The sequence below is a fragment of the Bombina bombina genome, chromosome 10, assembly GCF_027579735.1.
Source record: "Bombina bombina isolate aBomBom1 chromosome 10, aBomBom1.pri, whole genome shotgun sequence".
Taxonomy (NCBI): Eukaryota; Metazoa; Chordata; class Amphibia; order Anura; family Bombinatoridae; genus Bombina; species Bombina bombina.
Window position 1 is genome coordinate 89,635,093 of NC_069508.1, and position 63,139 is coordinate 89,698,231.

At 38.5% G+C, this 63,139-nt stretch overlaps 1 long non-coding RNA gene across 1 annotated transcript; it reads left to right on the forward strand.

Annotated features, from left to right (window-relative positions):
* Positions 1-53,115: 53,115 nt before the first annotated feature.
* Positions 53,116-60,081, forward strand: LOC128641205 (uncharacterized). Its single transcript, XR_008399453.1, has 2 exons — positions 53,116-53,268; positions 59,036-60,081. It is a non-coding gene; the product is annotated as an uncharacterized LOC128641205 (long non-coding RNA).
* Positions 60,082-63,139: the final 3,058 nt, after the last annotated feature.

Consider the following 63,139-nt stretch of genomic DNA (forward strand, 5'->3'; position numbering starts at 1 on the left):
ATGCAGCCCAGATCATTATGTCATCAGTGGGCTGAGCTTGGCAGCCATTTCACAGTGGCTAGAAACAATATTCATTTTAAAATAACTTTTTACTGTTCCTGCTGCATGATATAGAAATTGGGGCTTAATCTAAGGTAAGACTCCAAGATGACTAAGGTAATTGGGCCAATTTATCATAGTGCGAGCGGACATGATACGATGTAGCGTATCATGTCTGCCGCACATCGATAAATGCCGACAGCATATATCGGCATTTATCATTGCACAAGCAGTTCACCAGAACTGCCTATGCAAAGCCGCCCCCTGCAGATTCGCGGCCAATCGGTCGCTAGCAGGGGATGTTAATCAACCCGATCATATTCGATCAGGTTGATTTCTGTTCACTGCCTCAGAGTAGGCAGACAAGTTATGGAGCAGCAGTCTTTAGACCGCTGCTTCATAACTGCTGTTTTTGGCGAAACAGGGGTATCAAGCTTGTTAATTCGGTCCCATAGACTGTCCCTTTAAGTTTCATAATAGTTGATAATCACCTCAGTGGTGGTAGATTAAAATTAGCTCAGATTGCTCTGAGGTGATTAACAAGTCATCCTCTTGTACGATTGTTTGCTCAAGCGCAGTGGGGCAGCAATGCATGAATGTTGCTTATTCCTTGCAATCCTGTGCGGGTGTGTTATTATTATACTTTATTTATGAAGCGCCAACATATTCCGCAGCCCTGTCCATGGATATAATTCATTTAAATAAAACAATGATATAAAACGTGTAAGAGACAGAGCAAAATTTACAAACACATACAGGAGGAATTGAGGGCCCTATTCCTGTGGGAACTTACAATCTAGAAGAAGGGTGTGTTCTCTGCATGTGAACCATGTGTTTGGAAACAATATAAATTTAACTCTGCGCACTTTATAAAAGAAGGGGAATGGTTTTAACATCATGCAGGACATTTAAAAAATAAATAAACTTTAATTCTCATCTGCCAACAAAACCAGAACTGTATGTGTGAAATATACAAAGAGGTTAACAGTGGAATACAACATTAATTAAAGACAGACATTTCCACTGTACACAGCTGATTTATAGCTAGTTGCATTCCTACTAATTAATTTAGGTATTTATTTCATTTGGAATGCTTAGGATCTTCCCTTTCATATCCGGAAATTAGTATTTCAACATCACCAATCCAACATTTTTCAGATATTTAACCCCTTAACGACCGCAAACGTACCCTGTATGTATAAGCTGTCAGTTTTCTCTGCAAAGGGTTAAATAGCACAGCTCTCTCTTCAGCTTTGAAATGAAACCAAGATTTATAACTGTATTGCTTTGAAAGGGCACAAAGGTGAAAAATACTGAAGTGTAAAGGGACATTAAACTGCTGGGTGAACCTACAATATAATGGCTACTACTCCCTCCCTATGTTATTATATTTCCTGCTGTGCCTGTAGCTATCTTCAAAAGCAGTTTTCCTATTTTAAAGGGACATTGTACACTAGACTTTTCTTTGAATAAATGTTTTGTAGATGATCCATTTATATAGCCCATCTGGGAGTGTATTTGTAACAATGTATAGTTTTGCTTATTTTTAATAACCTTGTTAAGATATAACCAAGCCCCAAAATATCAGATGTAGACTAAAGTCCAAAGATTCCTGCCTGCTCCTGTTTGTATAATGGGTCTTTTCATATGTAGGGGAGGGGGGAGAGGAGTTTTCACTCTTCCTGCTTTCCCAGCCCCTTTTACTAGGTGTCACAGCCTAACCTCATCAACAGTGCTTAAAGGTACATGAAACGCAAACATTTTCTTTCATGATTCAGATAGAGAATACAATTTTAAACAGATTTCTAATTGACTTCTATTATCTAATCTGTTTCATTCTCTTGGTATCATTTGTTGAAAGAGCAGCAATGCACTACTAGTTTCTAACTGAACACATGGGTGAGCCAATCACATTCAATATATATATATGCAGCCACCAATCAACAGCTAGAACCTAGGTTCTCTGCTGCTCATGAACTTGCCTAGATTAACCTTTCAGCAAATGATAACAAGAGAAGGAAGCAAATTAAATAATTGAAGTAAATTGGAAAGTTGTTTAAAAATTGTATTCTCTATCTGAATCATAAAATAATTTTTTGGGGGTTTCATGTACCTTTAACTGTGAGCTTTTTAAAAGGTTTTATACTGGATTTTTAGATCAGTATCTGCAAATTCTACTAAATAGTATTGTCTACTACATGCAGTTATATGAAAATTGGTGTACACGTTCCCTTTATCACATTAAATATGTAGGATGCTGAAACTCAGTCCTTTATATTGGGCATTGCCATCTTGGAACTCATCTATTCTCATGACCTGTGAAAGATCAGTAATGTTGCTGGCTGTTTTATGGTCTTATAATTTGTTTTGAGTTAGCATGAATGATACAGAGGTCTCCATTTAAACAGTGCCAGATTAAGGACTTCATGGGCCTGGATCTGAAGATTTTGGTGGACCTATTTGCGGAATTGAATTGAATACACAGAGTTGAATACAGAACACACACACAGGGACACAGAACACACGCACATACAGGGACACATAACACACACACAGGGACACAGAACACACACACAGGGACACAGAACACACGCACATACAGGGACACATAACACACACAGGGACACAGAACACACACACACAGGGACACAGAACACACACACACACACAGGGACACAGAACACACACACAGGGACACAGAACACACACACAGGGACACAGAACACACACACACAGGGACACAGAAAACACACAGGGACACAGAAAACACACACACAGGGACACAGAAAAAACACACACAGGGACACAGAAAACACACAAAGGGACACAGAAAACACACACAGGGACACAGAACACACACACACATTGACACAGAACACACACAGGGACACAGAACACACACACACAGGGACACAGAACACACACACACAGGGACACAGAACACACACACACGGGCACAGAACACACACACACAGGGGCACAGAACATACACACAGGGGCACAGAACACACACACAGGGGCACAGAACACACACACACAGGGGCACAGAACACACACACACAGGGGCACAGAGCACACACACACAGGGGCACAGAACACACACACAGGGGCACAGAACACACGCACACAGGGGCACAGAGCACACACACACAGGGGCACAGAACACACACACACACAGGGGCACAGAACACACACACACACAGGGGCACAGAACACACACACACACAGGGGCACAGAGCACACACACACAGGGGCACAGAACACACACACAGGGGCACAGAGCACACACACACAGGGGCACAGAACACACACACAGGGGCACAAAACACACGCACACAGGGGCACAGAGCACACGCACACAGGGGCACAGAACACACACACACAGGGGCACAGAACACACACACACACAGGGGCACAGAACACACACACACACACACAGGAAAACATATGTAAAGGGCCATGCAGCCTTCTTTAATGCTTCTATGGCTTCTGTCCCTTTAACTCCAGCCTGAGGTCCACCTGACTGGGGACCCCCTCCTGCTCAATTAGAATGGACACAGAACAAACACACACAAGGGCTAGTAAGATTTAATTGTTGGCTCCTAAATAATGTATACAATTATAATGGAACAATGGGTTTACCTCCTACTACCCATTTAAAATCTAATCTGAGCATTAAACACAGAAACATAGTTTATATTCTGCAGTGATGCTCACTAATATTCCTTTACAATACACAAAAACACACACTAGTAAAATGTATGAATGCATCATATAAATTAATGCTGGATACCGAAATGTATAACTGTATAAAGAGGTCATTCATATTTCCCTTTGTGTTACTCACCAATAGGGAGCTACACTACATATGAAATCTCTGCAACAACATTATGTCACACAATAAAGTATGACTGTGCTGTAGGGGGAGTACAAATAAGTTAAATCATATTTACTGAGCAAAAATGTATTTAGCATATTTTATTGGCATGTTAATAATATTCTATCTGTTGATGTTATTAAAAAATATCTGAGCAGTGTATAGCTGGTTATATAAAGAGCACTGTCAGTCACTAGTTACTTATTTTCCATAACATGTATGGCACCATACAACACTATTCTACCCCAAAATACATATAACAAACGAATAGTAAAATATTTCAACAGTGTTGTACAGAACATTCCCAAATACAAAAAGATATACAGGTATGTTTCAAGCTTATGGAGTAAATAAAATTCAACTACTATATACATATTGCTATGGCAATATGGAGCATGAAATACACACAAATACTGTACATTCATTTTTTTTTCTTCTGCTGCTACAGAGAGTGCATGTGACAAGCATTTTAGTAGATAACAATATATTTCTTATTTATTTCTTATAATGTCATTAAAAATCCCACAAGCTTGCAATCTGATTTAGCTCATACAAAGAGTTAGAACTAATACTCTTACATTCTAGCTGCATGGCAAAAGAGAATGCATGTTTATTTTATCTATTACTCTGACTCATTTCATTACTAGAAAAATATATCTGGTCTAGAGTATTATACAACATAAACAAAACTTTTTTTTGCAATCACTAACCTAATATTTGTGGGGGGTCAGAACACACACACACAGGAACACAGAACACACACAGAGACACAGAACACACAAAGGGACACAGAACACACAAAGGGACACAGAACACACGAAGGGACACAGAACACACGAAGGGACACAGAACACACGAAGGGACACAGAACACACGAAGGGACACAGAACACACACAGGGACACAGAACACACGAAGGGACACAGAACACACACAGGGACACAGAACACACACAGGGACACAAAACACACGAAGGGACACAGAACACACACAGGGACACAGAACACACACAGGGACACAGAACACACACAGGGACACAGAACACACACACACACTGACACAGAACACACACAGGGACTAGGGATGGGCAAATGTGTAAATTTCTGAATTTGAATGTTAGAACAAATGTTATTACCGAAATTCGAATTACACATCCGAATGTTGATACGAACGAATATTCTTACAAATTCTATAATAGAATGCTTTTTACAGTTTTCGACTGCCACTTTCGAATTTGAATGTTTATAATTAGATTGAATGTCTACATTCAAAATTTCGAATGTAACATTCTGTTGAACAAATACTATTCAGAAGTTCAATAGTTCATGTGGTAGGGAATCTAGTAAATTGATACATAATAGATACAAATATATCAATTTGAATGTTTCTATTTTGATCAAATATTGCATAATTCAAATATTACATTTAAGAAAGAATTAGAAATACCACTACAAACATATAAATTCTAATTTTTCGAATTTGAATATTGCATAATTTGAATATTACATTTAAATAAAGCATTATTGAAATACTATTACAAATATATAAATTCAAATATTTTCTAATGTAATCGTAAAATTAGAAACCGAACATTTGAAAATCGAATGTTAGAATGTTATGTAAACATTCGAAATTCGAACGAACAAATGTGTTAAAATTTGTTTCATTTTTCGAATGTTGCGAAACACACAGGGACACAGAACACACACAGGGACACACAGAACACACACAGGGACACACAGAACACACACACAGGGACACCAGGGGCGAAACTACAGGGGGTGCAGAGGTCACAGGTGCGACTGGGCCCCTGAGGGTGGGGGCCCAGCTTAAAAAAAATATATATTTTTTTTTATATATATTTTTTTTTAATATAATTTTTTTTTTTTTTCAGAAAAAACCTTAACCTACCACTGCCTGCACTGATATCATGTGAGTGTGACATGACTACAGGGGTTAGTGTTTCTGTTTTACCCATTGGTGTTTATGTGTGTGTGTATGGTGTGTGTGTATGTATGTATGTGACTGTGTGTGTATTTATGCATGTATGTGTGTTTGTGTGTTTGTGGAACCAGCAAATTACAGACCTTGTTACTACAGCATGGGGGGGCAGGGGGTAAACAGTGTCACTATACAGTACCACTATATACAGTATGAGGGGGTGGACCATGTCACTGAGTACTGTGGTCACTTTATAAAGTACTGGGTGGGATGGGTCAGGCCAGCCATCTCACCGGCAGATTACAGACTGTGTCACTAACTTACTATATACAGTACTGGTGGGTTAAACAGTGTCACTATATACAGTAATAGGGGGTCAGACCATCTCACAGACTGTAGGCACAGGGTACCTCCTTTTGCAGAAATGTAATCTGATTCACATTTTTTCTGTGTTAAATGTAAAAAAAAATATATATATATGTATTAAAATCACCTTTTTTTGGAGGAGGGAGGGGTGGTGGGGGGGGCCCTTCTTAGATTCTTGCACCTGGGCCCTGTGGTTTCTGTGATTCATAAAGATCAGCACAAACAACTTCTAAGTGTTTACAACTCTCAGAGAATGTGCTGTAGTAACGCTTTGCAGGGAACAAGTAAGGCTGTGGAGTCATTGCTCTTTGGACTTCACTGAATGCAAATAATCAGTGTTCCTGATGTGAGTTCTGAACTGGATGTTCAATGCATGCTCTGTTAGGTCTCATGCAAAACAGGGCAAAGCAAAACTGAAGTGTTAGAGCGGGGAGGTGTAACTTTTCCCGCCAGAACATTTTGTGCAGCGCAAAGCTCCTTCAAATTCTGTACTACTACAATTAAAATAAAAATAACAGGCAAAGGCTTACCTGTCCTCACATGCCCACTCCCACTTAATTTCATCCTCAGAGTCTCACTCATATACTAACAGTTAGGCTGCTCTCCCTCCCCCTGTCTCACAACGGCACGGCACACTCCCTTTTATTTGCAGAAAATAATTTCTGGAAATACAGTACCCAGGTTGCAGGGCTGTGTGCAGTGCTGCTGTCAAGAGCAAGTAACTGTCTGCCATGCAGAGTGCTAACCCTGACTCAAAATCAATGACACAGTAAATGCTCCTATCCAAAGTCTGTCCCACTGTCTCACAGCACAGTTAGGCTGATGCTGTGTGTATCAGATTAAAGCCTCCATCTCTGCATACAAGAGCTACCTAACTGATGGGCCTCTATGATTGTCTGTGAGGCCTGCTGTCAGATCCTGGGGAATATGGATAACATCTTCCACTCACACACCATGACCTTCAGTGGCTTGCCGCTTGTTCCTCAGTGTCTGGGAAGCTATTTCTTCTACGTCACATGCTGGCTCCTCACTGCTCTAGTGAGTGGCTTTGTTGTGCTACATGCTGTCTGGGATGTGGGAACGGCAGTTTCAATTGCAGGATTCGGAATGATAAAAAGCTCTTCAGCCTTAGGTGATGCAATACACAGGAAATCACAGCACTAGAGGCACCCCCCTCCTAAAATAAGATGTGCAAGCTCTCTCCCCAGATAGCCGTCATTAAGAAACTAAAAAAAAAGTACACAAAAATAAAAAAAAGTGCACAGGGAGCGGGCCTGGAGCTGCGACTCCTCTAGCCCCTACGTTAATCCGGCCCTGCATTTAACATGTGCAAGGAGGACAAAGTTCACTATAAGAATTGTAAAACTCCTGTTCTGTACCATACATACTAGCCTGAAGCACATGATGCAGTTGTCAAAAAGCTGTCAATCTCACAACAAATCTGTAAATACGCACCTTTTCTATCAAAGGGTGTGAGAATACCTGAGCTACAAGCTGGCGGCTTCCAGTATAAAGAGGCAGAGATTCAGCATCTGGCACCTTTAATATTTTATAATTGGAAAAGAGTTTAAAGCTAGCTTCAAGCACAGGAAGAAAATAATAACCATGCTATTGTAGTTATGTCCAGTAGTATATCTATTCTAAGTATGGGTTAGTGCCACTGCTACAAGGCAGCATCAGCACCATAAACTATTTAAGTTTTTTTATGGGTTCATGACTGCCAAAGACCAAAAGTGAAGTTTAATACTTATTGTCAGAAAAAAACAGTTTGAATCAACAGGGACATTGGCAAATAATTATGAACAGTGCAAATTTGAACTTTTGAAACATCTCTCACCTGCAGAAAATCTTTTTCTGCCGTTAGATTAACAGCTTCACAGAACAAACAAATTCTAAAAAAAAGTTACATGCATGCGTTAGTTTTTTTAGTAGAAGGTGATGTATACTTTATCATTTTTGGACGAATGAAAAAAATATGGAAACATTTGTCCAAATCAAAGCGCGCATGTAATAAGCAGCTTTCAGTGTGTTTGGTGCTAAATACTTCTATAAATCTACAGACCCAGAAGAATATGCATTTGAGTTATGTGGAGAAAATCACATTTAGAGAAATATACAAAATATGGAGTAATTAAGGGGACACTGAACCCACATTTTTTCAATCATAATTCAGATAGAGCATGCAATTTTAAGCAACTTTCTAATTTACTCAATTTTTATTTGTTCTCTTGTTGTCTTTATTCGAAAAAGAAGGCATCTAAGTTATTTTTTTGATTCAGACCCTGAACAGCACTTGTTTATTGGTGGATTAATTTATCCACCAATCAGCAAGAACAACCCAGGTTTTTCACCAAAAATGGGCCGGTATCTAAACTTACATTCTTGCATTTCAAATAAAGATACCAAGAGAATGAACAAAAATTGATAATAGGAGTAAATTAGAAAGTTTCTTAAAAATGCATGCTCTATCTGAATCACACACACAAAAAAAAAATTGGGTTCAGTGTCCCTTTAAAGGCAGATTAATAATCAGTTGAGCTCCTTGTTCTTATATTCTAGAAACCAACTATAGAATATATTGATGAAAACTAGTGGAATATTTTTGTAGCAATTAAACATATTAAAGGGACAGGGTAATTACCAGACATTTTTGTTGCGTTGCAATAGAATAACCCTTTAATATCCTTTTTAATGCAATTATTTTTTCAGTAGCCAAAACTTCACCCATAATTTCCCTTACTTAGAGGAGCTAATTTGGGCTTTAGTCTACAAACAACAAGGCTATCCACTGTCATAAAGTTAGTATAGAATGCATTGATTTGCAGTTGTTATCTGATAAAGCCATTAGGGACAACTATGTAGCAGAGTTAGCCTTGAGAAGTCAGCAGGTGCACTTCAAGTTCTGAGAATAAGAAATTGCTCAATTTGAAGAGCTAAATTATATGAAAAGGCAGCAAAATAAATAAAGATAATATATTTTAACCCCTTAATGATCACAACACTTTTCCATTTTCTGTCCGTTTGGGACCAACGCTATTTTTAAATTTTTGCTGTGTTTGTGTTTAGCTGTAATGTTCCTCTTACTCATTTACTGTACCCACACATATTATATACCGTTTTTCTCGCCATTAAATGGACTTTCTAAAGATACCATTATTTGCATCATATCTTATAACGTACTATAATTTTTTTTTATAAAATATAAAGAAAAAAATGGAAAAAAAACACACTAAATACAAGTAGCACTTTGCTATTTCCAAACCAATTTTTTTCAAAATTAGCGATAGTTACATTGGAACACTGATATCTTTCAGGAATCCCTGAATACTCCCTGACATGTATATATATATTTTTTTAGAAGACATCCCAAAGTATTGATCTAGGGCCCATTTTAGTATATTTCATGTCACCATTTCACCACCAAATGCGATCAAATTTCAAAAAACGTTAAATTCTTCACAATTTTAGGTTTCCCACTGAAATTATTTACAAACAGCTTGTGCAATTATGGCACGAATAGTTGTAAAAGCTTCTCTGGGATCTCCTTTGTTCAGAAATAGCAGACATATATGGCTTTGGCATTGCTTTTTGGTAATTAGAAGGCCGTTAAATACCCCTGCGCATCACACGTGTATTATGTCTAGCAGTGAAGGGGTTAATTAAGTAGCTTGTAGGGAGCTTGCAGGGTTAATTTTAGCTTTAGTGTAGAGATTACCCTCCCACCTGACACATCACAGCCCCTGATCCCTCCTAAACAGCTCTTTTTCCTCCCCCACCCCACAATTGTCCCCGCCATCTTAAGTACTGGCAAAAAGTCTGCCAGCACTAAAATAAAAGGTATTTTAAAAAAAAAAAAAAAAAAACATATTCTGCTGTGTAGGATCCCCCCTTAGTCCCCAACCTCCCTGATCCCCACCAAACAGCACTCAACCCCTCCCCCTCTACCTTATTTGTACAATCTTGGCTGTCTGCCAGTATCCAGTTTACAATAAAATGGTTTTTTTTCCCCCTATTTTTCTGTAGAGTAGCTCCCCCCCCCCAAAGACCAACCCTCCACCCCCTCCCAGATCCCTTAGATCCCAATTCCCTTCCTTCATGCATGCTGGGGCGTCTGTGCGCGCCTTTGGTGACCCCGCCCACAATTCAGCCCCCCTCTTACTGCTGGAACTCATCGATGGCTGCTCACCCACCTCCCACATCGGCTCCAACCCACTAACGATCACGGCCATCGATGTCCAGTGCAGAGAGGGCCACAGAGTGGCTCTCTCTGCATTGGATGGCTAAGAAGTGTTATTGCAGGATGCCTCGATATCAAGGCATCACTGCCATAACATGAAAATGACTGGAAGAGATCAGGATCGCTTCCACCGCTTTCAAAGACCAATGACGTATGGGGTACGTCGTCGGTCGTTAACTGCATTTTTTTGCAGGACGTACCCCTACGACGTTGGTCGTTAAGGGGTTAAAGTTGTTTCATTACATATAACTAAACATTTTATATAAAAATGTCAAGGTGTTTACTGTCCCTTTAAAGGAACATGAAACCCCCCAAAAAATTTCATTATTCAGATAGAGAATACAATTTTAAACTTTCTAATTTACTTCTATTATCTAATTTGTTTCATTCTCTTGGTATCATTTGTTGAAGGAGCAGCAATGCACTACTGTTTTTTTAACTGAACAGATGGGTAAGCCAATGACAATCAGTATACATATGCAACCACCAATCAGGAACTAGAACCTAGGTTCTTTACAGCTCCTGAACTTAAAATTGTATATTCTATCTGAATCATGAAAGATACATTTTGGGTTTCATGTCCCTTTAAGTGTATTACTCAGAGACTATGCACATAAACTGTTAAGCTTGCATGTTCATTTTCGAAATCGAAGTGAGAGTGTGATGACCTTTACTTTTTATGTATTTATTTATTTTCCTTATTTATTTTGACAGTTTACTCTTCGTGGTAACATTATTACCGCTGTTAACATACCCCAGCTTTCAGTTCCTCCTTTTCAGGAACATTGATTTAAACATATACTAGTATAATAACACATTCTCAATAATTTATCTTTAACCTATTTGATAAGTTTTTGTTGAACTCTTATTTTGTTTATTATATTTAGCACAAGGTAAATAGACTCCACATTTCTATTTGGAATGTCTAAAATGTTATATAAAAAGAAAATACTCCCCTGTCCCCACATTTTATACCCATTACCTCTTCTGTAAGATCTTTAATACAGTCTCTGATATGTTTATATCACAATAATAAATAAAATATTTTTTAATGCAGTTTTTGTTGAGAGTTGAACAAGTAATTTCAAATTATTTTTTGTAGGTTTAATAAAGGGACATTAAACACTTTGAGATAGTTATATAAAATGATTAATATATATATAAAGTCTGCAATATAATTTCATTATTTTTTCCCCATTTTCCTGCAATTGCATTCTGAAATTGTGAGCCTTTCAAGTCCTTTTAAATATAGAAGTGCAGAACACTGCTATATTCCACAGAGCCATTGGCTGCACACTCAAGTGACCAATTTATAACTGTCTCTAATTTGCCACAGCAGAGAAGGTAACCTAAATTACAACATGACAGCTCCCATTATTTTATTGACACTAAGGGCTCCATGTACTAAGCCGTCAATTCATCCGTCATTGTAGACGCGGATAAACTCGCCGTTACTCGCCGCGGGCGAAATGGTGTCCGCTGTCGCTATGTACTAATATTCCCCCAATAAATAGACAAGTCTAGCCCGCCGCGAGCAGTTGCGGATTGTTGATAAATTTGACGCCTTGCTCGCCGCGACTAAGCTGATGTACTTAACTTTCAGTTGAATTGTCTGGCCAATTATTAACACGTGACATGCAAGGTGTCACGAACATCATAGTAGTCACGGGAATAGAATTTTGCTCCTATAAAAGTTCAACTTATCTAAATAACTTTATTATTGTTCAAAATTTTTTGAAGAGTGATAACAGAGCGTTATTTTTGTAATATTTATTTACAATTTGGATATGGCTTCATCTGGATCTGATAATATATAAATATTAATATAAACATAATTATAAAGATTGACAACTATGCAATACAAATTTAAAATATAGATTACTCTTTAATTACAGTCGACAAATTGGGCGCAATTTATGTACATGGAAATGAGAGACAAATTAGACGCCAGTTATGCTGTACAATGCTGATATTACTGCCTTTTATATATGTCTAGACTGGCGTCTAGATTGACTTTCCTATTGTTTTGTACCTTGCCCGCCACCTAAAAGGTGGCGAGGCAAAAATAACGAGGTGGGAGCGGAAATTGTAGCGAGCGGACAAATAGATTTTTTAGTACATTCGTTTTTGGCGAGTTGGTGGTCAAATGTGTCTAATTACAGTGAAAAATGGAGCGGTAGCGAGGTTTGGCGGATAAGTACGCTCGCAATTTTAAAGATGCGAGTTTTAACATAATTGACGGCTTTGTACATATCATTTTGCGAATTTTGACGCGAGATTTGTTGCGGGTAGCTCGCTGACTGCTTAGTACATGGAGCCCTAAAACTTTAAAAATATTTTGTCACTATTTAAACAGCTAATGAAACAAAAAAATATTATTCTCAGACTAATCTTTGAATGCATTATTCAAACTAGCATTTACTTAGTGTTTAATGTCCCTTTAAGATAAGCAATATACCATAGAGAAGTCATTACTTACCTCTTCTTTGCGTAAGAATAAAATTGCTAAGGAAACAATGCATACCAACATTAGCATCCACTGTATTACAGATGAGATAATCAGCATCTTACTGCCGCGTCTGAATGTTTCTGGTCTGTTCTGGCACTGACACTGACACATGGCTTTAGGGCTTTCTTCCATTTCATGCCAATGCTCTGCTCCCAAATGAAATACTTATAACAACAAAACTATATAAAACACCTGTGTCAGAGACAATGTGATATGCAAAGCTTGATTTAAGTGCCTACTAATAGTTTAGCAAAGTTATACGTTCTTTTTAAGCAATAGAAGGCGGGGGAACTTCTCTGACTAATCTAAATTCCCCCTTGCATCTAGGCTGTTTCTCTCAGTATCTTATTTGTGGTTTAATTTTCCAGTTAAAATGTCATTTCACCTTGTGTATATCTATAGTTTATGTTCATAGGTTTTACTCTGGACATGTCTCAAGCATGTCCTTTGACTAAAAGTTACATTTCAGGATGTGCAGTGTTGCGACACCACTTGACAGCCCATGTAAGGGATATTAAACACTAAATAAATGCTAGATAGAATGATGCATTCAAAGAAAAGATTAGTCTAAGTATAAGATGTAGATCTATTTTTTTTAAAGTTTCATTAGCTGTTTAAATATTGACTAAATAAGTGTAATGTTTTAGTGTTTATAAAACAATGGGAGCTGCCATGTTGTAACTTAGGTTACCTACTTTGCTGTGGCCAATTAGGGACAGTTATAAATATGCCATTAGAGTGTGCAGCCAATGGCTCTGTGGAATATAACAGTGTTCTGCACTTCCATTTCTAACAGAAACTGAAAAGTTCACAATTTCTGAATAGAATTACAGGAAAAGGAGACAAAATGAAGAATAAAAATATACTGCAGAGGTTGTTTTTTATTTTTACATATACGATTTATCATATTATATTACTTTCTCAATGTGTTTGAAACATACAAATATGAAACGCATTGGGATGCAAGTTGCTCTGGTTTGCTGATCTTTTTATCAACCTAACTTTGTCACTAATCCTAAACTTTAAAACTAATCTACAATGATCTGATTTGCATAGTTTGTCATTTGTATTGTTTATTATGTACTTTTCTAATCCATTTTTTGAAAACAATACATGACATTTTAGAATTTGCAAAAGGTTACGTGAGTAAAATATAGTCTATTATTCCTTATTTTAATTTTAGACCTGCTCATTTAAATCTACTAAAATTGACAGAAGTGGCATTTAATTAATACAAATAGCCCTATCCTTCTGCTTGTGGTTTTGCCCTCCAAATAATAATTGTTAATCATTAATGTTAGTTACTTAAAGGATGAGGTCTTCTACTCCAGATTTTTTATTGTTTAAAAAGAAAGATAATTCCTTGATTACCCATTCCCCAATTTTGTATAACCAACACTGTTATATTAATACACTTTTTACCTCTAATCACCTTGTATCTAAGCCTCTGCAGACTACCCCCTTAATTCAGTTCTTTTGACAGCACAGATTGGCTAAAATGCAAGTCTGACTCCTAGGTTACTCCATGGGAATGAGCACAATGTTATCTATATAGCACACAAGAACTAGAGCTGACTAGTTTTGAAAACTATCAAAATGTACTGAGATAAGAGGCTGTCTTCAAGGGTTTAGAAATTAGCATATGAGCATACCTAGGTTTAGCTTTCAACTAAGAATACCAAAAAGACAAAGCAAAATTGGGGATTAAAGTAAATTGGAAAGTTGTTTGAAATTATATGCCGTATCTGAATCATTAAAGTTATTTTTGGACTTGACTGTCCCTTTAGGTCTTATCTGAGTAAGAGTATCAAAAAAGTGGAATTAATGGAAACTCTTCCTATGAGGTGCAAATAGTTGACTATCATTGCATAGAGTCACTTTGATACACATTTACAACATTAAAGGGATATTAAACAGTGCTCATTTGTTAAAAACAAATATGTTAAATCAAAGTAAATATAAAAATAAAAAATTAGCACTTTAAAAAGAGTAAAAACTCAATGGCTACACTGAATTTCTGTTATGGGCATGAGTAAATCTTATTCCCTGTTATCTAGTCTATTCACTAGCCTAGAGCTTTCAACAAAGAATACCAAGGGAACAAAGCAAATTTGATGCTAAAAATAAATTTGAAAGTTGTTTAAAATTGTATGCCCTATCTGAATCATGACAGTTACATTTTGACTAGACTGACCCTTTAAACGACTGATCAAGTTCAATCCACTATTCATTTACCATTTTTTGTTCAAAAATGTATCGGTACTCTGTATTTTAGTTTTAGAAGAATGCTACTGAACCTTTAATAACTGAAGATCTTTACGTAGTATTTCATTGTATTTAGCAACATTATCAAAGGATGAACTCTTCCAAACACTTTCTTGCTGCAGTTATGTGGCAGTGTTTTCCTCAAGAAAAAATAATGGAGGCACAGCATCTAATCCAACAAGACATTTTTTTTGCATCTTTATCACCAAATTTAAAGGGATAATAAACCCCCAATTTTTCTCTCATGATTCAGACAGAGCAGGCAATCTTAAGCAACTTTCTAATTTACTCCTATTATCAATTTGTATTTGTTCTCTTGGTATCTTTATTTGAAAAAGCAAGAATATAAGCTAAGGAGCCTGACCATTTTTGATTTAAGTCCCTGGGAAGCGCTTGCTGATTGGTGGCTACATTTAGCCACCAATAAGCAAGCACTTCATAGGTTCTGAACCAAAAATGGGACGCTCTTGAGCTTACATTTCTGCTTTTCAAAAAAAGATACTAAAAGAAGGAAGAAAAATAATAGGAGTTAATTAGAAAGTTGCTTAACATTGCATGCTCTATCTGAATCATGAAAGTTTAATTTTGACTAGACTATTCCTTTAAGGGCTACTGTTAGGATTAAGGGAGTGTAATCCATTAGTAATCAGAGAAGGAAACAATTATTTGCAAAACAATTTGTTACAGCCTCCTCTGGCATCAAATAACAGGAATGCCAGCAGAAACACAAAAATATTACGCTAATCACATTTTAACAATGCACTTTCTTAATTTTGGTATTGGACCCCCTTGTTAAAGGGACATAAAACCATTTATGATTCAGACAGAACACACAATTTTAAACAACTTTTCAATTTACTTTCGTTAAAGTTTTACAATCACTTTAAAGAAAACGGTAAGGATTCACTGAACAAGACAAAAATCTGGCTTGAATTGTAGATTTAGTAACTATAATCTGAAAAACACAGTGTGGCAGCCTTGACCATATTGTGGAGACACAACATTACTGCCAGTATTGTTTTATAGCTATAGATTATCATCATCCACATTTTATGTCAAAGTAACAATATTTTTACCTTAACACAGTTGACTAGAATAGGTTTCTTTGTAGCAATAATTTGTATTTGGAAAAAATAGTGGAAAAGACTTTATTCTTCACAAATCAAGTCTGTTTGGAATCTTAAGTAAAAGTATAAACAAACAAGCAGTGGTGTATTTTGGCCTAGGCAAACAAGGCACTTGCCTAGGGCAGCAGATTTTGGGGGGCAGCACTTTTTGAATCTCTTTACACACACATTTACTACACACATGCACACACACACCATAAACACACATTCACTACACACACAAAATCACTACACACACACATTCACTACACACAGACAATCACTACACACAGACAATCACTACACACACACAATCACTACACACACACATTCACTACACACACACACAATCACTACACATGCACAAAATCACTGCACACATACACAAACACCATAAACACACAATCACTACACACACACACATTTACTACACACACATTCACTACACAAACACATTCACTACACACACAATCACTACACACACAGACACACAATCACTACACAGACACACACAATCACTACACACACCCACAATCACTACACACACAATCACTATACACAATCACTACACACAATCACTACACACACACACAATCACTACACACACACAATCACTACACACACAATCACTACACACAATCACTACACATAATCACTACACACACACAATCACTACACACATACAATCACTACACACACACAATCACTACACACACACAATCACAATCACTGCACACACACAATCACTACACACACACAATCACTACACAATCAAGTGGCTGCTTGTTTTTATAGTTTGATTATGGTCTGTGAAAAATCTACAAAACTCCCTGCCTAGCCTTAAAGGGACATTCCAGCCAAAATTGGAATCTACATGGAAGCATTTCAGTTTTTAATAGAAGTATTTTTGCAATATACATGCAATAGTAAAAATGCTTCTAATAAAAGCTATAGCTGTTTCAAAAGTATATTAAGTATGCAACGTGCACCAGCATTTTAAACACAGCACTAGCTCGGAGAGCCTAATGTGCTTGTACCATCTGGTAATGACTCTGTTTATTAATTGCTGGCATGATACAAGCCCCATTGGCACTCTGAGCAGCTGCATTATTTAAAAAGCTGCATCACTGAGAATATCTAACTGTACTTCACATGCACGTGCAGAGAAAAACGTTAACACTAAAATAGTGATAATGTTTACTAGAAGCATTTTTGCCAATACATGTATGTTTCTATTCAGAGATGTAATTCACCTATGTGCATATAAAGTTTGACCGGAATGTCCCTTTAAAGTCAAACTTAAACTTAAATGAATTAGATAAAACATGTTATCTTTAACAAAGGATACCAAGAAAACAGAGGAAAATTGATAATTGAAGTAAACTGTAAAGTTATTTAAGAATAATCCTAGGTAAGCTCAGGAGCGTGCGCAACTGCACATGTCTTTAGCCATCTGGCAGGAGGGTTTGCAACAATGTTGTCATAGAGTGCTAAAAACACCTTTACTCTCCCAAGCCTCTATCTGTTAACTCTTCAACAAAGGATACCAATAGAACAAAGTGAATTTGATAACAGAAGCAAATTGGAACGTTGTTTAAAATGATATGTTCTATCTAAATCATGAATGTTTGATTTTGACGTTACTGTTCCTTTAAGTATTACCCGTCTAATTTTACCTGCTAAATGTAGATCCAGTCGGCAGACAAGCTGGTGCCCAAGTCCTGCAGTTTGTTTCTGTGCAACATCTCCTGAAGATTTTACTCCAACTTTTAAACCAGGTAACTTTAGGTTAGAATTATAATTTAATAAGTTGAAAATTGCGTTCAAATTGCATGCTCTATTTAAGTCATTAAGTTTAAAGGGAAAGTAAAGTCAAAGTTAATCTTTTAGTTTCTTCTATTAACCAATTTGCTTCGCTCTGGAGCAAAAGTGCACTACTAGCAGCTAGCTGCTGATTGGTGGCTGCCTCTTGCCATTGGCTCGCCCATGTGTTCAGCTAACTCCCACTAGTGTATTGTTGCACCTTCAACAAAAGATACCACGAGAATAAAGCACATTTAATAATAGAAGTAAATTGGAAAGTTGTTTCAAATTGTATGCTCTAACTGAAACCTAAAATAAAACTTTTGTGTTTTCACATACTTTTAATTTTAGATGTCATTTCCCTTTATTAGTTTTGCAAGGTTCAAACTCATAGTCAAAAAGGCAATTTGTTTAGAAATATAATACTCTAATTAAAGAAGCCATTTTATTTTTAACTAGAATGTTCCTTTAACCCAAAATATTATTATTATAACTTTACTTCTAACGTATACTGAGATTTTTTTTTCTTAAAGGGACAGTCTACTTGAATTTTTTTATTAGTTATGTTAAACGGGGTAGTGCGTATTAAAGGAATTATCTTTTTTTTTTTCTTTTTTAAACAACACTATTATATTAATACACTTTTTACCTATGTGATTATCTTGTATCTAATAAGAAGAGGGGTTAAAAATAAACACTTTATTTAACAAATATGCTGTAACAAATAAAATTATCAAATTGGATCAAATTTAAGAAGTGGGTAATCACCATCCACTCCTAAATATTCACTAAGGGATGATCCAACAAGGTTAAAAACATTAAAAGGTCTGTGTGCCCTAGAGGCTCTATTGCTGAAACACAGGAGACAGAGTGAAATGAGCAGAAGAATGCACAGGGATTTATCCAATCACACAAATCACACAGACTATGCGCTCAAAGGCGTCCTCCTGCCTGCGTACTGCTGGGATTGAACCCAGTCAGCCGATTGCTAAATAAATGCCCTGTATCTTATCGTCACATTCATAACCAAAAATCACTCAGTTAATCTGCATGTCATACAGCATGCTTGTATTTCCACAACTTGCTCAAGATTCACTCTAAATGGCTTGTATGTGTTTATAAATAGATACAGTGTGTCACCAATCGTCACTGTGTAACACAAAAGTTCATCAATGATTCATCTGTATACTAAATATATATCATTATAAGTAGTTGCAAACGATGATCATAGTCATTTTATACCCAGTACTTAGAAATCCAATTTCTCTTGTAAGGTGTATCCAGTCCACAGATTCATCCTTTACTTGTGGGATATTCTCCTTCCCTACAGAAAGTGGCAAAGAGAGCACACAGCAGAGCTGTCCATATAGCTCCCCCTCTAGCTCCACCCCCCAGTCATTCTCTTTGCCGGCTCTAAGCACTAGGGTCTCTCTCGGGGAGGAGTGGGAACTCCATCCGGAGGTGTTTGCCCAGCTGACTCAGCTATGGGGCATTCCAGAGTTGGATCTGATGGCGTTTCATCAGAACACCAAACTTCCTCTCTACGGGTCCAGGTCCCGGGATCCCAAGGCGGTATTGATAGATGCTCTAGCAGCACCTTGGTCCTTCAATCTGGCTTATGTTTTTCCACCGTTTCCCCTTCTCCCTCGTCTGGTCGCCAGAATCAAGCAGGTGAAGGCTTCGGTGATTCTGATAGCACCTGCATGGCCATGCAGGACTTGGTATGCAGACCTAGTGGACATGTCATCTGTCCCACCATGGACACTGCCAATGAGGCAGGATCTTCTAATACAGGGTCCGTTCAAGGATCCAAATCTAAGTTCTCTGCGTCTGACTGCTTGGAGATTGAAAGCTTAATTCTGTCAAAGCGTGGTTTCTCTGAGTCAGTTATAGATACCCTGATTCAGGCTAGAAAGCCTGTCACCAGGAAAATATACCATAAGATATGGCGGAAATATCTCTGTTGGTGTGAATCCAAGGGTTACTCATGGAGTAAGATTAGGATTCCCGGGATACTGTCTTTCCTCCAAGAAGGATTGGAGAAAGGATTGTCAGCTAGTTCCTTAAAAGGACAGGTATCTGATCTGTCTATTCTTTTACACAAGCGTCTGGCAGAGGTACCAGACGTTCAAGCATTTACTCAGGCTTTAGTCAGAATCAAGCCTGTCTATAAACCTGTGGCTCCGCCATGGAGTTTAAATCTAGTTCTTTCAGTTCTTCAAGGGGTTCCGTTTGAACCTTTACATTCCATAGATATTAAGTTGTTATCTTGGAAAGTTTTGTTTTTGGCAGCTATCTCTTCTGCTCGAAGAGTCTCAGAGTTATCTGCCTTACAGTGTGATTCACCTTACCTGGTGTTCCACGCAGATAAGGTAATTTTGCGTACCAAACCTGGTTTTCTTCCTAAAGTTGTTTCTAACAAGAATATTAACCAGGAAATTGTTGTTCCTTCTCTGTGTCCTAACCCTTCTTCGAAGAAGGAACGTCTGTTACACAATCTTGATGTGGTTCGTGCTTTAAAGTTCTATTTACAATCAACTAAGGATTTCAGACAAACATCTTCTTTGTTTGTTATCTATTCTGGTAAGAGGAGAGGTCAGAAAGCGACTGCTACCTCTCTTTCCTTTTGGCTGAAAAGCATCATCCGTGTAGCCTATGAGACTGCTGGCCAGCAGCCTCCTGAGACTATTACTGCTCATTCTGCCAGAGCAGTGGCTTCCACATGGGCTTTTAAAAACGAGGCTTCTGTTGAACAGATTTGTAAGGCAGCAACTTGGTCTTCGCTGCATACTTTTTCCAAATTTTACAATTTCGATACTTTTGCTTCTTCAGAGGCTATTTTTGGGAGAAAGGTTTTACAAGCAGTGGTGCCTTCCGTTTAAGGTACCTGTCTTGTTCCCTCCCTTCATCCGTGTCCTAAAGCTTTGGCATTGGTATCCCACAAGTAAAGGATGAATCCGTGGACTGGATACACCTTACAAGAGAAAACAGAATTTATGCTTACCTGATAAATTACTTTCTCTTGTGGTGTATCAAGTCCACGGCCCGCCCTGGCGATTAAGTCAGGTAATAATTTTTTGTTTAAACTACAGTCACCACTGCACCCTATGGTTTCTCCTTTTTCTTCCTAACCTTTGGTCGAATGACTGGGGGGTGGAGCTAGAGGAGGAGCTATAAGGACAGCTCTGCTGTGTGCTCTCTTTGCCACTTCCTGTAGGGAAGGAGAATATCCCACAAGTAAAGGATGAATCCGTGGACTGAATACACCACAAGAGAAAGTAATTTATCAGGTATGCATAAATTCTGTTATCTCTATGTTACACACAATATAAAGCGCTCATTATACACATAGAGCCAGTACTGTTGTAGTCTAAAGATTATACATAAAGTATAAATCGCTATAGTTAGCAATCATTTGAACTAAAGTAACAAGCCGTAGTTCCTATGAACAACATTGAGCGCCTCTAGGACACGCCCACCATGTATGAGGTGTGTGGGGGGGTATTTATAGGCTTTTGAGATTTAGGAAAACTTTGCCACCTACTGGTATGTTTTTGTATCCCATATGTAACGGCTCGTGGACTCTCAACACCTATATGAAAGAAAAGAGTACCATGGTGAGTAGTAACTATGCTACTGTAATTGTAACCAGCAGTTTAATGTCACTTTAACTCTCTACCTTAAATCTGTATTATACCCTTAGCCCACTCATTATTATTTTTTTTAAAACCTTGAATCAATATAAGCAAAAACAAATAAAACAAGTAGAATACATGTAGTAAAAAGAGTCTGCTATTTGGAAAAGTAGCATGTAAAATAAAAGGAAATTGGCAACTAAAATTAATATGGCATAAAACCAGCTATAGATGTGGGAGTGTTGTTATAATGAAAAGCACAAGGTATCCAGTCATGAGATAAACAATCTGAGCAGCTGAAAGTTAGAAGTGAGAGTTTTTGCCTAAGGGAAAGTACCTGTCACTATATATTGTGTATGGTGCAAGATAACTTCTTGTCTGGTATGTATGGTTTCGGGATTTCTAAACTGATCTCTGCTTCATGCTTAGTACATAGCTGCAACAATTGAAACCCAATGAGTTTGGCATCTTGGGTCTTGCACAAATTTCACGTTGTTCACATTTCATGTTGGTCAAAAATTATTAAATGACTTTTCAAAAGTAAAAATGGTAAATACTTTACAAATGCAACTGCTACTCTGCTATAGAGACATTCGTCAATCCAGCAAAGTTCACAATAAAGGGCTAGATTACAAGTGGAGCGCTCATTTATTGTGCGCTCACAAACAGGCAAATTCCCCCGTTTGCAGGCGCGCAATAAATAACTAGTCAGTACAAGTGGCTGTTGATTGCTACCGCAAGCTCGCGGTAGCAATTAGCGCTCAGAAAATTGACCAGAGATCAGATCCCTGGTTGGTTTTATAAAAGTGCCCCAGATGTCCCCAAAATAAAGGGTCTTAGCTTTTTATGAAAAAAAAAGGTAGCATTTTTTTTTCCAAATAAAACTACTGGGTGTGTGGTGCCTTTACATTGTGGTTTATGAGAAATTTGTGTTCCTTGTAATTATATGCTTATATACACATATATTTAGGTGTTAATATATGTATATACACATATTAACACGCATATTTGTATATATGAATATACATATATATTTAAATGTGCTGCCCATCCCAGCACGACTTACGCCCTTGCTGCGCTTTGGTTCTGTGCTGTGTATGACGGCATCAGAACGAGGTTTTCTTTGGGGCCTATGGAAGCGCTCTATTGTGAGTGCAATGCTTACGTGCAATTCGAATGCAACTTCGTAGTTAACTCAATACCGGCGCACATTTGCGTGTGCTGGTATTACTCAGTTGAGCGCAAATATCGATTTTGATGAAGCAATATTTTGCGCTCATCTTGTAATCTGGCCCTAAATATATTCTGCTGCGTTACATAAGAAAGTTAATATACACTATTTAATGTATGTATTAAAAACAAAAAGGTTTTACAAGCCACCTGAAGGTTCTTTTATCAGAGACCTGTCAGGGTTTTTTCCCTGTTTTGTTTGCCATGTGCTGCTGGCAGCCATTTTACTTACCACTATGGTGCATTGTGGGGGATGCTGCTCATTTCCTGCACTTCCTTTTATGGCCATACTGGTGTGCATCATCTGTGTGAGACAGGATGCAGTCTCAGAATTGTGATGTCATCACTTATTATTTAAAGGGCCTCTGTTCAGTATGTTTTGCCCTTGTGTTGTCTCAGACCTGTTTGTGAGATTTCCTGTGTATTACCTGGCTGTCTGACATCCTTCCTGGTTCCTGATCCCTGGCTTGTTCCTGACGCTGCTGTTTTCTTTGTTCCTGCTCGTCTGACTATTTGCTGTCTGACATCCTTCCTGGTTCCTGATCCCTGGCTTGTTCCTGATGCTGCTGTTTTCCTTTTTCCTGCTCGTCTGACTATTTGCTTTGGCTCCTGACTCGGCTCGTCTGACTGCCAGCTCTGGTTTTGACTCCTGGCTTGTTATTTGACTTGTGGACATTTTATTATTTTTTTGTTATTAATAAAGGTGTGATTATTTTTGCACTTCTCGTCTCAGTCTGATTCCTGGCACCCTGACAAGACCTTTATATCAGGTCACAAAACTCCTGAATTTCATGATTCAGATATAACATACAATTTTAAACAACTTTCCAATTTACTTCTATTATCAATTGTTTCCTCTTGTTTTTTTTATCCTTTGTTGAAAAGCAGGAAAGTAAGTTCAGAAGTGTGCACTAGTCTGGAACACTATATGTCAGAAGTTTTTTTTTAACAATGTTATACATTAGCAAGAGCACTAGATGGCAGCACTATTTCCTGTCATGTAGTTCTAAACATGTGCACACTACCTATTTAGATATCTTTTCAACAAATCATAGAATGAGAACAACACAAATTTCATAATAGAAGTACACTTGAATTTTTTTTAAATTGTATTCTCTTTCTGAATCATTAAGGAAACACATTCTGCTAGATTACGAGTCTTGCGTTAGCCTTAAAAAGCAGCGTTGAGAGGTCCCAACGCTGCTTTTTAATGCCTGCTGGTATTACGAGTCTGGCAGGTACAGGTGTACCGCTCACTTTTCTTCCACGACTTGAGCTTACCGCAAATCCCCTTACGTAAATTGCGTATCCTATCTTTTTAATGGGACTTACCTAACGCCGGTATTACGAGTCTTGGAAGAAGTGAGCGGTAGACCCTCTCCCGTCAAGACTCCTACCGCATTTAAAAGTCAGTAGTTAAGAGTTTTATGGGCTAACGCCGTAACATAAACCTCAACTAAAGTGCTAAAAAGTACACTAACACCCATAAACTACCTATTAACCCCTAAACCGAGAGCCCCCCCCCACATCGGAAACACTTAAATAAAGTTTTTAACCCCTAATCTGCTGACCAGACATCGCCGCCACTTTAATAAATATATTAACCCCTAAACCGCCGCACTCCCGCCTCACAAACAGTAGTTACATTTTATTAACCCCTAATCTGCCATCCCTAACATTGCCGACACCTACCTACATTTATTAACCCCTAATCTGCCGACCCCAACGTCGCCGCAACTATATTAAATGTATTAACCCTTAAACCTAAGTCTAACCCTAACACCCCCTAACTTAAATATAATTTAAATAAAACAAAATAAAATTACTACAATTAAATAAATTAATCCTATTTAAAACTAAATACTTACCTATAAAATAAACCCTAAGCTAGCTACAATATAACTAATAGTTACATTGTATCTAGCTTAGGGTTTATTTTTATTTTACAGGCAACTCTGTATTTATTTTAACTAGGTACAATAGTTATTAAATAGTTATTAACTATTTAATAACTACCTAGTTAAAATAAGTACAAATTTACCTGTAAAATAAATCCTAATCTAAATTACAATTACAACTAACACTACACTATCATTAAATTAATTACATAAACTAACTACAATTAAATTAAATAAACTAAAGTACAAAAACAAACACTGGGGGTGGAGCCATCTACCGAAGCAGCTAGACGTGTTTTGAGAGAGCTCCTGACCTATAGTCCTAATTTTTGGGGAAAAACTGCCTAACATACGCCTGGAATTTGCATAATAGTGCTCATGATCCCCAATTTGCTTTTAAACATGCTACAAGAGACCAAGGAAACTTCCTGAGTGTGTGCAAATAGAAGAAGCAGCTTGATTAAGCCATGTGGTGAGTGTCGCCATTTACAGACCTCAAGTTGCACATGCTGTTCACAAGCCCACACTCACACCTTATATCTTGCTTTGGATTATCAAGTGGAAAGACGTTACATATAGGGCTAGATTTATTAAAGCTGAGGCGTACAGGGGCGCATATACGCGCCCCTGTACGCCTCAGCTCGCCTGTGGTGGGACGAAATTACCCGCAGGTATTCGCTATTGCACACAAGCGCAATTTTATGCTTGCGGACCGAGGAGATTGACAGCTCCTGCCCGCGCTTGATTGGCTGTGCGCGGGCAGGAGCTGTCAATCTCCTCGGTCTGACTAGACCGAGGAGATTGAATTTCGCCACCTTAGAGGCGGCTAATAGGTTAGGGAAGCGGTGACCGCTGCTTGATAAATACGGCGAGCAAGTTCTTATGAGAACTTGCAGCCGTAGGGCTTTAATAAATCTAACCCATAGTCTAAACTGTTAATTTGATCGTGAGTGAATACAAGGAGGGCATGATGGAGGACTTCCAAGTAATAATACAGACCCTGATAACAGACTTTGTGAATGACATAAGAGGTGACCTGAATAGCCTTATACAGCGCACTGAAGCTAGGGGGCCATGTGAAGGGCTGAGACCTACAGAGATGAAAGAGGTAGAATGCCTGCTGCCGAGACAGAAATTTCCATCATGCTACATTAACTTTGAGGATAAAACCAGAGATGACCTGCGACTCGTACCTGAGACATATGGGAGAGGAGATTCTGCTTCCTTGCAGTTGGTTGCCGCTCCGGAGGGTGCGGCCGACCAGTTTCAGCGCAGCGCTGATCATGAGGTGCGGGGCCTCCTTGACGAAAATCTTTCTGCTCCAGGCCGTAGAGGTGGTGTAAAGTCCGGAGGGTATATAGCCCGGTTTCTACAGTGGGAAGAGGATAAGATCACTTCCATTGTCTCAGCATTCCCCCCTTTTCTGCAGAGTAACGCCTCAGCTATAAAGTATCGTGAGCCAGAACCCCAAACTCGGACACTTCCATTTTTGTGCTGGGTCTACACCTGAGCCAACAGGGACTGGCTTAACCTGGCGATCTGGAGTAGGCTGATATTGACTGTAAGACATTGGCGCGTTCTACAGAACTGTGGTTTATTGCAGCTGGGTAATATCTTTGTGTCCATTTCTAAATGTATATGCTTAAAGTTCTGGCTATGTTGAAATGTATTATCTAAATTGATATAGTGGTTATTATGGCATATGTTCACCCTGCACTAGGCTAAATATACTGAGTGTTGTAATTTCACTATAGCTTTGCCTGTTTCCATGTATATATATATTACCTAAGAAAGTCTACTGGGTAATATTTTAGTCCAAAGTAGTTTATCACTAAGATCCCAGTTTAGTGCACACTACTATAGTAGTCCTTAGACATAAGATGTACTGTTCTATTTTATATATGTATTTCTCAGCCCCTTATTCTTTATATACTGGTCATATTTTTATACTATAGACTAGGGAGCTGCACATTTTGCTCTTGGCCCTGGGGTATAGGGCCCATGCTCCTGGGTCAGTGCTATAATGCTGAATATACATATACAGATTTTACTGCACTTTTACTGAGAACTGATGTATTTATCCGTAGCTATTTAAATGTTCTGAGACAAAAATATAAGCTGCTATTAGGTAGTAACTTGCAAGTTTAGATATAAGGGTGTTTTTTGCTCTTTATCTATATTCTATTGTGCGTGGGTTTGTACAATCACTAGAATTCTTATTATAGATGTTCATGAACACAGATACTCTTTGTATTATATATGTCATTGGAAATGTTATCCTGTATCTTGTGCATTGTATGTTTCTATATGTCTTAGCCACTTGCCTTATGTTTGACCTACATAGCTAGTCAAATTCTTGAAACCTGTCTATTGGTAGAGACTGCATCCCTCAGCGTGTTTCAACAAAGCAGCCTATCCCATTTTATAGTCTAGAATACCTACCCCAACAAATACATTAGTTTTAATGATGGCACTAAGTCAGAGCTAAGCGGTTAGTGTACACCTACAAGTTCAATATATATATATCATTACTGATGGGACCTGCCAATCCTACTATAATCGGCTCTCAGTATCCTATGACTCGCCCCCCCCCCCCCCATATACTTTATTCACTAAGTTAAGTGACACTGATCCCAGGTTCAAACCCATAAATCCTATAAATACATGTGCTTCACTTTCGTAGATATTGATAGTCCCTACCCTATCTGGTTTGCCTAAACAGATGTGCAACCATAGTTGCAAGGGTCTAACACTGGCCCTCCATATGCATATACATGTTGTTTAATATAACTGCCGGTCTATGGTATACAGGCGATCCAGTGGTGTATGTTTTTCATTTCTTATAGTCCATATATAAGGAGATAGATAATTGCCAAGCTCTACAACCCTGCCTCTGTAGGTTCATGGTTATTGGAGTTCTGACTCCGCTCTCCCCCCCCCCCCAATTTTGTTTATTGAGTAAGCATAGGAACGTAGATTCCATAGAAATTCTCCCTATTGTTTATTTTATATTTGATGTATGTTAGCGGCCTTAGATATCCCCATCCTATCCCACCTTCTATGTTCCAATCAGCCAATAGAATGCAATCTCAATTCTATTGGCTGATTGCATCAGTCAATAGGATTTTTCCTACCTTAATTCCGATTGGCTGATAGAATCCTATCAGCCAATCAGAATTCAAGGGACGCCATCTTGGATGACATCATTTAAAGGAACCTTCATTCGTCGGGAGTCGTCGGAAGAAGAGGATGCTCCGCGTCGGCTGGCTTCAAGATGGACCCACTCCGCTCCGGATGAATGAAGATAGAAGATGCCATCTGGATGAAGCCTTCTGCCCGTCTGGAGGTCCTCTTCTGCCCGGATTGGATGAAGACTTCTGCTCCTCTGGAGGACCACTTGTGCCCGGCTGGGTGAAGACGGCTCAAGGTAGGGTGATCTTAAAGGGGGTAGTGTTAGGTTTTATTAAGGGGGGATTGGGTGGGTTTTAGAGTAGGGTTGGGTGTGTGGGTGGTGGATTTTAATGTGGGGGGGTATTGTATTTTTTTTTTACAGGTAAAAGAGCTGATTACTTTGGGGCAATGCCCAGCAAAAGGCCCTTTTAAAGGCTATTTGTAATTTAGTATAGGGTAGGGAATTTTATTATTTTGGGGGGCTTTTTTATTTTGTTAGGAGGATTAGAGTAGGTGTAATTAGTTTAAAAAAATTGTAATTATTTTTTTATTTTCTGTAATTTAGTGTTTGGTTTTTTTTGCACTTTAGTTTATTTTAAATTGTAGTTAGTTTAGGTAATTAATTTAATGATAGTGTAGTGTTAGGTGTAATTGTAACAGGTTAGGATTTATTTTTCAGGTAAATTTTTACTTATTTTAACTAGGTAGTTATTAAATAGTTAATAACTATTTAATAACTATTGTACCTAGTTAAAATAAATACAAAGTTGCCTGTAAAATAAAAATAAACTTTAAGATAGATACAAATGTAACTATTAGTTATATTGTAGTTATCTTATGGTTTATTTTATAGGTAAGTATTTAGTTTTAAATAGGATTGATTTATTTAATTGTGCTAATTTAATTTTGTTGTATTTAAATTATATTAAGTTAGGGGAGTGTTAGACTTAGACAAGACAAAAAGAACAAACAAAGGCACTACTCAGGTTGAATGTTATTACGCCTATCACAAAGGCTGTGAAAATTCAAATGAGTATCCAATGGGGCGGGTGCTGTACACTTAACAGAGCTAATACATAGGAAAAGGTTTCAGTCCAAGACTGAACAGGAGTGTACATATAGCACTCAACAACCGTTGGGGCTAAATTATAGTAGATGGCACTAGCCAGAACAAATTAGAAATGATATAAATGTCTGATTCCAATGTGTAAAACTTAACCTTTATTACTGTAAATTTAAAAACAAAATAACACAAATAAAACCTTAAATATTAAAAACACAGTCACGGTTTAAAGGACTTGTGGGCAAACAGCACAGGTATAGTCACTGCCCCTAATAAGTTAGAGCACCAATCGAGATATTATCACTAGAACAAACTGAGAAATTACTTGGAGACTGTGTAGTCTCCTATGTAATGTGGCGATGTTAGACAATAAAATCAGAAAAAATGACTGCAGTGTTCACCTCTCCTATATGATACACGTAGTATAAGGGGATATAAAATACCAGAGTAATATATCACAGGTTCATGTGTAATGATAATTAGAATATTACTCTGAATTAAGTCAGTTTGTGCAGCTGGGATTATAGAGTAATAGCTGTTCTGCAGCAAAAGATTATATAGATGGTCTTAATATATCACCATTCATAGTGTAGACTCTAACATAATTAGGCCTAGATTTAGAGTTCGGCGGTAGCCGTCAAAACCAGCGTTAGAGGCTCCTAACGCTGGTTTTGGCCGCCCGCTGGTATTTGGAGTCAGTGATTAAAGGGTCTAACGCTCACTTTACAGCCGCGACTTTTCCATACCGCAGATCCCCCTACGCCATTTGCGTAGCCTATCTTTTCAATGGGATCTTTCTAACGCTGGTATTTAGAGTCGTTTCTGCAGTGAGCGTTAGAGCTCTAACGACAAGATTCCAGCCGCCTGAAAAAAGCAGGAGTTAAGAGCTTTCTGGCTAACGCCGGTTTATAAAGCTCTTAACTACTGTGCCCTAAAGTACACTAACACCCATAAACTACCTATGTACCCCTAAACCGAGGTCCCCCCACATCGCCGCCACTCGATTAAAATTTTTAACCCCTAATCTGCCGACCGCCACCTACGTTATACTTATGTACCCCTAATCTGCTGCCCCTAACCCCGCCGACCCCTATATTATATTTATTAACCCCTAACTTGCCCCCCACAACGTCGCCGCAAGCTACTTAAAATAATTAACCCCTAATCTTCCGACCGCAAATCGCCGCCACCTACGTTATCCCTATGTACCCCTAATCTTCTGCCCCTAACATCGCCGACCCCTATGTTATATTTATTAACCCCTAATCTGCCCCCCACAACGTCGCCGACACCTACCTACACTTATTAACCCCTAATCTGCCGAGCGGACCTGAGCGCTACTATAATAAAGTTATTAACCCCTAATCCGCCTCACTAACCCTATCATAAATAGTATTAACCCCTAATCTGCCCTCCCTAACATCGCCGACACCTACCTTCAATTATTAACCCCTAATCTGCCGACCGGAGCTCACCGCTATTCTAATAAATGTATTAACCCCTAAAGCTAAGTCTAACCCTAACACTAACACCCCCCTAAGTTAAATATAATTTTTATCTAACGAAATAAATTAACTCTTATTAAATAAATGATTCCTATTTAAAGCTAAATACTTACCTGTAAAATAAATCCTAATATAGCTACAATATAAATTACATTTATATTATAGCTATTTTAGGATTAATATTTATTTTACAGGTAACTTTGTATTTATTTTAACCAGGTACAATAGCTATTAAATAGTTAAGAACTATTTAATAGTTACCTAGTTAAAATAATTACAAATTTACCTGTAAAATAAATCCTAACCTAAGATATAATTAAACCTAACACTACCCTATCAATAAAATAATTAAATAAACTACCTACAATTACCTACAATTAACCTAACACTACACTATCAATAAATTAATTAAACACAATTGCTACAAATAAATACAATTAAATAAACTAGCTAAAGTACAAAAAATAAAAAAGAACTAAGTTACAGAAAATAAAAAAATATTTACAAACATAAGAAAAAGATTACAACAATTTTAAACTAATTACACCTACTCTAAGCCCCCTAATAAAATAACAAAGACCCCCAAAATAAAAAATTCCCTACCCTATTCTAAAATACAAAAATTACAAGCTCTTTTACCTTACCAGCCCTGAACAGGGCCCTTTGCGGGGCATGCCCCAAGAATTTCAGCTCTTTTGCCTGTAAAAAAAAACATACAATACCCCCCCCCCAACATTACAACCCACCACCCACATACCCCTAATCTAACCCAAACCCCCTTAAATAAACCTAACACTAATCCCCTAAAGATCTTCCTACCTTGTCTTCACCATCCAGGTATCACCGATCCGTCCTGGCTCCAAGATCTTCATCCAACCCAAGCGGGGGTTGGCGATCCATAATCCGGTGCTCCAAAGTCTTCCTCCTATCCGGCAAGAAGAGGACATCCGGACCGGCAAACATCTTCTCCAAGCGGCATCTTCTATGTTCTTCCATCCGATGACGACCGGCTCCATCTTGAAGACCTCCAGCGCGGATCCATCCTCTTCTTCCGACGACTAGACGACGAATGACGGTTCCTTTAAGGGACGTCATCCAAGATGGCGTCCCTCGAATTCCGATTGGCTGATAGGATTCTATCAGCCAATCGGAATTAAGGTAGGAATATTCTGATTGGCTGATGGAATCAGCCAATCAGAATCAAGTTCAATCCGATTGGCTGATCCAATCAGCCAATCAGATTGAGCTCGCATTCTATTGGCTGTTCCGATCAGCCAATAGAATGCGAGCTCAATCTGATTGGCTGATTGGATCAGCCAATCGGATTGAACTTGATTCTGATTGGCTGATTCCATCAGCCAATCAGAATATTCCTACCTTAATTCCGATTGGCTGATAGAATCCTATCAGCCAATCGGAATTCGAGGGACGCCATCTTGGATGACGTCCCTTAAAGGAACCGTCATTCGTCGTCTAGTCGTCGGAAGAAGAGGATGGATCCGCGCTGGAGGTCTTCAAGATGGAGCCGGTCGTCATCGGATGGAAGAACATAGAAGATGCCGCTTGGAGAAGATGTTTGCCGGTCCGGATGTCCTCTTCTTGCCGGATAGGAGGAAGACTTTGGAGCACCGGATTATGGATCGCCAACCCCCGCTTGGGTTGGATGAAGATCTTGGAGCCAGGACGGATCGGTGATACCTGGATGGTGAAGACAAGGTAGGAAGATCTTCAGGGGATTAGTGTTAGGTTTATTTAAGGGGGTTTGGGTTAGATTAGGGGTATGTGGGTGGTGGGTTGTAATGTTGGGGGGGGTATTGAGGGGGCTTAGAGTAGGTGTAATTAGTTTAAAATTGTTGTAATATTTTTCTTATGTTTGTAAATATTTTTTTATTTTCTGTAACTTAGTTCTTTTTTATTTTTTGTACTTTAGATAGTTTATTTAATTGTATTTATTTGTAGCAATTGTGTTTAATTAATTTATTGATAGTGTAGTGTTAGGTTAATTGTAGGTAATTGTAGGTAGTTTATTTAATTATTTTATTGATAGGGTAGTGTTAGGTTTAATTATATCTTAGGTTAGGATTTATTTTACAGGTAAATTTGTAATTATTTTAACTAGGTAACTATTAAATAGTTCTTAACTATTTAATAGCTATTGTACCTGGTTAAAATAAATACAAAGTTACCTGTAAAATAAATATTAATCCTAAAATAGCTATAATATAAATGTAATTTATATTGTAGCTATATTAGGATTTATTTTACAGGTAAGTATTTAGCTTTAAATAGGAATAAGTTATTTAATAAGAGTTAATTTATTTCGTTAGATAAAAATTATATTTAACTTAGGGGGGTGTTAGTGTTAGGGTTAGACTTAGCTTTAGGGGTTAATACATTTATTAGAATAGCGGTGAGCTCCGGTCTGCAGATTAGGGGTTAATAATTGAAGGTAGGTGTCGGCGATGTTAGGGAGGGCAGATTAGGGGTTAATACTATTTATGATAGGGTTAGTGAGGCGGATTAGGGGTTAATAACTTTATTATAGTAGCGCTCAGGTCCGCTCGGCAGATTAGGGGTTAATAAGTGTAGGTAGGTGTCGGCGACGTTGTGGGGGGCAGATTAGGGGTTAATAAATATAACATAGGGGTCGGCGATGTTAGGGCAGCAGATTAGGGGTACATAGGGATAACGTAGGTGGCGGCGGTTTACGGAGCGGCAGATTAGGGGTTAAAAGTGTAATGCAGGGGTCAGCGATAGCGGGGGCGGCAGATTAGGGGTTAATAAGTGTAAGGCTAGGGGTGTTTAGACTCGGGGTACATGTTAGAGTGTTAGGTGCAGACGTAGGAAGTGTTTCCCCATAGGAAACAATGGGGCTGCGTTAGGAGCTGAACGCTGCTTTTTTGCAGGTGTTAGGTTTTTTTTCAGCTCAAACAGCCCCATTGTTTCCTATGGGAGAATCGTGCACGAGCACGTTTTTGAGGCCGGCCGCGTCCGTAAGCAACTCTAGTATCGAGAGTTGTATTTGCGGTAAAAATGCTCTACGCTCCTTTTTTGGAGCCTAACGCAGCATTTGTTTGAACTCTCGATACCAGAGTTAAATTTATGGTGCGGCCAGAAAAAAACCCGCGGAGCGTTAACAGCCCTTTTACCGCCAAACTCCAAATCTAGCCGACAGTAACTTGTATAGATATCTTTATTTGTGTTGACAATGGACTCTATATTCCATGGATAAGGTTCCTGAAAGAGAGATCAGTGTGCTTCACATGTGTATTGATAGAGTGTTTGTTTTGGCACAATATTGACCTTTAGTACACCGTCAATTGACTCATAAGAGTTCTTTATTTATTGTAATACTGCAATATATACACCACAAGTGTGGTATAAAAATAGTCAATAATTTCACCTATGTCACATCAGGTAAAGTTGGTCAGTGTTATTGATTTATTAAATTGAATATTCAACTGGTGGATAGTTATTTCCTATTATTGGCTAGGGTGTTCTAATATCCATATAGCTGTATATTGAAAGTGAACGCTAGTTTCAACACGGTTTTGTCATTATATAAATGGTTTATAGGATATTACTCTAAGGCAGAGCTGATTTATGTGGCAGAAATTCTGAGATAATTTTTATGTTGTGGTACAAGATTATATAATTTATCTTGGTATAATGCTATCTATATTGACAGCCATAAGTAGATAATCAATTAGTTTTTATGTGTTCCTTTATTTAGTTGTAATGCTAGAATATATATACCATAATTATGGTATAGAGATTGCCAATGCTTCACCTGTATAACTTGGAGTAAAGTTTGACAGGGTTATCACTCTGTAAATTGAAATGTTAAAGTGATAATCTGTGGTTATTCTATCACTGGCTACAAAATGTTAATACCCATTTAGCTATTTATTGAGTGCTGACATTGCTTCCTTTATAATTTTTCAATACCAGAATATAATTCTAAATAAATAAAGTTTGTTCTATGCGGTTGGGATTCTAAAATAATTGCTGTATAATAGTAAAATGATTTTATGGCAGTCTAGATGAAACGCCATCCACAATATAACTTGGGAGAACTGTGTAGTTAGTCTAGGTATAGTATTCCTGCATTGCCCTCTGCCAAATAAATTATTATCGGTACAAACCGATATCTATATTACTGAGATATGCTATTACTAGTATTAGATCGAGTGCTACTTTTTTATGGAGCAGCTATAATAATAATAAATTCTGTGCTGTTTTAGTTACTAAATTGAAGGTACCAATGCGCTAACCATATCGTGGTGGAAAAGAAATTATGGCCGTCGTAATATATACTGCAACAATGTATCGTGAAGCACCGCACTCACTGCACAGCCAGGAACAGGTTCACCAAACCCAGCATCGATACAAAGAAATCCAATTGTTCCAGCTGGTGCAAAAATGACTTTTATTTGTGCAAAACAGGGATCGATAAGCAACGTTTCAGGCCCAAACTTGGCCCTTTCTCAAGCTTGACAATAGATTAGTGAACAAACATTTAAATAGTTATACTGGCGCCAAATATTGTGATTAAAAGTGATACAATGTTGCCCTCTAATGGCGAGCAATAATATAACATATAAAAAGATGTGTTTTAAAGTGCATTTTGATGGTCTGTGATACTGTCACCTAGTGAATCATCATGTTATCTAGAAAACATATAGATTTCATGTCATAAGTGAAAATTCATATATCTAAGAATAATAAATGTTTTAAACATTTCATCAATATACAAATGACATAAATTTCTATATAAATACAAGTTTAAAAATGCATCATAAATGTATCATAATTAAATTAATCATTGTTTCCAATAATCAAAATATTTCAAATTTAAAAACATATATATGTGTCTGGTGTGTCTAGCTCTAGATGGATAAATTATTTTTATCACTTAACTCAATTTTGTAATATTTTAACTCACAATCCATCAAGAGACAGACACACCAACATATCTAGTCAATATTAGATATTCAACTGGGACATTCATTTGCAGATTTCCAGAGACATCAAATCTCATATTAATATCTACATATACAGGGAGTGCAGAATTATTAGGCAAATGAGTATTTTGACCACATTCTCTGAGCACAAGTCGAATATCCGTTGTGGAAAAAAGGATGCTCCAGTGGCTGGACATTTTTTAGAGGCAGGCCACAGAATAAGTCAATTACGCTTCCAAATTATTGAAAGGGTCCATACACCTAGGAGAGGGGGCGATAAAGAAAATATTCTAACCAGGAGGGAAACATACTGGATTAATGAATTATGTACCCTGTGGCCGAAAGGCTTAAATAGGGAATGCAATTGGACTGCCTGTCATGATTCTGTCCGTTCATTGCCGTGTCGCCGCGGCTCCCGGATCTTCTCTGAGTGAATGACGTCACGTTGCTTAGCAACGTGACGCTTCCTCCAACACACCCCTCTGATGACGTTGCCGCTCCTGCCTTTAAACCGCGGCGGGAGTTCTTACTCGGGGCCCGTTTGTTTTTTCCCTTTGGAGTTTGTGAGTACCTTATCAAATTCTGTTTTCTTGTGTTCCGACTTCTGCCTGCCTGACCAAGCCTTATGCCTTAACCCTTTTGCTGATATTTGGATACCGACTTCTGCCTGCCTGACCTTGCCTTTTGCCTTAACCCTTTTGCTGATATTTGGATACCGACTTCTGCCTGCCTGACCTTGCTTTTTGCCTTATTCTTCTATTGTTGTTTGGATGCCGACTTCTGCCTGCCTGACCTTGCTTTTGCCTTAATCCACAACCTTTTCTTTGATAATTAAAACCTGCTTAAAGGGACATTTTACTTTTACAAGCTGCAAAAGAGAACTTTGCCTTTCTGTTTGTTATAAACCTGCTTAAAGGGACATTTACTTTTACAAGCTGCAAAAGAGAACTTTGCCTTTCTGTTTGTTATAAACCTGCTTAAAGGGACATTTACTTTTACAAGCTGCAAAAGTGAACTTTGCCTTTGTTTTACAAGCCTGCTAAAGAGGACCTTTTTTCAAAGCTGCAAATAAGAGCATTTACTTTATATTCTTTGAACTGCTTAAAGGGACGTTTTTTCCTTTGTGGCTTTCCTGCATACTGGAACAATAATTATTTTTGTTATCTATCTCATCTGTTTCCTGAGTGGGTCACGTCCTGGATATTTCTCAGTGTGCTAGCGTGTGCTTACAATTCACGCTAGCAGTTGGGTTGCATCCCGGACTGATTCCAAAGCGGCTGACATTACAAACGGGCCATAAAAATGGACCCCACTGAATTATCCATGGCCGTGGCTCACCAGGGACAGCTATTGGGATCTCATGCCACTCACTTGCAGTCTCTGGACACTAAACTTGATCAAATAACTGCTCTATTACAAAATTTGGTTGCTACTGCACCTCCCAATCCTAATCCCAATCCTAATCCTATTGAGGCATTACCTCCTTCGATTCCTAACAATCAGTCTCAGGTACAACTAAGTCCCAGGATACCTCTTCCGGATAAATATGATGGGAATCCTGAAGAATGTAGAGGCTTTCTGAATCAATGCCGTCTTCATTTCCGGAATAGCCCTACTCTTTTTGCTACTCCCTCTTCTAGAATCACATTTCTTATTTCCTTAATGAAAGGAAAAGCCTTGGCTTGGGTATCACCTTTGCTAGAAAAGAATGATCCTATACTTTTGGATGTTGATACATTTCTATCTATGTTTTCAAATGTATTCGATAAACCTGGAAGGTCATCCGCTGCTGAAGCCACTCTCCTGGATTTACGTCAAGGTAATCAACCAGTTTCTCAATACGCTATTGAGTTCCGCACCCTTGCCTCTGAAACCACTTGGAATCAGGGAGCACTCAGAGCCGCTTTTCGTAAAGGACTTTCTGAGCGTCTCAAGGATGAATTGGTGTATCGTGAACTTCCAGAGTCCTTAGAAGCCTTAATAAATCTTTGTATCAGTCTCGACGCCAGGTTTCGTGAACGCCAACAAGAAAAGGATAGAACACAGAGGTCTTCAACTCGAACTCCTTTTCGTTTGGCTCCTCGGTTTTCTAATCCAGTCACTCCTGCCTCTTCTACTACTGATCAGGCTGAACCCATGGAAGTGGGAAGTATAAAATTAACTGAGACTGAACGCTTGAGAAGACGGACTCTTGGCTTATGCCTGTACTGTGGCCTTAAAGGGCATCTATTATGGGATTGTCCTACTAGGCCAGTAAAAGCCAGGGCTTAACTCTAGTCCAGGGAACTGAGTTAAGCCAAAACAGTTGCCATTCCCTATACAAGAAACTTTTTGTTCCAGTAACCCTTCAAATTGGACATAAGAAGATTCATACCCAAGCTCTAATCGATTCTGGTGCTGGAGGAGTGTTCATTGACTCTACATTCGTCTCTATTCACTCTATACCCTTACTAAAGAAAGAGTATTCAATTTCAGTCTCTACGGTCAGTGGAGATCCTTTGGGTTCTGGATATATTCAGTTTGCTACTCAACCCTTACTTCTCACCGTAGGAATACTTCATTCCGAGACAATTTGTTTTGATGTCATTCCCACTCCTCAGTTTCCCATTATCTTGGGTTTACCCTGGCTCCAAATTCACAATCCTATTTTTTCTTGGACTTTCGGTGAACTCACTTCCTGGGGATCTACATGCCAGACTAAATGTCTTCAAAAGATTACCAAGTTACCACTCACTATTGCTCTCACAGTCGAAACTCCGGACTCCCTACCTATGCCTTATCATGACTTTGTGGATGTTTTCTCCAAAAAAGAAGCTGAACGTCTTCCTCCTCACCGCCCTTTTGATTGCCCCATTGATCTCCTTCCCGGGGCTACCTATCCTCGAGGCAAGACATATCCACTTTCTAAACCTGAAAACATGGCTTTGGAAGAATATATAAAAGACAATCTGGCTAGAGGATTTATTTGACCCTCCTCTTCCCCTGTAGGGGCTGGTTTCTTTTTTGTAGGAAAAAAGGATGGCGGATTAAGACCCTGTATTGATTACCGAGGATTAAATCAGATTACCATCAAGAACAGTTATCCTCTACCCCTTATTCCTGAACTTTTTACTTATCTTCAGGGAGCCACCATATTCACCAAACTCGATCTACGTGGTGCATACAATCTGATCCGTATACGCAAAGGAGATGAGTGGAAGACTGCCTTTAACACTCGATTTGGGCATTACGAATATTTGGTCATGCCCTTCGGGCTATGCAATGCTCCGGCGGTCTTCCAACATTTTGTAAACGAGATCTTTCGTGATTTTTTGAATATCTTTGTCATTATATACCTTGACGACATCTTAATTTTTTCTCAGAACCACCAAGATCATGTACACCACGTCAAGAAAGTACTTCAACGTTTAAGAGAATTCCATCTGTTTGCTAAACTGGAGAAATGTTCTTTCCATCAAAAATCCATACCCTTTCTGGGTTATGTAATATCGGCATCTGGATTTGAAATGGATCCTACTAAACTTTCTGCCATCTTGGATTGGCCTAGACCTGATTCTTTGAAGGCTTTACAATGTTTTCTGGGCTTCGCCAACTACTACAGGAAGTTCATCAAGGATTTTGCTACTATTACTTCTCCTCTTACTTCTCTCACTAGAAAAGGACAAGACTGTAAAAAATGGCCTCCTAAGGCTATAGAAGCTTTTGAGTCTCTCAAAGAAGCTTTTTCCTCAGCACCTATTCTCCGTCATCCGAATCCTGATTTTCAGTTTATCCTGGAAGTTGATGCTTCCTCTGTTGCTGCTGGAGCTGTTCTGTCTCAACGAATACCGGAGACTGGAAAGATTCATCCTGTTGCTTTCTTCTCTAAAAAATTCACTCCTTCTGAATTTAACTATGACGTAGGGAATAAAGAGTTGCTTGCCATCAAAATGGCATTGGATGAATGGAGGCATTGGCTGGAAGGTACTTCTTTGCCATTTACCATACTCACTGATCATAAGAACCTTCTTTATCTCCAAACAGCCAAACGATTGAATTCCAGGCAAGCACGCTGGTCATTATTCTTCTCCCGGTTTCACTATAATTTGTCTTACATACCTGGTTCAAAAAATATTAAAGCAGACGCCCTTTCCAGACAATTTCAAGATACCCCAGTTCCTGAGTCTGGTACCATTCTCCAACCTCATGAAGTCATAGCCCAGTTAACAACTTCCTGGTTACAAGATTTACAGTCTGCTCAAAGGAATCTTCCTTTGTCCTGTAAACCTCCCGATGGTTTACTCTTTGTTCCTGAACGCCTTCGTTCCAAGATTTTATTTTGGGCTCATGATAGTCCCCTTTCTGGACATCCTGGCATCAGTATTACCACTCGAAATCTCAAACAGCATGTCTGGTGGCCTACTCTCTCTCAAGATGTGAAAGATTACGTCTCAGTATGCACACAATGTGCACTAAGACTGCCCATTTTGTACCCTTACCAGGATTACCATCTGCCAAAAAGACTCTCTGAACTTTTTATTTCACATATTGTAAGAATCCATGGATTTCCTCTAGATATTGTTTCAGATAGAGGGGTACAGTTTGTTTCTCGATTTTGGAGGTCACTTTGTAAACATTTTGGAACTACTATATCTCTCTCTACTTCTCACCACCCACAATCTAATGGCCAGACTGAAAGGGTAAACCAGTGTCTTGAAACATATCTTAGACATTATGTGGATCATTATCACTCTAACTGGACTTCTTACCTTCCTTTGGCTGAATTGGCTCATAATGCCCGGTACAATTCCTCCCTTCAGACTTCTCCTTTTCATGCAGCTTACGGATATCAGCCCAGAACATTTCCTTTGCATACTTCTTCCACAGTGAATCCTGCTTCTGATCTTACAGCCCGAAGATTAACTCGACATTGGCGGAAAATACATTGTATTCTTTCTGTAGCTTCTAGACGTTACAAGTTCTTTTCTGACCTTCGACGGAAGAAGGCTCCCAAATATCGCCCTGGTGATAAAGTTTGGATTTCCTCTCATTTTCTTCGCCTGAAACAACCTTCTAACAAATTGGGACCACGATATCTTCGCCTGAAACAACCTTCTAACAAATTGGGACCACGATACGTGGGTCCTTTCCGAATACTGGGTCAGGTGTGTTCCACTGCTTATCGGGTGGCTTTACCCAAGTCTCTCAAAGTCCATCCGGTATTCCATGTTTCTCTTTTGAAACCTGTGATGACTAACAGGTATTCTAAGCCTTTTTCCAAACCTCCACCTCTATTTGTGCATGGACACCCTGAGTTTGAGATCAGCCATATTCTGGATTCCAAGCTACGTGGCAAGAAATTGTATTATCTCATTCATTGGAAGGGTTATCCAGTCACGGAACGTTCTTGGGAACCGGCTCATCAAGTAAATGCTCCTACTTTGATCAAGGCCTTCCACAAGACTCATCCTGATAGGCCTGGTCCTGTCCCCCGGAGGGGTCCTTGAGGAGGGGGGTGCTGTCATGATTCTGTCCGTTCATTGCCGTGTCGCCGCGGCTCCCGGATCTTCTCTGAGTGAATGACGTCACGTTGCTTAGCAACGTGACGCTTCCTCCAACACACCCCTCTGATGACGTTGCCGCTCCTGCCTTTAAACCGCGGCGGGAGTTCTTACTCGGGGCCCGTTTGTTTTTTCCCTTTGGAGTTTGTGAGTACCTTATCAAATTCTGTTTTCTTGTGTTCCGACTTCTGCCTGCCTGACCAAGCCTCATGCCTTAACCCTTTTGCTGATATTTGGATACCGACTTCTGCCTGCCTGACCTTGCTTTTTGCCTTATTCTTCTATTGTTGTTTGGATGCCGACTTCTGCCTGCCTGACCTTGCTTTTGCCTTAATCCACAACCTTTTCTTTGATAATTAAAACCTGCTTAAAGGGACATTTTACTTTTACAAGCTGCAAAAGAGAACTTTGCCTTTCTGTTTGTTATAAACCTGCTTAAAGGGAAATTTACTTTTACAAGCTGCAAAAGAGAACTTTGCCTTTCTGTTTGTTATAAACCTGCTTAAAGGGACATTTACTTTTACAAGCTGCAAAAGTGAACTTTGCCTTTGTTTTACAAGCCTGCTAAAGAGGACCTTTTTTCAAAGCTGCAAATAAGAGCATTTCCTTTATATTCTTTGAACTGCTTAAAGGGACGTTTTTTCCTTTGTGGCTTTCCTGCATACTGGAACAATAATTATTTTTGTTATCTATCTCATCTGTTTCCTGAGTGGGTCACGTCCTGGATATTTCTCAGTGTGCTAGCGTGTGCTTACAATTCACGCTAGCAGTTGGGTTGCATCCCGGACTGATTCCAAAGCGGCTGACATTGCCTTTTGGTAACTTAATGAAATCGAATGGAAAATCTTTTTATAATGTTGTACTGTTTAAATCATGGATTGATAAATGTGCAAATACAGGGAGTGCAGAATTATTAGGCAAGTTGTATTTTTGAGGATTCATTTTATTATTGAACAACAACCATGTTCTCAATGAACCCAAAAAACTCATTAATATCAAAGCTGAATAGTTTTGGAAGTAGTTTTTAGTTTGTTTTTAGTTATAGCTATTTTAGGGGGATATATGTGTGTGCAGGTGACTATTACTGTGCATAATTATTAGGCAACTTAACAAAAAACAAATAAATACCCATTTCAATTATTTATTTTTACCAGTGAAACCAATATAACATCTCAACATTCACAAATATACATTTCTGACATTCAAAAACAAAACAAAAACAAATCAGTGACCAATATAGCCACCTTTCTTTGCAAGGACACTCAAAAGCCTGCCATCCATGGATTCTGTCAGTGTTTTGATCTGTTCACCATCAACATTGCGTGCAGCAGCAACCACAGCCTCCCAGACACTGTTCAGAGAGGTGTACTGTTTTCCCTCCTTGTAAATCTCACATTTGATAATGGACCACAGGTTCTCAATGGGGTTCAGATCAGGTGAACAAGGAGGCCATGTCATTAGATTTTCTTCTTTTATACCCTTTCTTGCCAGCCACGCTGTGGAGTACTTGGATGCGTGTGATGGAGCATTGTCCTGCATGAAAATCCTGTTTTTCTTGAAGGATGCAGACTTCTTCCTGTACCACTGCTTGAAGAAGGTGTCTTCCAGAAACTGGCAGTAGGACTGGGAGTTGAGCTTGACTCCATCCTCAACCCGAAAAGGCCCCACAAGCTCATCTTTGATTATACCAGCCCAAACCAGTACTCCACCTCCACCTTGCTGGCGTCTGAGTCGGACTGGAGCTCTCTGCCCTTTACCAATCCAGCCACGGGCCCATCCATCTGGCCCATCAAGACTCACTCTCATTTCATCAGTCCATAAAACCTTAGAAAAATCAGTCTTGAGATATTTCTTGGCCCAGTCTTGACGTTTCAGCTTGTGTGTCTTGTTCAGTGGTGGTCGTCTTTCGCCTTTCTTACCTTGGCCATGTCTCTGAGTATTGCACACCTTGTGCTTTTGGGCACTCCAGTGATGTTGCAGCTCTGAAATATGGCCAAACTGGTGGCAAGTGGCATCTTGGCAGCTGCACGCTTGACTTTTCTCAGTTCATGGGCAGTTATTTTGCGCCTTGGTTTTTCCACACGCTTCTTGCGACCCTGTTGACTATTTTGAATGAAACGCTTGATTGTTCGATGATCACGCTTCAGAAGCTTTGCAATATTAAGAGTGCTGCATCCCTCTGCAAGATATCTCACTATTTTTTACTTTTCTGAGCCTGTCAAGTCCTTCTTTTGACCCATTTTGCCAAAGGAAAGGAAGTTGCCTAATAATTATGCACACCTGATATAGGGTGTTGATGTCATTAGACCACACCCCTTCTCATTACAGAGATGCACATCACCTAATATGCTTAATTGGTAGTAGGCTTTCGAGCCTATACAGCTTGGAGTAAGACAACATGCATAAAGAGGATGATGTGGTCAAAATACTCATTTGCCTAATAATTCTGCACTCCCTGTATCTGTAGATATTAATATGAGATTTGATGTCTCTGGAAATCTGCAAATGAATGTCCCAGTTGAATATCTAATATTGACTAGATATGTTGGTGTGTCTGTCTCTTGATGGATTGTGAGTTAAAATATTACAAAATTGAGTTAAGTGATAAAAATAATTTATCCATCTAGAGCTAGACACACCAGACACATATATATGTTTTTAAATTTGAAATATTTTGATTATTGGAAACAATGATTAATTTAATTATGATAAATTTATGATGCATTTTTAAACTTGTATTTATATAGAAATTTATGTCATTTGTATATTGATGAAATGTTTAAAACATTTATTATTCTTAGATATATGAATTTTCACTTATGACATGAAATCTATATGTTTTCTAGATAACATGATGATTCACTAGGTGACAGTATCACAGGCCATCAAAATGCACTTTAAAACACATCTTTTTATATGTTATATTATTGCTCGCCATTAGAGGGCAACATTGTATCACTTTTAATCACAATATTTGGCGCCAGTATGGCTATTTAAATGTTTGTTCACTAATCTATTGTCAAGCTTGAGAAAGGGCCAAGTTTGGGCCTGAAACGTTGCTTATCGATCCCTGTTTTGCACAAATAAAAGTCATTTTTGCACCAGCTGGAACAATTTGATTTCTTTGCGTCGTAATATATAGCCATCCACCATCAATCTTCGTAATGCATTATTTTCTTCTAAAGGACCATTAGATTAAACTAAGTGAGGTAGCCCCACAACCGTTACTGCAATTTAAAAAACAACAACACTGTTTGACACAACCGGAGCGAGACGCTAAGTCCCCGCTCCCCCTAACATGTTTCGCCGGAGGCTTTTTCAAAGGTGGGGCGGCCGGCTGAAATCAATACTTTCATAGGCCAAAGAGGAATAACGTCACGCAGATTTCTCATTAGTGATAGGTCGGAATCAAGCGCCGTTTATTGGTCCAGGTAGGGGGCGCGGCTGACCAATCACAATCGCGTGTGAGTGACACTCATTGGGGTTTCCATGACAACCCCTCGCGTTGTATATCCTCTCTGTATTAGCGATCCAGGATAAATGGCAGTCATGTTTGAATGTAAACAATCAGTAGTTAATTTCGGGGACATATTGGTAAAAAATTCAATAGTTAATTTCAGGGGCATGTTGGTAATATCAATTAGCCTAATCGTAGTGACATTACGTGGGTCAGTATATAGTTTTTGACATAGATATGTCCCAGTTAGATATTTTATACCTCTGGGAAAGCAATAATAGATGGATTATTCTCATATCATAAATTCCCTTGAGCGACTACAGTATGTTTTAATCTAATAAGAATGAATATGAGTCTTGTTCAAATCTATGTAAATCATATTGCTCAGTGGAATTTCCAGGTCAGTGTCTAAATAAATAACTTTCACCCAGGTATCAAATTATGTTAGGCTGGGTGGTACCATATAATGTTGATTGTCATTAGTGTAAGAAGTGATGGGGTGAAAATAAATGAATAAAAATAGTATCATCGGATGCATGTGATGCAATTAATACAATGGTGTAATTGCAGTGTGACACAAAGGCAATGGGGATTGTGGTTTGGGGAGTGCTAAAAGCTGGTGAAAAATTATATCTATTAATGTGTATCCCATATAAGGGAGTAGGATAAGGAGCTTGTAATCAACTCTTGACCTTTAAATCAACAGTATAGGGATAAATTAATCTTAGAATCCTGCTATAGCTTGCTCTACTGAGATCCAGAAATGCAGGTGGATCTACTTACTGGACTGTGTTCACCCTAAGGGGTTAAATGAACAAAACAATTATTATTGCTTTTTATAGCAGGATTCTAAGATTAATTTATCCCTATACTGTTGATTTAAAGGTCAAGAGTTGATAACCAGCTCCTTATCCTACTCCCCTATATGGGATACACTCTCTCTAGTTTTTTTTTTTTTTCTTCTTTTCTGTTTCACATTAATAGATATAATTTTCAACAGCTTTTAGCACTCCCCAAACCACAATCCCCATTGTCTTCGTGTCACACTGCAATTACACCATTGTATTAATTGCATCACATGCATCCGATGACACTATTTTTATTCATTTACTTTCACCCCATCACTTCTTACACTAATGACAATCAACATTATATGGTACCACCCAGCCTAACATAATTTGATACCTCGGTGAAAGTTATTTATTTATTCTTGTACTTATTTTCACTTAATCACAAACCAGTTGGGATTTGATAACTACCCAACTTATGGTGTTGGGTATCAATTGATAAGGAACTGTGAGCTTGACAATACAGTTTACCCATTCAGCAACCATTATATCACATATAGGGATACTTAGAATTAGACAATCAGTGGATAACAGATGATACTCCTACCAAAAATACTGAGCTGATTGCCCTGCCCCAATATTCAGGGAGGAATATTTAATTTTGAATATTATATTCATTTACCCCATATTCGAACAGTACGAATAAAATATTAATCGATCTATGATAGACACTGACCTGGAAATTCCACTGTGCAATATGATTTACATCGATTTGAACAAGACTCATATCCATTCTTACTAGATTAAAACATACTGCAGTCGCTCAAGGGAATTTATGATATGAGAATAATCCATCTATTATTGCTTTCCCAGTCAAAAACTATATACTGACCCACGTAATATCACTACGATTGGGCTAATTGATATTACCAACATGCCCCTGAAATTAACTATTGAATTTTTTTACCAATATGTCCCCGAAATTAACTACTGATTCTTTACATTCAAACATGACTGCCATTTATCCTGGATCGCTAATACAGAGAGGATATACAACGCGAGGGGCTGTCATGGAAACCCCAGTGAGTGTCACTCACACGCGATTGTGATTGGTCAGCCGCGCCCCCTACCTGGACCAATAAACGGCGCTTGATTCCGACCTATCACTAATGAGAAATCTGTGTGACGTTATTCCTCTTTGGCCTATAAAAGTCTTGATTTCAGCCGGCCGCCCCACCTTTGAAAAAGCCTCCGGCGAAACATGTTTGGGGGAGCGGGGACTTAGCGTCTCGCTCCGGTTTATATCAAACAGTGTTGTTGTTTTTTAAATTGCAGTAACGGTTGTGGGGCTACCTCACTTGGTTTAACCTAATGGTCCTTTAGAAGAAAATAATGCATTACGAAGGATGATGGTGGATGGCTATATATTAAGACGGCCATAATTTATTTTCCACCACGATATGGTTAGCGCATTGGTACCTTCAATTTAGTAACTAAAACAGCACAGAGTTTATTATTATTATAGCTGCTCCATAAAAAAAGTAGCACTCGATCCAATACTAGTAATAGCATATCTCAGTAATATAGATATCGGTTTGTACTAAATATAAGGTGACAAGCATTCACCATTATAATAATTTATTTGGCAGAGGGCAATGCAGGAATACTATACCTAGACTAACTACACAGTTCTCCCAAGTTATATTGTGGATGGTGTTTCATCTAGACTGCCATAAAATCATTTTACTGTTATACAGCAATTATTTTAGAATCCCAACCCCATAGAACAAACTTTATTTATTTAGAATTATATTCTGGTATTGAAAAATTTTAAAGGAAGCAATGTCAGCACTCAATAAATAGCTAAATGGGGATTAACATTTTGTAGCCAGTGATAGATTAACCACAGATTATCACTTTAACATTTCAATTTACAGAGTGATAACCCTGTCAAACTTTACTCCAAGTTATACAGGTGAAGCATTGGCAATCTCTATACCATAATTATGGTATATATATTCTAGCATTACAACTAAATAAAGGAACACATAAAAACTAATTGATTATCTACTTATGGCTGTCAATATAGATAGCATTATACCAAGATAAATTATATAATCTTGTACCACAACATAACAATTATCTCAGAATTTCTGCCACATAAATCAGCTCTGCCTTAGAGTAATATCCTATAAACCATTTATATAATGACAAAACCGTGTTGAGACTAGCGTTCACTTTCAATATACAGCTATATGGATATTAGAACACCCTAGCCAATAATAGGAAATAACTATCCATCAGTTGAATATTCAATTTAATAAATCGATAACACTGACCAACTTTACCTGATGTGACATAGGTGAAATTATTGACTATTTTTATACCACACTTGTGGTGTATATATTGCAGTATTACAATAAATAAAGAACTCTTATGAGTCAATTGACGGTGTACTAAAGGTCAATATTGTGCCAAAACAAACGCTCTATCAATACACATGTGAAGCACACTGATCTCTCTTTCAGGAACCTTATCCATGGAATATTGAGTCCATTGTCAACCCAAATAAAGATATCTATACAAGTTACTAATTATGTTAGAGTCTACACTATGAATAGTGATATATTAAGACCATCTATATAATCTTTTGCTGCAGAACAGCTATTACTCTATAATCCCAGCTGCACAAACTGACTTAATTCAGAGTAATATTCTAATTATCATTACACATGAACCTGTGATATATTACTCTGGTATTTTATATCCCCTTATACTACGTGTATCATATAGGAGAGGTGAACACTGCAGTCATTTTTTCTGATTATATTGTCTAACATCGCCACATTACATAGGAGACTACACAGTCTCCAAGTAATTTCTCAGTTTGTTCTAGTGATAATATCTCGATTGGTGCTCTAACTTATTAGGGGCAGTGACTATACCTGTGCTGTTCGCCCACAAGTCCTTTAAACCGTGACTGTGTTTTTAATATTTAAGGTTTTATTTGTGTTATTTTGTTTTTAAATTTACATTAATAAAGGTTAAGTTTTACACATTGGAATCAGACATTTATATAATTTCTAATTTGTTCTGGCTAGTGCCATCTACTATAATTTAGCCCCAACGGTTGTTGAGTGCTATATGTACACTCCTGTTCAGTCTTGGACTGAAACCTTTTTCTGAGTGTTAGACTTAGGTTTTGACTTAGGTTTAGGGGTTAATACATTTAATATAGTAGCAGCGACGATGAGGACGGCAGATTAGAAGTTAATAACTATAAAGTAGGTTTCGGCGATGTTAGGGGCAGCAGATTAGGGGTTCATAGGGATAATGTAGGTGGCGGCGGTGTCCGGAGCGGCAGATTAGGGTTTAATAAGTGTAATATTAGGGGTGTTTAGACTCAGGGTTCATGTTAGGGTGTTAGGTGTAGACATTAATTTTATTTCCCCATAGGAAACAATGGGACTGCGTTAGAAGCTGAACGCTGCTTTTTTGCAGGTGTTTGGTTTTTTTCCAGCCAATTCTGCCCCATTGATTCCTATGGGAAAATCGTGCACAAGCACGTTCAGCCAGCTCACCGCTGCCATAAGCAACGCTGGTATTGAGGTGAGATGTGGAGCTAAATTTTGCTCTTCGCTCACCTTTTTGCGGCTAACACCGGGTTTAAAAAAACCTGTAATACCAGCGTTGTCTTAAGGGAGCGTTGAAAAAAAATGCTCGTTAGCAACGCACCTTTGTTACCGCAAAACTCATAATCTCGGTGATTGGGTTTCAAGTCCTTTTAAATGAACAATATTTTACAACATATAAGAATTATTATGGGAATTGTGAAGTCAAAATTAAGCTTTCCTAATTTAGACAGAGCATGCAGTTTTAAGCCCTTTCCATTTTACTTATATTATCAAATTTGGGTTCTTCCATTGGCATTTTTTGTTGAAAAGCATACCTAGGTTGGCTATGGATCACCAATGCACTATTAGGAGATAGCTGGTGATTAGTGGTGACACATTGATTCCTCTTGTCATTAGTTCAACCTCTCTGTAGTGTATTTTCTCTTCAGCAAAGGATACCAAGGGAACCAAAAACGTGATAATGAAAGGTTAATTTTACGTCACTGTCCCTTTATGAATGCATTTAATTTACACAATTCCACTATCATAATATGAATGTATATCTCTTAAATAGACAGTAAAGTTAATAATTGTCTCCTAAATAATGCAAAGACTTACAGAATACAGCTCTGTTTTGTTTTTTAAGACTTTCTTGTCATTGGCTGATGTAGACATTCAGATCTTCGGCAACCTCACAAAATTTAAAAGGGACATGAAACCCAAAAATATTCCTTCATGATTCAGATAGAGCAGGGATTTTTAAACCTTTCCTCAGGCTTCCCCAACAGGCCACCTTTTCAGGATTATTTTGGGTGAGAGCAAGTTAGTAATCATGTTTACTAATCAGCTGATTATTTCACCTGTGCTCCAGTTCAGATATCCTTAAAATCTGGCCTGTTAGGGAGTTCTGAGGACAGGTCTGAAAACCCTTGAGATAGAGCATACAATTTTCAACAATTATCCAATTTACTTCTATTTTCAATTTTGCGTCATTCTCTTGGTATCCTTTGTTGAAGTAGCAGCAATGCACTACTGAGGGCTAGCTGATCACATTGGTAAGCTGATAAGGAGGTATACATGTACAACCACCAATCATCACCTAGCTCCAAGCTACTGAGTATATCTAGGTATGCTTTTCAACAAAGGATAACAAGAGAACAAAGCAAATTATTTAATAGAAGTAAATTGGAAAATTGTTTAAATCGTATGTTCTTTCTGAATCATGAAAGCAATGTTTTGGGTTTCATGTCCTTTTAATGATCCAGCCCACCAATAATTAACCTATAACATGTTTGCCACAGCTGGTATGCAGAGGCTTGTCTGTTGGCACACGAGCCAAACATCGCTCACTTGTCTAACCAGTAAAGAGTGTGGCAGCCTAGGCACAGATTACCTAGGTGGAGAATCACAAGGGACAGTATAAACTTAATGTGCCAAACTTGTTTACCCTTACCACAAAGCACGCGCAAACAGTGACAGCAAGTGCAACAGGAAAAAAGCAAGACAGCAGGAGCGGCAGCAGGAGCTGAGGAAGTAATTTTATCTTAACCCCTTAATGACCACAGCACTTTTCCATTTTCTGTCCGTTTGGGACCAAGGCTATTTTTACATTTTTGCTGTGTTTGTGTTTAGCTGTAATTTTCCTCTTACTCATTTACTGTACCCACACATATTATGTACCGTTTTTCTCGCCATTAAATGGACTTTCTAAAGATACCATTAATTTCATCATATCTTATAATTTACTATAAAAAAATTATAAATATTAGGAAAAAATGGAAAAAAAAAACACTTTTTCTAACTTTGACCCCCCAAAATCTATTACACATCTACAACCACCAAAAAACAACCATGCTAAATAGTTTAAAAATTTTGTCCTGAGTTTAGAAATACCCAATGTTTACATGTTCTTTGCTTTTTTTGCAAGTTATAGGGCAATAAGTACAAATAGCACTTTGCTATTTCCAAACCACATTTTTTCAAAATTAGCGCTAGTTACATTGGGACACTGATATTGATGGGTATATATGTGTGTATGTATGTGTATGTATATGTATATGTATATATATATATATATATATATATATATATATATATATATATATATATATATATATATATATATGTATGTGTATATATGTGTATATATATATATTATATATATTATGTTATATGGGTAATTTGAATCTCACATATTAAAGTGAAAGTAAACTTTCCTTAGTTGCTCACCATTATAACATATTATGTATTAAATGAATAGGACTTTCATTCATCAAATTTTTATAACTTGTTTTCAAATCAATTTTTTCCTGAAATAAACTCTGAATTTTATTGCCGATAAATGCAACCCAATTTTTGGGATGCATATTGCTTCCTGGTCACGTTCTTATTTGGGCCAACTGAAATACTGGCCGTTAGGCGGCCGTGAAGCGACGTCATCGGTCTCTTGTGGCATCTGCGCATGCGGTAAAATCAACTATCTACTTTTTTCTTCAATGCGCGTGCCCTTTTCGCGCATGCGCAGACCATTCGGGATCGGATTAAGAAGAAACTGAAGCGCAATTATATTTTTCATTCATCAAATTTTTATAACTTGTTTTCAAATCAATTTTTTCCTGAAATAAACTCTGAATTTTATTGCCGATAAATGCAACCCAATTTTTGGGATGCATATTGCTTCCTGGTCACGTTCTTATTTGGGCCAACTGAAATACTGGCCGTTAGGCGGCCGTGAAGCGACGTCATCGGTCTCTTGTGGCATCTGCGCATGCGGTAAAATCAACTATCTACTTTTTTCTTCAATGCGCGTGCCCTTTTCGCGCATGCGCAGACCATTCGGGATCGGATTAAGAAGAAACTGAAGCGCAATTATTAGCGCTAGTTACATTGGGACACTGATATTGATGGGTATATATGTGTGTATGTATGTGTATGTATATGTATATGTATATATATATATATATATATATATATATGTATGTGTATATATGTGTATATATATATATTATATATATTATGTTATATGGGTAATTTGAATCTCACATATTAAAGTGAAAGTAAACTTTCCTTAGTTGCTCACCATTATAACATATTATGTATTAAATGAATAGGACTTTCATTCATCAAATTTTTATAACTTGTTTTCAAATCAATTTTTTCCTGAAATAAACTCTGAATTTTATTGCCGATAAATGCAACCCAATTTTTGGGATGCATATTGCTTCCTGGTCACGTTCTTATTTGGGCCAACTGAAATACTGGCCGTTAGGCGGCCGTGAAGCGACGTCATCGGTCTCTTGTGGCATCTGCGCATGCGGTAAAATCAACTATCTACTTTTTTCTTCAATGCGCGTGCCCTTTTCGCGCATGCGCAGACCATTCGGGATCGGATTAAGAAGAAACTGAAGCGCAATTATATTTTTCAGGACGGATTGCGGAGTTATGAAAAGATGCTGCTTGTCTATTTTTAAAAACGCATAGTAATGAATGAATACAATATTGTTATTCATTCATTACTATGTTGTGAACTAAATACACGCATGCGCTTTGCGGCGATTTGCGCATGCGCACAATAAATTGTCCATGTAAATGCACTTCTCTAATACGTATAGAGCAGGTGGGACCGCTCTATACGCAAACACTGTAAAAAGTAGGAAGAAGTAGATGGGAGGAGTCAGCAGCATATCGGTAAAAAATAATGTATTAAAAAAAAGGCATAAATCTATACATTTATTAGAAGAAAAAAAAAGCGATTTGCTTATTATACAGTTAGGCAATGCAGTACTTTGTTCAAATGGGACCAAATTTACTTTCACTTTAAGCATATTGAGGGTAACTTTAAATCTTGTATCAAATGTTTATAATGCAGCAAGTTTCTTTTTGTATAAGTTGTAACATATGGTTCCAATATATGATCCTCTCTACAAATGGTTATTTGGGCATATTCTGTTATGTGCTATAACAACATTCTTATTTCCTGTGGGCCCTTTATGCAGATGTGAAGTTAACTATGTTTTTTATATATTTCCTGTGACCTCATGTATGACTTATACATCACTATAAATTCTTTGAGTGTTCTTCAAATAAAGGGGACTTTTGTGAAAACACTCAGTTGCATGTGTGTGTGATTTCAGTGGTCACCCCAGGGCCCTGAAGAAAACGTGTGCCGCACCCTTATCAGCCAGAGCAGAGCTAAGGAACAAAAGAAGTAACCCTACAAAACTGGCGTCAGAAGTGGAATGAAACAGGGAACTCTCGGAAGGTAAGCTGAACAAAGAGTCTTTTTATTCTGACCTTTTTTCTCTTACCACGAGACCCCTTAAGTTTCATTTTACATAGGAATAGTTGGGGAATATATATGTGAATCTTTGGTAGATTCTAAAAGAGGAATAGTAGATTTTTTTGGTAGAAATCAGGTTAAATATATATATGAATCTTTGGTAGATTCTAATCAAATCTTTGATAAAAAAATAAAAAATAAAAAGGGAATAAGATTTCTTTGGTAGAAATCAGGTTATATTAAGTCTGGCTGAAGGGTTAAACCACACATTTTCTTGCTGCTTGCTTTTGAAATATTGCTGTATGGCTAACATTGCTTTAAAGTTATAAGATAAATACTGCATTGTTTATATGAATTCTTATGCTGCTTGCTTTTAAATATGCTGTATGGCAAAATACTGTTTATTTGTATAAAGTGTTAAGGAAGTAAAATACTGCTTATTGTATATTGTATTAAGAAAGTAAACTGTTGCTAATATATATTGCTGTTTCTAAACGCTACATTTTTTTCTGGTGAAGGGTGACCTTTGACCTAGAGATAATTAATGCCAGAAACTACTGAAAGGATCAGCATAGTGATATTTTTTTTCTTTCTCTTGTTGTAAACTTAAGCATTAAGCACAATAACTGGTAACGGAGTACAACCATTCTAGTTAATGTGGTTTTTGCAAAAAGATTCAATAATTAATTGCTCTTAAAAAGGTAAAGGTATTGTTTTTATTTTTATTATTTTTTATTATTTTTTTTTTTTTTTGTATTGTATTATATTTTGTTGTAAATGTTTTTAAAGATAGGTTAGGAGTTGAGAATGGGCAAATCCCAGTCTAAATAATTTCCATCACCTAGACCAGGTGAAAAATGTAAAGATTATGTGGGAAGGGTGTCGCCCAATGGGTTTATGTATATTATTCCTTGGGTTCAGAATATGGCAGAATGGACAGAAGCTATGGGAAGCTCTGATCCATTCCCCAGAGAGGGGGATAATGATACATTTCATATGAATATGGTAAAAGGGTTGCGTCTAGGTGATGAAGAGGCATTTCCATGGTATAAAGGTGATCCAAGATGGTTATATGGATTATATGAAAAAGGGTGGGGAAAATTGGCTGACTGTTGCTCCATACTGGCGATATATTGATATAGATGGGAATAAAAAGAAGGGTAAAAGTGAGAAGCAAAGACAGAAAGCATATTCACCCCCCCTGCCCCATATAATGCCCCTCACCTACCTTTGCCATCATATAACAGACTATATCCTAGCCTCCCATCCCCTAGTGACATAGATCTAGAGACTATTGCTATTGCCTCTGCTCAGGTACCCCAGGAATGGACCTTGCCAGGACCTTCTGTAACTCCCCGATACCAGGTCACTAAACCCCCAATTATGCCCAAACCCCCGATTAAGGTTGAACCAGTAACACCTTCCTACCCCCCTACAATAACCCCACAATATAAAAGAGGGAATGAAGAAGTAGAGGAGGCAGCTGTACCAGAAGCTAGTATGCCATTTCTTACTGTGGGAGACCAATTAATTATTAAACCTTTGTCCCCGGGTGAATTAAGGGAAATTACTAAGGGAGCCCCAAACCCCCGTCAACATCCATCAGCTTGTATTATGTATTTAAAAAGAATGTTACAAGGACAAAACATGACACAGACAGATATAAGAATTATTATTGATGCACTTCTAGACTATGACCCTGAATCAGGTTGGGAGTGGGGTAATGTAAAGTGTATTAGTAAATTGAGTCGAGATCCAACAATTAACTATGCCCTAAACACACGTGAGGGACTTGATGAAATGTGGACAGAATTAAGTATAGAAATGCATAGAATATGGAAGGATAAACAAAGTATGTCAATTGCACTAGCGTGCAAACAGAATACAAAGGAAACAGTAGTAGAATTTGTTAAGCGTTTTTATAAATGCTGGAAGGAAGAGGCTGGAATGGAATCAGGAGATGCAATGGGCTCTCTGAAGGTCCAGACTTGCATTAGTAATATGCAACCTCAGCTTTCCTTGTTGGTGAAACAACTTGTCTCTGATTGGCCAGAGTTGACTCCAGCAGAATTCTTGAAAAGAATTCATGAAAAAGAAGGGGCAGGTTGTTTTGACATCAGGAAATTAGAAGGAAAAAACGCTGCTTTTTATCAAAAGCAGAGTTTACAACATTGTGATCCATTCCAGGCCAGGGAAAGGGATAATACAGGGAGTAATAGAATGTATGTGAGAGGTAGAGGGAGAGCTAGAGGAAGAGCTAGAGGGAATTATACTTCAAACAGAACACATTGTTTTAACTGTGGGGAACAGGGACATTGGAAAAATGAATGCCCAAAACCCCCTAATAATTCTGGCCCCCCTTACAATCCCTGACAGTATAACAGACAGCTTTACATAGCCCCTGCACCCATGGAGGCACCCAAACACAACATACAATGGCCATAGGGGTGCCTAGAAGGTAGCACTCCAATTTTTCCAGTGGTGTCAACAAGTTATCATGAGCAACCGTACTTAGTCTTAGAAGTAGAGGGAGAACCCCTACCATTTCTAGTAGACACAGGAGCTACATGCTCTGCCTTATGCTCAGATATGTATGATGGCATTACTGAAAAATCTGAACCTTCTCTAGGGATTAATGGAGTGCTGACTCAGACTCGCATCACACCGCCACTTGAATTTAGGGTACCCTGTACTGGACAACTACTTTTGCACCCATTTCGTATTATAACTGGGTGTCCCCTTAACCTTTTCGGTCGTGATCTTATGGGTCCCCTTGGTTTGAAAGTAGCTGTCACTAGACAGGGTGGGTTAGACGTGAGTCTAGGGTCCACTATTCTGTGTTTTTTTAATGACATATTGACAGATGTCCCATCCTCTGTATGGGCATCTTCAAAACTTGACGTTGATTTAGTTCAGTGTACCCCATATAAAGCCAGATTAAAACCTAATACTACTCCAGTGTTTATTAAACAATATCCATTGTCTAGAGAAAAGAAAGAAGGGATAAGACCCATGATAGAGGAATCCTCCGTCCAGTAGTTTCTCCCTATAATACCCCCATAAATCCGATCCCAAAGAAAGACAATGAATATAGGTTAGTACAAGACCTAAGGGCAATTAATGAAATATTAATCCCAATTGCCCCAATAGTCCCAGATGTTACAACCTTACTCACAGCCATTCCACATGATGCCTGTATATTTACAGTCATTGATTTAGCTAACGCATTTTTTTCAGTCCGATTGGACCCTGAGAAACAGCTACTGGCTTTTTATTATGATGGGCGTCAGCTTACCTGGACATGCCCCCCTCAAGGCTATGTGGTCTCACCTGCGGTCTACTCGCTGGTGCTCCAACGTACCTTGCGGTCATGGACTCCCAGCCAAGGTTCCGTCCTCCTTCAGTACGTCGATGACCTACTGTTGTGTAGTCCTAACCAGGAGGCTAATACAGTAGATACAATAAGTCTGTTAAAACACCTTGCTGCTGAAGGTCATAAAATAGCAAAACATAAGCTACAAGTAGGAGTGACAAAAGTGGATTACCTTGGTTTTGTGCTTTCCCAAGGCCACCGGTCCATTAGTCCCAAACGAATCCAAGCGATTCAACAGATCCCAAAGCTAGTTACTAGAAAGGACATGCTCACCTTTCTAGGTATGATTAATTATTGCAGACAATGGATTCCTGAGTGCTCCCATCATGATTCCATTCTAAGGCAAGCCACAAAAGGGGATAGCCCTGAACATATACAATGGACCACAGACATGACTAAATCCTACATAGCTCTGAAGACTAGCATTATTAGTGCCCTGCTTTAGGACTACCTGATTATTGTAAACCATTTCACTTGTATGCGAGGGACAATTGTAAAACCATGGCTGCTGTCTGTGCCCAAGAGCATGGTGGAGGCAATATGCGTCCCGTAGCTTTCTTTTCCAAAGTAGTTCCAATACCGGTACAAGGGATGCCGGCGTGTCTCCGAGCATTGGCGGCTTGCGCCATGGCTGTAGAGGTGGTTGAAACAATCACATTAGGCCATCCAATAGTACTACACACTAGTCACCAAGTTTTACATCTTGTAAAAAATGTCACTACCCAACACATGACTTCTCAAAGACTTTCTGGTTATGAATGTATATTACTGAATAATACAAATCTGACTATTAAATATAGTAGTGTATCCTCAGGGCCAACTCAAATACTTAGTGCCTTACTTACAGGATCACCAGACTTTCCAACAGATCATGATTGTATAGAGGTAATACACCACATTACCACACCAAGACCTGATAAACCTTTTGACCATGCTGATAATGTGTTTGTTGATGGTTCTTGTTCCCGACCTAGTGATGGTATTTATAAGACAGGCTATGCCGTTGTGCAACTACCAGACATTGTTCTAGATGCAGGCCCCATTCCTTATCCTTCTGCACAAGCTGCAGAATTAATAGCACTTACAAAAGCATGTAAATTGTTTGAAATTAAATCTGTTAACATTTACACTGACTCTCGCTATGCTTTTGGGGTTGTGCACGATTTTGGTATGATATGGAAACAACGTGGTTTTGTTTCAGCAGATGGCAAGACCATCTCTCATACAGACCTGATTAATGACCTTTTAGAGGCCATACAACTCCCAAAAGACATAGCGATCATACATTGCCGTGCACATACATACAAGTCTGACCCTATTTCCTTGGGTAATGCACTTGCAGATAAAATTGCTAAAGAGGCTGCTTATGTTTCTCATACACCCGGATCCACCATCCGTATGTATGCTGTTTTAGCCCCACCTTCATGTCCTACAGACCATATGCTTCTTGAACTCCAGGGACATGCCACTCCTAGTGACATATCTTTCTGGACTACTAATGGGTTAGCTTTAGATGAGAATGTTTTTTTTTCTAAAGAGGGGAAGGTGGGCATACCGGAAAGCAGTGCACCACTCTTTATAGCACAAGCCCATGGTGTTGGACACCTAGGTATAAAACCAACAACTAACTTGTTGAAGCAATCTTTCTACATTAGAGGTATAGGTGATCATTGCAAGGCATATATTAATAGATGTGTATATTGCTTACAGACCAATGCAACCATCCCCAATAAAGCCCAGCATGACCACTTACCCCCACCTACAGCCCCATTCACACATCTACAAATTGATTTTACACATATTCCAAAAACTGGCACTAAATAATTATATCTGCTTGTAATAGTTGACCAATTTTCTAAGTGGCCAGAAGCTTTTGTTACCCAGAGGGAAGATGCAAAAACAGTCGCTAAAATTTTAGCCACTGAAATAATTCCCAGATTTGGTTGTCCGCTTCAGATTAATTCTGATAACGGTCCAGCGTTCATTAGTAAAATCACACATGAGTTAGTAGAATGGTTACAGATTAATTGGAACTTTCACATTCCCTACCATCCTCAAAGCTCAGGGATTGTAGAAAGAATGAATCGCAATATCAAGGAAAAACTTTTAAAGGCAACAGCAGGTACATGGGTTAAATGGCAAAACTATTTACCTGCGATTTTAGCAGAAATCAGAATGACCCCAAATAGGACAACCAGGTTGTCTCCATTTGAGGTCCTAATGGGTAGACCATTCCCGACTCCATGGGTAAAAGGCCCACTTATCATTTAAAATGGTGATTTAGATTGTATTAAGGAACAATATGTAAAACAATTGATTGATAAATTGAATGGCATTTATGGTGATGTGTCTTCCCGTTTACCTCTTCCCTCACAGGAACCAACCCATCCTTTCAAGCCTGGAGATCTGGTCTGCATTCGCCAGCTGAATAAAGCAAAGAAAGGAGGTTTCCCATTCAGCAAGCCAGTCACTGTGATCGCTGTAACCAGGACTGCCGTACTGACTGACGACAAGGACATCTGGATACACGCTTCACGAGTGAAACTCTGTCCAAAGAGAGGAGAAGCGGGTGACAAGCTATCGGTCACCCCTCACAAAGGAGAAGTGGGTGATAAGGTATCGATCACTCCTCACAAAGACCAGGATGACGATCTCAATCATGGATCCAAGACATTCCTGCAAGATCTTCCTTTTCCTAATGGGGATATTGATCTTTGTGTATATCCCAATAGTATTAATAACGGCATGTTATTACTCACCTGAAGATGCTGGACACTTTACACATAATTTGTTTACTATTATTAACATTGTTTAACTGTTACATGTCTTGTACTTTACGAAAGAAAATATCAGGTATGATACAAGATGCAGAAAAAGTTCAACTGCAAAATTTAATTAGAGGTAGACCCAGATAGTTTATATTGTAGGAACATTACAGGTTATGTGATCAGGATGTGATCAAAGAGGGGAATGATGGGTATATATGTGTGTATGTATGTGTATGTATATGTATATATATATATATATATATATATATATATATATATATATATGTATGTGTATATATGTGTATATATATATATATTATATATATTATGTTATATGGGTAATTTGAATCTCACATATTAAGCATATTGAGGGTAACTTTAAATCTTGTATCAAATGTTTATAATGCAGCATTCCACAAGTTTCTTTTTGTATAAGTTGTAACATATGGTTCCAATATATGATCCTCTCTACAAATGGTTATATGGGCATATTCTGTTATGTGCTATAACAACATTCTTATTTCCTGTGGGCCCCTTATGCAGATGTGAAGTTAACTACGTTTTTTATATATTTCCTGTGACCTCATGTATGACATATACATCACTATAAATTCTTTGTGTGTTCTTCAAATAAAGGGGACTTTTGTGAAAACACTCAGTTGCATGTGTGTGTGATTTCAGTGGTCACCCCAGGGCCCTGAAGAAAACGTGTGCCGCACCCTTATCAGCCAGAGCAGAGCTAAGGAACAAAAGAAGTAACCCTACAGATATCTTTCAGGAATCCCCGAATATCCCTTGACATGTATATATATTTTTTTTAGAAGACATCCCAAAGTATTGATCTAGGCCCATCTTGGTATATTTCATGCCACCATTTCACCGCCAAATGCGATCAAATAAAAAAATATCGTTCACTTTTTCACAATTTTCTTTCACAAACTTTAGGTTTCTCACTGAAATTATTGGAAATGCTTCTCTGGGATCCCCTTTGTTTAGAAATAGCAGACATATATGGCTTTGGCGTTGCTTTTTGGTAATTAGAATGCCGCTAAATGCCACTGCGCATCAAACGTGTATTATGCCCAGCAGTGAAGGGGTTAATAAGGGAGCATGTAGGGAGCTTCTAGGGTTAATTTTAGCTTTAGTGTAGTGTAGTAGATATCCCCAAGTATTGATCTAGGCCAATCTTGGTAGATTTCATGCCACCATTTCAACGCCAAATGTGATCAAATTAAAAAAATTCAAATTTTTCACAATTTTATGTTTCACTGAAATTATTTACAATCAGCTTGTGCAATTATGGCACAAATGGTTGTAAATGCTTCTCTGGGATCCCATTTGTTCAGAAATAATAGACATATGGCTTTGGCATTGCTTTTTAGCAACTAGAAGGCCACTAAATGCCGCTGCACATCACATGTGTATTATGTCTAGCAGTGAAGGGGTTAATTAGGGAACTTGTAGCTAGCTTGTAGGGTTAATTTTAGCTTTAGTGTAGTGTAGTAGACAACCCAAAGTATTGATCTAGGTCCATTTTAGTATATTTCACACCACCATTTCACTGCAAAATGCGATCAAATAAAAATAATTGTTCTCTTTTTCACAAACTTTTTCACAAACTTTAGGTTTCTCACTGAAATGATTTACAAACAGCTTGTGCAATTATGGCACAAATGGTTGTAAATGCTTCTCTGGGATTCCCTTTGTTCAGAAATAGCAGACATATATGGTTTTGGCGTTGCTTTTTGGTAATTAGAAGGCTGCTAAATGCCGCTGCGCATCACACGTGTATTATGTCTAGCAGTGAAGGGGTTAATTAGGTAGCTTGTAGGGAGCTTGCAGGGTTAATTTTAGCTTTAGTGTAGAGATCAGCTTCCCACCTGACACATCACACCCCCTGATCCCTCCCAAACAGCTCTCTTCCCTCCCCCACCCCACAATTGTCCCCGCCATCTTAAATACTGGCAGAAAGTCTGCCAGTACTAAAATAAATCTGTCTTTTAATTTTTTTATTTTTTTCTTAGCATATTTACATATGCTGCTGTGTAGGATCCCCCTTAGCCCCCAAACACCCTGATCCTCCCCAAACAGCTCTCTAACCCTCCCCCTCTAACTTATCAGGAGCTATCTTGGGAACTGGCAGCTGTCTGCCAGTACCCAGTTTACAAACAAAATATTTTATTTTCATTTTAATGTTTTTTTCTGTAGTGTAGCTCCCTCCCCAAAGATCAACCCCCACTCCCTCCCAGATCTCGTAGACACATTTGATTTTTATTTCCCACCCCCCTCTCTCACACTTTTCATACAAAAAAATTCTGTAGTATAACAGTTCCCACCTGCTCCCTCCCCGTGCACGCGCCCGCCCGCCACCCCCCGTGCATGCGTGTCCATGTGTGCCTCCGGTGACCACGCCCCCCCACCCCCTTCTCTCTATAACAAGTCATCAACGGCCACCCACCCGCCTTCCACTTTGACTCCCACCCACCAAAGATTGCGTCCATTGATGGCCGGTGCAGAGAGGGCCACAGAGTGTCTCTCTCTGCACCAGAGGGGTAAAAAAGGTTATTGCAGGATGCCTCAATATCGAGGCATCACTGCAATAACTGGAAAGTGTCTGGAAGCAATCAGGGGCGCAATCCGATATACGGCGCAGGTTTCGGCGCAAGCCTGGAAACCTGCGCTGCCCATAGTTTCAGCTCGCAACTTGAGCTATCTTATATACGGCGCCGTCAAATGCTAAAGTGCTGTAAGTCTGACAAACTAGCGATGTCCAGAAATCTGCGTAAGTACAATTTTCTGGAGTCGCCAGTGACTTACGGCACTTTAGAAACTGCAGCCGCATAAAAAAACTGACTAAGTTATAAAATCACCTGTTACTGTCTAACACGCCTCCCAAACATAGCCTGACCCCGCCGCCAGCTACATATGTCTTACCCCCTAATCTGACCCCCCTACACCGCCGACAGCTACATTAAATGTTTTACCCAATAATGTGAGCCCCCTACCCCGCCGCCACCTACATTAACTATATTACCCCCTAATATGATCACCCTACACCGCCGCCACCTATTTAAACTATATTACCCCCTAATATGATCCCCTACACCGCTGCCACCTATTTAAACTATATTACCCCCTAATATGATCCCCCTACACCGCCGCCACCTTTTTAAACTATATTACCCCCTAATATGATCCCCCTACACCGCCGCCACTTATTTAAACTATATTACCCCCTAATATGATCCCCCTACACTGCCACCACCTATTTAAACTATATTAACCCCTAATGTGAGCCCCCTACACCGCCGCCACCTATATTATATGTACTACCCCCTAATCTGACCCCCTTACACCGCCGCCACCTATATTAAAATTATTAACCCCTAATCTAATCCCCCTATATTAAATTTATTAACCCCTAAAATACTAAAATTTCCCTACCACTAAACCTAAGTCTAAACCTACAAATAGCCCTGAAAAGGGCTTTTTGCGTGGCATTGCCCCAAAGTAATCAGCTCTATTACTAGCCCTTAAAAAGGCCTTTTGCGGGGCATTGTCACAAAGTAATCAGCTCTTTTACCTGTAATCTAATCCCCCTACACCGCCGCCACCACCTATAATAAATGTATTACCCCCTAATCTAATCCCCCTACACCGCCGCCACCTATAATAAATGTATTACCTCCTAATCTAATCCCCCTACACCGCC